The sequence below is a fragment of the Neolamprologus multifasciatus genome, chromosome 3 (assembly GCF_963576455.1).
Source record: "Neolamprologus multifasciatus chromosome 3, fNeoMul1.2, whole genome shotgun sequence".
Classification (NCBI taxonomy): domain Eukaryota; kingdom Metazoa; phylum Chordata; class Actinopteri; order Cichliformes; family Cichlidae; genus Neolamprologus; species Neolamprologus multifasciatus.
This window is the reverse complement of record NC_140441.1, coordinates 537058-608156: the sequence shown is the minus strand read 5'-3', so window position 1 is coordinate 608156 and position 71099 is coordinate 537058. Positions and strand designations below refer to the sequence as shown.

Genomic DNA, 71099 nt, shown 5'->3' with positions numbered 1-71099 from the left:
CACAACTATTTTCTGACAGGTTACAGACACTCAATCTTAAAAATGAAGAATAAAAAACATTAAAGGGTATTGATAGTGCAGTGAGGCTTTACCAGTTTTGGCAATGTGTAACATGGTTTTGGGAGTGTCTGGAATTGATATTGTCATTTTTACATGTCAAAAATATGTTTTTAATACTGTGATTTCGAGATAATAATAACAAATGAATGAAGTTTGCTTTCATTAGCTTTAATTGGTTGATTATGTAATTTGAAGAAAACTAAACATCCTTTCACCTTACCTCAGAGTTTCCACTGTACAATGAGGCCTCAACAGTGCAGAAGACAGAAGCTTAATTCCTGAATCATGCAGGTTGTTTTCACTCAGGTCCAGGTCTCTCAGACTTGAGGACTTGGAGCTGAGAACTGAGGACAAAGCTTCAAAGCTTCTCCGTGAGAGGAAACAATTACTTAGTCTGAAAAATAAATAAACAATAATGTATTACGATTAAAAAGGAATACTTTTAAAATCCAACCTGAAAGACAAACACAAATGTCAGTGAGCACTATAACTATTAGTTAACAAATAAAAATAATTAAAAATTGCACAGGATAAACAAAATTATTCTCAAGGGAAACTACTGACAAACTAGTACATTACTTCTAACATCAAAGGTCATTGTCACTAGATATAGTTGTCATTTATTTCACATAACCCCCAATGGAGCCCTTCAATTAATCCTTTGTCTGAAATAATCAATTTCTGCTCATTTCCCCTTACTTTGCCACAAAGCATTTTTCTCTTAATTAGCACGTTTCATATGCAGAAGGACATAATTCAATCTTTTAAACTCTACCTCTTCTAAAAACCAAATCTATATCAATTTTTTTAAATAAACAATGTCATGCTTCTCACTGGAAATACAATCTTTTCTGATCCATTCCTACATCTTGGGACCTGATAATGGAATACGACAGTGGACCGTGAACATCCACAGCAACAATGATCTACCAGAGAGGTAAATAATACACTCATTACCTGCTTAGTGTGGAAACCCAACCCTTGATCAGAACAATGCAATTTGGAAAACAATCGTATAAAAAATGTTTTCTGTCCACTTTAAAGGTTCCTTTTAAAGTTTTTTCTCCTATATCACCCAGCCCTACAAGTGAGAGAACAGACTTTATTTCTAATAGTCATTATACAGTGGCTTGCAAAAGTATTCGGCCCCATTGAACCTTTCCACATTTTGTCACATTACACCACAAACATGAATCAGTTTCATTGGAATTCCACGTGAAAGACCAATACAAAGTGGTGTGCACGTGAGAAGTGGAACAAAAATCATACATGATTCCAAACATTTTTTACAAATAAATAACTGTGAAGTGTAAGTGTAAAGTAGACCTGAGTGCAGCATTCGATACTGATGACCATAATATCCAATTAGACTGATTAGAGCATGCTGTAGGTATTACAGGCTGTGTGTTGCAGTAGTTTGTATCATATATATCTAATAGACTCCAATTTGTTCATGTAAATAGAGAGACATCTTCACACGCTGAGGTTAATTATGGAGTTCCACATGGTTCTGTGCTAGGACCAATTCTGTTTACATTATATATGCTTCCCTTAGGCATTATCATCAGAAGGCTTAGCATATATTTTCACTACTATGCAGATGAAGCCAAATAACACACACTGTCGTGGGGTCCTCTCCTAAACTTCTCCCAAACAAATGCAGGCGTAGTCAGGAAGCATTCAGTGTGGATAGTTTATTCTGCCGGCCTCCCAGGTGCACAAAAGATTATTTACAAAAAAAATAGAAAACTAACTTAATTCAACACAAAACAAACATCTATAGACAAAAATCAGTCTGCATGTTACCCCCTCTGTAACATCTCACAGAATGCCCAGGTAGGCCCTGACAGCCTTCTTTTATACCCCATTGCCCCGCCCACTAGGCATAATATCTCTTTATTATTTCTTTTCCCAAACACTCTTTTTCCCCTCAGCTTATTTCCAGCTGTATTCCTACAATACATATATATGTATATACAGACATTTATGGCCAATTACAGGCAGCCTAGAGTGTTTCACAATAACCAAAAAACCAAACAAAAATAATGCAGTTCATGTGACCTTTCAAGCGTGCGCGAACCCACTATTTGAACCCCGGAACACCATACCATCGGCTTGCATAACCACTCGTATAATCAGCGATCACAGTGAGTCTACGAGACTGGCTTTATTAAAGGTAAGCGGGAAAAATATGTTGGCCACCCTCTGCGCCGCTCAAAATATACCTCTCACCCCTTTTGTTTATCCGCCCGGTCAACGAAAAGACACGCAGCCACGGTAATTGTAGAAACTAATGGTGGTGGTGCGTGTATGCGCCCAGATCAGCTGTCTGTGGCCCGGGACGGTGTAACTCCGTCACACACACCAATTAGTTAAACTGCAGGAATGTCTTAAAGACATAAAGAACTGGATGGCCTCTAACTTTCTGCTTCTAAATTCAGATAAAAAGGTTATTGTACTCGGCCCTGAAAATCTTAGAAATATGGTATCTAACCAGATTCTTACTCTGGATGGCATTACCTTGGCCTCCAGTAACACTGTGGGGAACCTTGGAGTCATTTTTGACCAAGACATGTCCTTCAACGCACATATTAAACAAATATGTAAGACTGCTTTCTTCCATTTGTGCAACATCTCTAAAATTAGATATATCCTGTCTTTGCGTGATGCTAAAAAAAAAGCTTCATACATTTATTACTTCTAGGCTAGACTACCGTGACTCATTATCAGGATGTCCTAAAAACTCCCTTAAACGCCTTCAGTTAATCCAAAATGCTGCAGCAAGAGTACTGACAGGGACTAGAAAGAGAGAGCAGATTTCTTCTATATTGGCTTCCCTTCACTGGCTCCCTGTTAAATCCAGAATTGAATTCAAAATTCTTCTCTTCACATACAAGGTCTTAAATAATCAGACCCCATCTTATCTTAATAACATTATAGTTCCAACTTGGATTTGGGAGACAGACACTATCTCTACTTTCAAGATTAGCAGTAAACCTTTCCAGTATGCTAAAGCATATAATTGCGACTGGTGCCACCCCTCACCCTAACAGATGGTGGGAGATAACTTCCCCTGAGCCTTGTTCTGCATTTTCGTCAGTAAACTTTGTTTAATATTATAATTACTTTGACGATCTGAAACATTTAAATGTGACAAATTTTCCCAAAAAAAAAAAAAAAAGACAAATCAGGAAAAAGAAAATATATTGCACAGAACTTTGAGTTCACCTGATCATTAGATTCGATTGTTTATTTTTTTTTAACATATACCTAACTATTCATTACATTATATAGATTTTTAAGCCTGTTGTCTTGTCAAGTAGAATCAACATTTTAATGGATTAAAGGATAATGACTTACAGAGCTTTGTTGGAGGCTTTGACCACTGGCAGCAGCCTCAGAAGAGTCTCCTCTGAAGCAGAGTATTTTTTCAGGTCAAACACATCCAGATCTTCTTCTGATGACAGTAAGATGAAGACCAGAGCTGACCACTGAGCTGCAGACAGTTCATCTGTAGGGAGACATCCTGATTTCAGGAACTGTTGGATCTCCTCCACTAGAGAACGATCATTCAGTTCATTCAGACAGTGGAACAGATTGATGCTCTTCTCTGCAGACAGATTCTCACTGAGCTTCTCCTTGATGTACTGGACTGTCTCCTGATTGATCTGTGAGCTACTTCCTTTCTGTGTCAGCAGACATGGTAGGAGAGTCTGATTGGTCTGTAGTGAAAGACCCAGAAGGAAGCGGAGGAACAAGTCCAGGTGTCCATTTGGACTCTGTAAGGCTTTGTTCACAGCACTCTGGTGGAGAGATTGGAGTTTTGGTTTGTTAAATAATTTAGATTTCTTGGAGGTTGTTTGTTGTTCTTCCAGCAGATTTTTTCCAGAGTTGATGAAGGTCAGATGGACATGAAGAGCAGCCAGAAACTCCTGAACACTCAGATGGATGAAGCAGAACACCTTGTCCTGGTACAGTCCTCTCTCCTCTTTAAAGATCTGTGTGAACACTCCTGAGTACACTGAGGCTGCTCTGATATCGATGCCACACTCTGTCAGGTCTGATTCATAGAAGATCAGGTTTCCTTTCTGTAGCTGATCAAAAGCCAGTTTTCCCAGAGACTCCATCATCTTCCTGCTCTCTGGACTCCAGTGTGGATCTGTCTCAGCTCCCCCATCATACTTGACCTTCTTCACTTTGGCCTGAACCACCAGGAAGTGGATGTACATCTCAGTCAGGGTCTTGGGCAGCTGTCCTCCCTCTCTGGTTTCCAGCACATCCTCCAGAACTGTAGCAGTGATCCAGCAGAAGACTGGGATGTGGCACATGATGTGGAGGCTTTGTGACATCTTGATGTGGGAGATGATCCTGCTGGCCAGCTCCTCATCTCTGAATCTCTTCCTGAAGTACTCCTCCTTCTGTGGGTCAGTGAACCCTCTGACCTCTGTCACCATGCCAACACAGTTAGGAGGGACCTGATTGGCTGCTGCAGGTCGTGTGGTTATCCAGAGGTGAGCAGAGGGAAGCAGTTTCCCCCTGATGAGGTTTATCAGCAGCGCATCCACTGAGGTGGACTTTCTAGGGTCAGTCAAGATTGTAGTTTTGTGGAAGTCCAGAGGAAGTCGACACTCATCCAGACCATCAAAGATGAACACAACCTGGAAGTCTTCAAAGCTGCAGATTCCTGCTTCTTTGGTTTCAGTAAAGAAGTGATGAACAAGTTCCACCAAGCTGAACTTTTCCTCTTTCAGCACATTCAGCTCTCTGAAAGTGAATGGAAATATGAACTGGATGTCCTGGTTGGCTTTGTCTTCAGCCCAGTCCAGGGTGTATTTCTGTGTTAAGACTGTTTTCCCAATGCCAGCCACTCCCTTTGTCAGCACTGTTCTGATTGGTTCATCTCTTCCAGGTGAGGCTTTAAAGATGTCTTCTTGTCTGATTGTTGTTTCTGGTCTGTCTGTTTTACTGGATGATGTTTCAATCTGTCTGACCTCATGTTCATCATTGACCTCTGCAGTCCCTCCCTCTGTGATGTAGAGCTCTGTGTAAATCTGATTCAGAAGGGCTGGGTTTCCTGCTTTAGCGATCCCCTCAAACACACACTGGAACTTATTCTTCAGAGCAGATTTAAGTTTACGCTGAGCAACTGCAGAAAGAAGTTCTGAATAACAATAATACAAATACAACATCAAAAATCAGTTCATGTTTACTGAATCCTTGTGAAAATTTCTGTCACCCTAAGAAATGACTGAACACCTCTTGGTCTGTCTCTAGAGACATTAGTGTGTCATTCATCCAGAAACCCAACAATTTACTAAGTACACATGCCAAATAATTCAACAGATGCTAGTATTTTAAAATACTTCAATTTATTCATCCAATAGCTTAAATTTTAGAGAAATCCTCTTACTACTCTGCAAACAGTCAGCCAGCTCCTCCTGCTCCATTCTTCTCAGGAAGTCTATTGTGATCTTAACAAATGCCTCTCTGCTGCTCCTCCTTTGCTCATCATCCTCCCTCTTATTCTCTAAGTATTCTGGGTAATCTGGACTCAGAACCTTCTGGATCTTCTTCAGCTCATTCTTCACAAAAGTGATGATGTTGTCCTCCAGCAGCTGGAACAGAATACTTTATGAATGAGCCAATCAGACTGAAATCATGGAGCCAAACATCAGATCCATGTTGGACACACTGACAATCCACTGGTCTACAAAGAGCAGCATGGAGATGACTGTGAACAGAATATATGTAAAAGCAGTTGTTGTACATGTCCAGACCATAAATATGGAGTCCAGCTGTGTTTGATGCTGCTGGGCAGACTGACCACTGGGAACCACTGAGCTCTCCTGGGCCACTCTGTGGAAGATTCATGAAGAATTAGTTCATCAAATCCTTCTCCATAGATGTACATGAAATCCAGTTTATTCCATCAATATAATTTAATTATGACACTATGGTTACCTGTTCATTCACTCCTGAAACAAAGTGGTGAGTTTGCTGGCTTAGATTCCGAGAACAAAGGCAAAATGGTTGGAACTTTTATTATGTCCAGCTGATGTATGGGGAATAAGTACTTGTTCCATCAGTCACTGCTTACAAAAGCATCATTTATCATCCTCCTTGGGCGTCTGCACTTTTTTTCCTCGCTAAATTTGTGTTTATCTTTAAACACTGAATTGTGCATCATATTTATTCCATTACAGTATTTTAACTTTTGTTAACTGTCTTTTTTATGTTCTTGTTCTTATTTAGTTTTAGATTTCTGGTTGATCAGTGATTGGGCTTTACCAATGATTGTTTTCATGAAGCTAAATTTGTCATTTTATGTTCATTTCTTTCATGCTTAATTTGGCAGTGGTCCCCATCTAGACCTTTTGTGTTAAGCATTTTATGTTGCACATTTTTCAGTGTTTGTCTTTCTGGATCAGTGAGGGATTCTCTTGTTTATTTCCTGTTTTACTTTCATGTCTTGGATTACATTTATTTCTTCCTTTCCTGCATTCCCTGATGTTTTTTGTTCCCTGTCAGCCCTGAGTTTGCTTACACTTATACTACAATGCAGTCCTGTACTGTTATTTATCATGTTTTTACTGCAATTTCTGAAATCTGCAAGTTTCCTTAATAAGTTTTAGATCCTGGGACCTATTCTTGTGCCATTCATCCACATCCATCACCTCATGTTGCAACATGATAATGCATGGCCCCATATTGCAAGGAGCTGTACAAAGCTTAAAACATCCCAGGTCTGGCATGACCAGCATATTCACTGGACACATCACCCATTGAGAATGGTTAGGATTCTCTTGAACGGTGTATGCAACAGCGTGTTCCAGTTCCTGCCAATATTCAGCAACTTCGCACAGCTATTGAATAGGAGTGGACCAACATTACACTGCCCACGATCAACATCCTGATCAACTCTATGCGACAGAGATGCGTTGCACTGCGTGATGCAAATGGTGGCCACACGATATACTGACTTGGGTTCTGCCTCCAGTAAGACAAAACTGTGCACATTTCAGAGTGCACAAAGCAGGAACTCTAGCAACACTTGAGGGAAGATGAACAACTTTAATAATTGACCAACGCGTTTCGGCTTGTGGTCTTCATCAGGCCTTCATCAGCCTGAATGAAGGCCTGAAGTTGTGAAGTTGTGCCTTCAGCCTGTGAAGTTGTGCCAGAAATTTTTGCTGCAATTTATCACATTTCAGAGTGGCCTTTTATTGTGGGCAGTCTAAGGCTACGTTCACACTGCAGGTCTTAATGCTTAATTCTGAGTTTTTGATCAAATCTGATTTTTTTGTCTGCTTGTTCACACTACAAATAAAATGTGACAGCAAACACGCTCCTGTGTGAATGCTCAAAGCAGCCGCATGCGCAAAAGAAGACATCACACACAACGCGCTGTTTAGACCGAGAGCAAAGAATATTGTTTGACTGATGGCCCTTAACATAAAGTCTTCGGACTTTACGTTCCCCAATTTTTGCTTTAAGTTATTTTGTTATTTACATATCGCCTAATAATGATCCTTATTGCTGTTTTAGAGGAGCGGTGCTTCAAAGGATAGTTGCAGTTTTCTGTCAGAATCTGCAGATTATACATTACAAATAAAATGTTCACGTTGTCTTCCCAACAGTTTCACTAACATCTACACTTCTCGGGCGCTTCTCTGGCGCTGATAATTGGCGTCTGTCTTGTGTCAGTGACGTAAAAGACGGATTTAATGCGACATGACCATCAAACAGCAGTCGCTCTCTGAAACATTGGATATGTATCGGATTCAGTACCACATACGAAAGTGACCCAGATCGGATTTGAAAATATCGGATTTGTGCCGCTCACACTGTCACACCATGGTCGGATATGGGTCGCATAGGGTAAAAAAAAAATCGGATTTGATGCGCTTTCGCCTGCAGTGTGAACGTAGCCTAAGGCACACCTGTACAATATTCATGCTGTCTAAACAGCACTTTGATATGCCACACCTGTGAGGTGGGATAGATTACTCGGCAAAGGAGAAGTGCTCAGTAACTCAAATTTAGACAGATTTGTGAACAATATTTGGGAGTAATGGGTCCTTTGTGTATGTAGAAAATGTTTCAGACCTTTGAGTTCAGCTCATGAAAAATGGGAGCAAAAACAAAAGTGTTGCATTTATGTTTTTGTTCAGTGTATTTGTTCTCCTCCATCTAGCACTACCTGAAACACCTGACTGGAAGTTCCTACCTACACTGTCTTGAAGCAAAGCACAAAGGAGACACCTGCTGGAGCAGCTGGAGTCCTACAGACACTCAGCTTCTTCACTACACAAACACCTCCTACAACATCCACTCTTTCCACTCTGACTGCTGTGTTTGTGGAAACACTCCAACACACACACCGCTTCACATATGAACATGTGTGTGAAACAGAGCTGAGCTAACATTAAACATGATGAAGGATTTATTCACCAACACTCAGTCACAACAATATTTACACACACATTACCTCTGCAGGACGACACACTCCTGATTTGAAGTCAACGAGTTTCTTTGACTGGTGTTTCTGTACAAAGCAAAACTTTGTTTATATTCTGGATGTTCTGTTTTTGCAGGATTTGGTGCAGTATTAATATTTGTGATTTGAAGAGTTTTCTCACCAAACACAGTCCCTCAACAGCATCTAAGTTTGTATTCACCACTTTGGAGGACATCAATTAAGACTTCTTTCAGTGGGTTACTTTCTGCTTTAATTCATGTTAGAGTAACACTGTTGTTTTGTTATTAAATTGTGCTTTTGTATTTTCTTGTGTAAAAAGAAAACCAATAAAATATAATTTAAAAAAAAGAAAGAATAACCTCCCTGTTTGCTGAAATCGATTTTCAGTTGTTTAGAAACCAAAGGATTGTTTTTAAGAGAAAGTTTAAATGGGATTGGGGGAATGACGTGTTTGCACTGCAGTTTATGTCGAACAACATCAAGCAGCTAAATCAAAGACTTTATGTTACTAAAAGCTCACCTCTCTGCAGCAAACAGAGGCTGGGATTTAAAATTAATGCCACTGTCTTTAGACGCGTCACTCTGTAAGGACACAGAGCTGGGTGGAGGTCCAGGTGGGTTCCTGTGAATAATGATGCAGAAGTGATGTGAGTGCTGAGCTGTGACATGGAGAAGAGTCATGGACAGTTAGAGATGGTCATCTCACCTCTGAGCTTTGGTCTGGCTCTCATGTTCCCCACACAGAGTGGTTTGAGAGGGAGGGACTCCCTCCTCTCTGTCCTCACACTGATCCATGCTGCTCAATTCACATCAGCTCACACACACTTTCTACCTTCACCTGCAGAGGAAACACAAATCATTCATGTGCACATTAACTGAAATCCTCCTTTCCATCATGTGTGCTGTACAAATATCAGCTGCTTCTGTCCTGCTTCATCTCAGTGTCAGCTGAATGCAGTCAGACAGCAGTGTGAGGCAGAGGAAGCTGCCATCAGCTGCTCTACTATCAGTCCACTAGATGGAGCCTGAAGCACACACGATGCATTCACTGACACACACTGATTCACTCCAACTGGAAGCTTCAGTCCATTGACATTCAGTCAGTTCAACATGTGTCAACATTTTCAAATATTTCAGCTGATCCATGATTCAAAGAGAATCAGCAGAGTTAAAGTCTTCACACTAATTATTCCTGCTGAGTTTGAACAGGAAATATCAATAGGTCTTATCTTAATGACCTTATAGTACCATATCACCCTATTAGAGCACTTCGCTCTCGCTCTGCAGGCCTACTTGTTGTTCCTAGAGTATTTAAAAGTAGAATGGGAGGGAGAGCCTTCAGTTTTCAGGCCCCTCTTCTGTGGAACCAGCTTCCAGTTTGGATTCAGGAGACAGACACCATCTCTATTCTACATCTCTACAAATCATATAGGTAGGGCTTGATCAGGTGACCCTGAATGCTCCCTTAGTTATGCTGCAATAGGTGTAGGCTGCTGGGGGATTCCCATGATGCACTGGGTGTTTCTTCTTCACTCACCATGTGTTTATATACCTCTATGCATGTAGATAGAGGTAATTATTTATCTCTGGCTCTCTACCACAATGTGTGTTTGTCTTGTCTTCCTGCCTTTACACCCAACCACTCAGGCCAGATGGCTGCCACCCTTTGAGCCTGGAAGTGCCCGCCATCACTTTCAACATTTCTAAACTAAAAAAAAATGTTGTCTGATTATGTTTCAAATATCTTCAGGTACATAGTGTTTCTTGGTCTCACCAAATAAAAACAACTTGAAAATCACCTTTGTTTCAATTCTGTACAACTGTTAGTGTATTACAAAATTTTATCTACATCAGAGATATGGGGGAGATATCATCACCCTCACCCGAGATTGGGTACAAAGTAGGGGTGCAACGATACACAAAATTCACGGTTCAGTTCGATACTTTGCTGTCACGGTTCAATATATTTTTTTGATACAAAAAAATGTTCATCCTTTTTAATTTGTCATTTATTAAAATTATAAATATATATTTTAACTCAAAAGTACAGTTTTTAAATTTAATGTTGTTGAAACAACAAAATAAAAAAAAATCTATCTGATTGAGAAATCACTCATCTTTGGAAAAGAGAGTTTATTACAGAGAAATGGCTCTTTCCAAAGTAAAAGCTCTACTATACGCTTCTTCTGGGCTATATTCTCAGCAGCATATTAAACATATCAGGTCCCCATAAGGAGAATCATGTGCTAACGGCTGTCTAAATGACTCGGGTAAAGTTTGTAACATGCGTGCTTGTTGGTTTTGTCTGCTTCCACTTGTCTTTGCACTAGGATGATGTCGGAGTAAATGTGCAGTCATATTCGTTGTGTTCCCACTAGTGCTGTCAGCGTTAATCTGAAATGACGTTAATGCCACAACACGGCAAATCTCCATTAATGAGTTACCGTGACACCATGACACTAGCGTCTTGAAACGCACTGAGAGAAATGAAGGTGAAAGATCTTCATTTTAACTGACAGGTTTCACTGACACTCAGAGACCTGTAACTACATGAAAACATATCACTGTCATACTCAACTCAAAAATGTTCAAAACTGCAATCATATGAAGTATAAGTGAAGGATTGTGATGATATTGTGTTATGGAGTGTCTGCTGATTCCAACATCTAAGAATTACAAGCCTGGACTTTAATGAACAAAATTCAGACATCACAAAGTTTTTTACATTACAGAATCAGATGAACAGACATGAAGGAATATTTGTGTTTTTATGAACAGAGTCAGAATCAGAGTCAGAGGTGTTTCTGATGATGTTTGGTGATGGAAACAGTCTCATGGATGTTTCCATCACCAAACTAGAAAAACTAGTAACTGCATGCAGCAGAGTTTAGCACAGCTGATCTCTGTGATGCATCAACAGGAACATGTTGTTAAACAGGACTGTATAAAGACTCAGAGTCTGAGTCACACCTGAACAATGAGCCTGTGCATCATCGTCCTGTCACTCCTGCCCTGCAGCTAAACCACTCGTATCAGTTTGAGCCCAAACAGTAACACGGTCACATGATCGACGAGGCCAAAGCGCCCGACAAGCTCCTCTGGAACTATCTTGTCTTTGTCATCAGATATGTGAGCAGCGGCTGAAACTGCCACATGAATAAATATTCCTAAAACTGTTTGGTTCCAGCCAATCAATAATCTATAATCATAAGGATTTGTCTTCAAACACAAGAGCTGAACATGTAGTTACATTGTAAACTTGGTTCTCTGAGTGAGAAACTATCTCTCCACCCTGTTACATATGTAACAGAGTGGAGAGATAGTGTCGGTGTGATGGAGAACATCAGGTCCAAACATCACAGAAACAAACAGTCAAACTGTTAAAGGAGGAAACAAAGCAAACTTACAGTTTCTTCACACAGAGACACCAACAACAAGCTCCACTGTCCCACTCTGATCCTGTCTCCTCCTCTTTTATTCTTGCTCTGAGCTCTTTTTGGGTGTGTGTTTAAGTCTCCACCCATAGGAATGCATTGATACACTGTTGATAACGTACGACATGAGAGCAGACGTGTTACAGAAAACAGCACAGACAGAAATAAAAGAAAAGTACAGCATAGGTAGAAATAACACTACAGAGTGTGAAAAATAACCTAAATAATACACAGACTCTGTCAAGAATAGTTATTAATATGTTTAATTTATCTTTAAAAACTTTTCTGCTCCTCAAATCTCTTGTTCAAGTTGAATCTAAGAAGCTTGGAAAGAAAAGCGTCTTCTTTAAGTTTCTCAAAGAAGTCCATGATCTGTAGGCTCATGAAAATTCCTTTTGTTGTTTTTTGAGCAGAAACATCAGAGTGTAGAGCAGGAAAACTATCCCAGCAGGATGTTTCTGTTTGGGAAATATCCCCAGTTATTCCCCTGAGCCTGGTTTGTGAACTGAATCAGACCTTTCCATCGTACAGGTACTAACATACAAACATGATCAGCAGGTTCTCTCATATGGAGAACACATTTTGACATCCGCAACAAATCCTGTGTTTTATGTTGATGGTCATGTGACCAACATCTTGTGTTGAGTCTTTGAAGATGAGGAGCCAAACACAGACAGTAGATACAGAAGGACTGTTTATTCAGGGCTTTAATACGACTGAACTGATGCTTCACATCCTGTTTAGAGACAATCGACCAACACAGGCTCAGTCCTCACTCATCACACGGACTTCAGTCACACTGGGATCAACAGAGGAGACTGTTCACCATCACAGTTCAGCAACAATAATCAGAGCTTTTCTCTGCCTGTCTTGGTGAGGAGCACATGTTCTGGGAATATCTGTTTTGTGCACTTCACACAGTCCTGAGTCACAGAGGTTTAAATGTGTTTGAGTCTGAGAGGCTTTACTCCTGCATTAACATCAAGTGTATGTAGGATTTAAACCGCAGTGAAAACACCCTTAAATATTGATGGTGTGTGTGAGAGTCTGTATTTACTTCTGATTATCTTTGTTTGCAGTGACCCTGAACTGAGCTGGAGCAGCTTCATGTTGTTTTGACGTCACTCAGTAAAACCTGAATGTCGGCTTCTGAAGAACAAACTGGTTTTATCTGTTTCCAGTTAAAGGGACGATCATTGTTCCACCAGTGATGTTGGAGCCAAAGTTTCATTCAGATCATTTTAAACTGTTTATCAAAGACAAATGTTTGAGTGCAGAGTTACTGACTGTTAACCAGAGTGGATTCAGCCAATCATCAAATCATCTCATTTGTTTTATTTTATGTAAATACAAACGTCTCACTTCCTGATCTGCTCATAAAGTTCCTAAAGACAAACTGTTAAAGGAGGAAACAAAGCAAACTTACAGCTTCTTCACACACCAACAACAAGCTCCACAGCTGCACACTAAACACGGACACACAGGTGATTCCTGGAAGGAGGCGGGGCTTCACCTGAAGGAGCACAGGTGGAGACTTGATAAGAATTTTCCCCTTACAGGGAGGAGGCTGATCTTCAAATGAGTTCCTGTTTAACTTTGTTTTGTCAGATTTAAAGTGGACTCAGTCTTGTCTGATTTCACCCTGTTTTTCACTGAGCAGATTTAAGTTTTATTAAAATAATGAAAATCAGCAGAGCTTGGTACTGATGGAAGAATCTCTTCTAATTGCTGTCATTCAAAGTGATCCAACCTGTTTGTAAACTGTTGCCAACACTGCCTACTTGGAAGGTTTAATGTTTTCCTGAATGCAGCTCACAGACTCTCCACTCTAAATTTCCACACGACCTAAGAGACTGATGGTGTTTTTCCTTTCAAACAAACTTTACTGAGAACACTGCGTAACACTCATGGACGCTCCAACAGCCCTGCGTGAAGATGGTGATCAGGATGAAGAAAACTTTAGAGTTCCCAGAGCTGCTGAACTACTCACATTGGAAATTCAAAGTCAGGATTTTAACCTTTTTAAGCATTTGTATTAAAGCAGATGGGCAGATATAATATTAAACTACAACAGTGCTGTTATATACAGCCTCACCTCCAGGAATAAACATCCAGACACATGAACTTGTGTTAATGCAGCCACTCAATAGGAACATACAAAAGTATTTTATCAACACTTACACTTCAGATCAGGCAGAGTGGAGCTATGTATAAAGACCAGTCAAATATATGATAGGATCCTGAGAGGTGGAAACAAAATCCCCAAATGACTTGTTTGTATTTTAATGTCAGAATAACTGCTCGTGTGTTGCTCACCTAAAGTATAAAAAATGAAAAAAGTCAATTTAGTTTAATTTCATCAAATTAAAGTTGCAGTTCATTTTCACTGCAGTGAGATAAAAAGGTTTAGTATCTACGTGTCAGCTGATGTTTGTTTGCTCACAGCAGTTCATTTTTTTTTAATGTTTGTCAAGAAATGACTGAATAACATCTGTAACATCTGCACTTAGACTGGTATCTAAAAAGATTTTAGTTTGATTTTATAATAATGTAAAATAAGATTCTCAAAAAAAAAAAGAAAAAAGCCAAAGATTGAATGTCACAGCTCAAAGTCTGACTTTTCCTACTAAAATAAAAAGTGTGAGTGACACGTATCAGGCACGTGTCCATCTCAGCTGAGTACATTCAACTTCCCTTTGATGCATCAGTTTTTGTTAAGTGCTATAAATAAATAAATAAATCGATCAAATAAAGTAGCAACATAAAGTGTCCTGAGATCTCGGTGTTAAAAAAACTGAATTCTTTTAGAGGTGAATCGTTGTATCTACACCCTCCAAGGAAACCGGTGACTTCACTTAACTTGTAATTAAGCTAGACTTGTAGTCAAGACCACCTAAACCGAGACCAAGACAAGACCAAGACTAGAGGGTATCGAGAGCAAGACAAGACCAAGACCAAGACATAAAAGTCTTTAAACTGCAGCCAGATGCTGCTTCGTTTACGGGTGTCAGGCATATATGTGTTTTTGCGATGCACTCGCTCAGCTTTCCTCACCACTGTCTACTGTCTCACTCACTTACTGAGAGGACAGACACAGAGGACATACGGATGCTCCATTTGACTGACGCATCTCTCACCCTCACATAATTATATTGTTCTTTATCCTTGCATGTGATTGGCCAAAATATGGAGGGATTGAAGCATAGCTGAGCCATTCTGTGAGAGCTGAGCAGCGAAAGGAAATTAAATGAGGAGCCGGCTCTCGCTACAAAGCACTCTCTAATCACGGCTCTTAGAGCTGATGCTTTTGAAATGAATGATAGATTAATTAGGTTGTTTTCAGTTTTGTTCAAAAAAGAATGACTTCATATAGGATAAAAATATATATCAAATATGAAGGACACCTTAAACTAGTTTTTAATTAAGCAGCAAGGCAGAACAAAGTCGGGGCTGTATCAAGACACGACGACTAAACCGCAATTCAGCCAGACCCAGAACTGATCTGGAATTAAAACAGGACTTCAACAGTTCGAAATAGGACTGCTTAGGACTTAACCAAGACAGAACCAGAATCAAACTAGATGATAGTAGCACTGAAAATCACCATTACACTACACTTATTTTTTAATTCTACCAAAGTACACTATTTTGATTCAGGAGTTTAAATAATTATTTAGCCTTGTTGTGCAAACAAGCCTGCATAACTTAATAAATATAGAATTTTAAAAGTAACAAATGGTATCTAAAAAGAAACACTAGGTACTAGATACATGTTCTGATGAGTTTTGGCAAACAACCACTTGACTAACATGCGTGTCTCACCTGCTCTTGTTCCATCTCTGTTCTGTCCTCATTCTCCATCTCCCTCTCTGTTCCTCTCTCTCTCCCTCTCTGTTCCTCTCTCTCTCCCTCTCTGTTCCTCTCTCTCCCTCTTTGTGCTGACAATCAAGCCAAACATCAACATCATCAAATATACAGTTGAAACCAGATATTTACATACTCTTCAGATAAAAACACAAACACTTTTTTAATAGTAACATCAAATCAGACTAAATGTTTATTTTTTTAGATAAATATAAAAAACATATTTGTTAAATTTAACCTTCCTCTCATGTTAGGGTCGGCACCGACCCATTTTAAATTTCAAATGCATAAAACAAATCACAAACATTTGTTTATTGTATCAAGGCTTTTTGACTTTGTCAGGAACCTCTATTTCTACAAAATAAAACAAAAAAAAATATTTTCACTAAATTATAAAATGCCCTAGTTGAAATTATGACCTTTGTGTTGTTAGGGTCGGTTTCGACCCAGGTATAATATTATGAGTATAAAGCAATAATTAAAGCCAAAACTGAAATCATAAGTGCACTGTCAGCTAAAACATTGACAGCAAGCTCCTCTCCTAATCATATGAGCTTTAGGGGATTCTTATTTTGCGTGTTTTTTGCAGTATACCTGCACAAAAACAAAACAAAATAAAGACGGGACATGTCAAGAATTCACTCATTTGAGTGGCCATTTGACTTCCAGAGTGCACATTTACAATTTGCAGCATACAAAAATGAGAAGAAGATTCACAGTGAGCCAAGTTCTGCATCATATTTTTGGTGAAAATGAAGGAGAGGACGCAGAGCAGCATAGCGATTCAGATGGGCAGGTTTCTAGGAGGAAGACAATGTGGACTATCATCCAGAAGACACAGACACATCTGATCATTTTCTGGGTAACGATGTCACTTCACACATTTGATATCATTTTGATTCAGGAGTCCTCAGATTTGACAACAGAGAGACCAGACCGAGGTCTGACAAGCTTGCTCCCATCATGGATGTCTGGGAGAGATGGGTGCAGCTTCTTCTGCTGATGTTCATCCCAGGGCCAGAGGTGACAGTGGATGAACGTCTTGTCCACTTTTCGAGGGAAATGCCCCTACCGGCAATACATACCCAGTAAGCCAGGGAAATACGGCAGAAAAACCTGGGAAGCCTGTGATGCAAAAACCAACTATGGCTGGAATGTACAGATTTTCACAGTCAAAGCTGTGAGTGGCACCCCTGAGAAGAAACAATGAAAATGTGTGGTCCTCGATATGACCACTGGACTGCAGGATCACAATATCAGCTGTAATATTTTATTTTATTTTTTACCAGATATGACCTCGGACAAGAACTTCACAAAGGGAACTTCACAAAGATGTAGCTGTATCATTGGGAAGTGATAAAAAGCCCACAATTACCCACGACTATAACCAAAAGAAAGGAGGAGTGGACTTTTTTCAGTTTATATTAAAGGTCTACTGCTAAAAAACAAAATTTTTTTGTCTTTTCTTGATGTAAATATATATGGGTCGAAATTGACCCGTAACACCATAGATGTCATTTTAGTAATTAATCTTAAAATGAAAAAAATCAATAAAACAGATTTATTTAAGAGATGTGTCCTATACCCCTCAGTAATAGTCAGGTAACACAAAAACCTTTTATTTATTAATATGATTCTCTTGAGGTTAATTTTACAATTTTTTTCAATTGAAATCGAGGGGTATAATTGTTTTTATGTTTTTTCCCTAAAGTGTATGTGTATCTGGTTTCAACTGTGAATAATGCTGTGTTTTGAAATTCCTCTTGTTTTGCATAGAAATATACTGAACAACATACAAAGCATAATATATAAAATAACATTTACCTAGGTTTTTTCTTTGAAAGAAGCTCCTTATGTCCATTGTTTTGTTCATCAGTACATAACTGAAACTGATTTAGAGAGTTTGTTTAGCCGTGGAGGGTAACAATTGAAAATATGAAATAAACACGCATGTAGCTAAGACTCTCTAAAAAAACCCAGCATTGTTGTTCGGATTTTCATTACGCCATTTGTTGATTCACTCGAAGAGCAAGAAATGTAATATAGGTCAAGTGATCAGTTTGATATCAATCTTTCGTGATACATATTTACATTATTTGTACAGTACGAATGATTTGCTTTGGTACCTGGTCAAACTTCAGTTCTCCTCTGTCTGCCTCGCTGCGTTTCTCTAACAGCGCACTCACAGGCAGCAGCTGCCCCGCCCCCTCGCCCAGTCGCTTAGTGCCTGAGCTCGGATCATACCAATATTAGGGGGGATGTATTGTATTGTTTGAAACTTCTCTTCCCTGTAATGTCACTACTTGTGTCCTCCTACTGCTTCTCGCATGTTTAATCCATCAAGTGCCGCCCAGTTTTCTACCGCCTTTAATAAGGCCTTTAATGTTGATTCAGAGCCCTCAGCTTGTGCTGACACTGAGGAGCTGACTGCAAAATTTTTCTCTACTTGTGAAAACATTCTGGATGCTGTTGCTCCTCTGAAGGTCAGGCGGCCTAAATCGAAGTCTGAGCCGTGGCTGAACGACATCATTGTGCAGAAAAGCAGGACGCAAATGGAAAAAGACAAGCTACAAGTGTCTTATGATATCTTAAGAGATAGCTGGCATAAATATCAGAAAACTGTTAAGAACCAGATATCCGCCTTTTTTGCAGGTGTTATTAAGCACAGCCATAAGCCCCGTGTCTTATTTAGTATTTTAAACTCTGTTCTTAACCCTCCCCAATCCAACTGTACACAAGCTTCTGCTGAAACTTGTGAAGCTTTTCTAAATTTCTTTGTGGACAAGATTTTAACTATTAGAGCACATATTTGACCCCCATCTTATGACCCTTCTGTTACTTTTACGCCTTTAGCAGTTTTTAGCCATTTTGAACCCGTGTCTCTGTCGTATCTGGTAAAATTGTCACCCAAATCAAGTCTGGCTCTCCCACTGATGTCCTTCCCCCTCGCTTTTTTAAAGAAGTTTGGGGCACTATTAGACCTTATATTCAAAGGCTTATAAACAGCAGCCTGACTTTAGGCGATGTACCTGTAACTTTTAAACAGGCAGTGGTCCAGCCTCTGCTGAAACGCCCTGGCTTGGATGCCTCTTTGTTGTGTAATTTCAGACCTATTTCAAAGCTTCCTTTTGGTTCTAAAATTTTGTAGTGTGCACACAGCTGAGGGACGGTCCATCGGCGGTGGAGCTGGCCATCCTGGTGTCCCTGAAGAGGCCACGCCAGTCTCCAATGGAGCATTTCCTCCTCAGCCTTGTTCCTGCTCTGGAGTGCAGCTGGGTCCTTTTTATTGCTGTCTCTCTGTAAATACTTATATTTTATGTTTAATGTTTTTCTGTTTGAGAATTTTAATATTATTTCAAATAAATGTTTATAATGACTAATGTCTCAGTTCTACTACACAGCAAATGTTGGCACACGACTTGACACATGTAGAATTTATTTCATGTTATACTAATGACAAAATATACTAATACAGTGGGATGCAAAAGTTTGGGCAACCTTGATAATAGCCATTATTTTCCTGTATAAATCGTTGGTTGTTACAATAAAAAATGTCAGTTAAATATATCACACAGGAGACACACACAGTGATACTTGAGAAGTGAAAAAAAGTTTACTGGATTTACAGAAAGTGTGCAATAACTGTTTAAACTAAATCAAGCAGGTGCATAAATTTGGGCACCACAAAAAAAGAAATAAAATAAATATTTAGTGTATATCAATGTGTGTGTCTCCTATATGATATATGGGGTGCCTTTGTCTGGACGTGCTTCCCATCCAGAGCTCCACAGCAGAGAGGGAAGTTCCAACGCTCCTGGAATCCCTCTGTGATGGACCGCCAGCCTCCAGGTGAAGGCACAGCCATGAAGTCGTCCACTAGACAGTCCCAGATGGCCGTCGCTACCTGGGGGGTGATCTGGCACACCGTGGACACACTGACTCTGAAACTGAACGCGATGGTCCTGAAGGAGTCCCCGGTGGCAAGGAACCTGGACAAGATTGTTCAAAATTAGTATTATGTGTACTGCAGTTACAAAATACATTACTCAAATTCCAAAATACTTTTGTGACGTCAGATTTAAATCATAAAATCTTACATAAAACATTTTGTAATTATAAGGATAATTACATAATATATATTAGATATAATATAAAACAGTCAGTTGTGTTTTGTTTTAACTTTAACATATCATAATTTGATTGGTAGCAACTTTTACCACTACAGTGAGTCAATCACTCATAATTCCTAAACATGTCAATCAGGTAGGAATGAAGTAAGACAGTAATAGAAATAAAGAGTTGTATGTTGACATGTAGCCCTTTCCTTGCTTAAATCATTGTTAATATTTTTGAAAAATTAATCTGTGATAAGACAGCATATCAAGATAGAATATGCTGGATAGAACCATATAACTAAAGATGAACCAAACTGTTCAGTTTTATCTAGCTCTCAGTTTAAAGAAAGGCTGGTGACCCCTGTTATAGAGTCTGACAGCTGTGAGGATTATATACAAATATTCAACTATCCCAGAATTAAACCAGGTCTAAATAAAAAGGAGTGAGTATCACTACAAAGATTAACCCACAGTGGTCCTCATACCAGTTTGATATCAGCAAACACTGAGAGCATACGTATGACACCACAGCCATGCTATCATTCAAACACTGATAACAGCATAAATCGAATTAAATCAGGACTTGATGAGACCTTTCGAGTATCACCAGAAATATTATAAACAGTCGTCTCCATACCACAGTTTGCTTTCAGTAAACACCGACAGCATTCACTGTTTGCATAGCACATCCATGTTAGCAGTGTATAAACGATAGTTTAGCATATATTAGTTACTTTTTTCCAGTAACGAGTAAAGTAAGGGATTACTATTGCAAAAACAGTAATTAGATTACCGTTACTTTCCCGTAGGAACGCTGCGTTACTGTGTTACTAAAACCGTGATTTTTTTGCGAGAATGTCTCATGACAGTGACGTAAGCGAGTGCGACGTTCGTGACAACAGCTGTGTGCAGATCAACAATGGATCATATATCAGTGCAGAGAGAGTATGAGCGTGCAGCGTTTAAAGCGTGGAAGTACTGACCTTACTTTGAGTTTGATTCCATAAAAAGTGACAAAAACATTAGTGTCCGTTGTGCGTGGGAAGAAAACTTCTTTTTACAGAGAAAAAACCCTAAACTTCCAAACAAGCACCGAGTAGCTACGACGTAATGGGAAACTCACAGAGAAACTCGTGGATTCTTCCACTGACCGCTGCACACCTGCACCAGGGTAACCCTCCGCCTACCCCACTCCTGCTTTACAGGTGAAAATAGAGCAACAGGACCGCTAGTCTTTGACTTTATTTATTTTCTGCTGTGTTTTACTTGCATCTATTTGAAAGACTGAGTGTAAACACACAAAATATTTTATTTTATGTGCTGGAATGTGCAGAAAATTACAGAGCCCTTCTGATGACATCCTCCAAAAAATAAATAAATTGTGGCCACAAAATAGTATAACGTGCCCTCGAAATACTTATTTGTGGCCACGAAATACTATTTCGAGGGCACGAAATGCTAATTTTTGGGCACGAATTGGGTATAGCATGGCAACGAATTACGCATTTGTGGCAACGAAATAGATAATGTGCGCACATCATATTGATACATTGGACAGCTGTGTAGAGACATAAGCAAAAGAGTAGGCTAAACCTATACACCATGGCCAGAGACAGTATGATTGAGTTTTATTTTTGTCATGGTCTGCGTGGCAGACCGTGGGTGTGTGGGGAAAGAGGACCCAAAATGCGGAACTCTGTGCGATTAATGCAGTGTGTTTATTTACAGTGAAGTAAACAATAAACAATAATAGGTCTAGCTCCCTCAGACCCAGATCCCTGACAATTTTAGGCTTGGAATGAGCTACAAATGCATTTTGAAAAGCCTGGCACTGAAAGGAACCATTATTATGGAGAGACATTTAAACAGGATATTGAGAGCCCAGTTGCTTAGCAGACGTAAGTACGACCCGGACGCTGGGATAGAATTTATTGTCAACCAACTGCAAGGGCCTGGGAAGTATCACAGTTATTGGTCAAGTGTTTCGTGCCCACAAATTAGCATTTCGTGTGCACAAATTAGTATTTTGTGGCCACAATTTATTTATTTTTTGGACCATGTCATCAGAGGGGCTCCGTAGAAAATAGGTTTAAATTTTAAACAAATTTCTTCCAGTCAGTGAATGTTTCATATAATAATGTACCCCGCCTCTCGCCCTATGACAGCTGGGATAGGCTCCAGCGCCCCCCGCGACCCTGAAAAGGATAAGCGGAAGCGAATGGATGGATGGATGGATGGATTATGCAGAAAAAGTAGAATTGGGCTGAAAGATCTATCACTTTATCACCTATTCAGGTCTTAAATCGTGTTTTTAAAAAGTAACTAAGTAACTAATTACTTTTGAAAATAAGTAATCAGTAAAGTAACTGGATTACATTTTTGGGGAAGTAATCAGTAATTAGTTACTGATTACTTTTTTCAAGTAACTTGACCAACACTGGTGATCACTGAGAGGATCACAGAGTGACATCACAGAGTGACATTACACAGACTGACCGTTCTGTGGTCAAACATGAAGGCATCAACGTGACCTCTGACCTTTACCTACAGTGTTTCAGTCTGTTTAAACTTTTTACATTGAGCCTCATGATCACTGTGATAACATGTGATCATTCAGCAGAGTTCATGGCTATACTGGAGGAAATGCATCTTTATTAGAAGGACCAGATCTCAGACCTCACACTTCCTTTCATCTATTTGTCTCCAAACACCTTCTCACATTCACGTCTCTGTTCTAGTGTCCATGTCCCGCCCTCTCTCTCTTTGCTCGTTTGTCACTTCCTGTCATTGTAACCAGGGAGATCTGCCTGACCCAGGATCAGACACTGAACCTCAGCCTGAGGTGTAGATAGTTGATTATCATTCAGTTTAATTTGATTTATACAGCACCAAATCATCACAGCTGTGGACGCTCTTCTTCTATCAATAAAGTTATGTTGTATATTCACTCTCATGTCATTGACCTTTTACATTAGAGCAACTCATCTATTTAAAAACACTGAAAACTTACTGCAGCTGGAACAGCTGGAAGCATGACCATGTGCTTCTGTGCTTATGCACCATGGTAGGTCTCTCTCTCTCTGTCACACACACACACAGACTGAACACACACTGCTTGATAAAGTTCAGCTTTCTTCTCCTGCAGATGCTTTGACAAGTCGTTTGCTGTCCCCATGACTCAGGACCCAACAGCGTCAGTGCAGCACTGACCTGCAGCCGTCTGTCTGAAGGCCTGAAACTCCTCCCACGCTGACCACAGGTGAACATCAGTCAGGGTAAACAACTGATCGATCTAAACTCTTCAAACGTCAAAATTGATCATTAGATTTTTTATGACACAACAGTGGTGAGTGTTCCCACCTTCTGCTCTTTGTAACTTAACACGATCTTTCCGTTTTCCAGTTTTGGACATGATTTTGGAGTAAATCTTTGCAGTAGCGATTGACCGCAAAGTAAAGCTACCGGAAATGTACAACCCCACATCCGGTCTCAAACCAGGAAGTTAGCATTTTCTCGTGCACAGGGTCTATTACAGTCACTGGTCCTGTAGAGTTCTTTACCAGGTGGTGTTGAAGAGCTCTGATGGACCCGGGACATGAAGGTGATGTAAGTGGCCCCAGAGATCTGAACCCAGTTCTGCTGGGTCCACGGTCGGTCTGAGAGCACAGCTGAAGTTAAATATACAGGAGATAAAGTTTAAGACGTGTTTGTTTCAGCTCCTGTGGGAACATCTTGTTCCCTCGTTGGCCTCTGGGACGCCCTATCTTCTCACATGTTCTTCACATCCAGTTGTTGGCTCGGTGTCTCGGTGCAGGAGATATCTGATCGTGCTCTCGTCTTTGTCTCTGACGCCTTGGTTCTGCTCGCGCCCCTCTCGGGTTTCTGTCCTCAGCTTTTCTAGTTTCTGGATTCTGTGTGTGGAGTGTCGTCCTCTTCCTGTAGAGCGCAGCGTCACACTGATTGTACACATATACATGTTGATGGTCAGTGGGCCGGACGAGTGAAGCTCCTCTTTGTGTCAGTGCAAAGATGTTTAAGTCACTGTTGATTCCTGAGACATGTTAATATAAAGGAGCAGCTTCAGCAGCACGTCTCAGTGTTTCTACAGGACAAGGACGGCCTCTCCCAGTCACCACGGGGGGAGAGGTGGGCTTCCCCTGGACAGCTCTTCAGTCTGTCGCAGGGCGCTGTAAGACTAATTTAATATATTTAAAGTTACAGCCCAGAAACTGATGCCCTGCTTCATATTTTCCAAAGCTGTCCAATGGGCTGAAGTCTTTGGCCGATTCTGGTCCCCGGGCCTTATGTTTGACAGCCCTGCTCCAGAGGAGGCTGACACTTTAAAAACATTTAGTGTTGCAGAGTTTTCATTGGACCTATAGGATCGTGGCCACGCCCTGTAAGCCGAGTTAAGGCAGCAGCACAGTTACACTAACAGCAGTCTGAAACTACAGGCTCAACAAACACAGTCACACAGCAGGTTTACTCTCAGCATCTGCAGCTGAAGGCAGCGTATCAGGGCTGCAGCTGGACTGTGGTTGGCTCCAGAGAAGAAGAGCAAACACATCTTCTCTTCCTCCTGAATAAATCTCAGACGCAGCAGGAAGCAGCTGCTCGACCTTCTGCACAGTTACACGACTGCTCAGGGTCACAATGTCAGCAGAGAGCAGGAAGCAGGTGTGTGCTGGACTCCTCACATATCACACGTGAGGGTCCGTGATAATAAAATCACAGGGATCCAGGTGTGTTACAGTTTAAACAGATGAATCAGCTCCAGATGTTTGGATCTCATTCAGTCTCAGTTTCTTTCTCGCAGTTTTACGCTAGTTTGTCTCCTTCTGAGAGTTCAGCTCCGCTCACAGTGGTGACAGTGATGTTAAAGCTGATCACACATCACACAGGGATTTATTATGTTGGACATTTGAGACAAAGCTGGTGTGTGTGAAGTATTAATGATGTTTAGTGAGCGTAGCATCAATATGAAGACGAGGAGGATGTGAGGAAGAATCGTGTTTCATTAAATGAACGTTTAAATTTGAGTTTTCATGCTGTTTCACGCTCAGAGTAAACTTAAAAACAGAGTTCACAGGCACAAAGGTCATCAAAGGTCATCATCTGTCTGTCAGAGACAGGATCCTATATTACTGCTTACAGAGCACACTGTTAGCCTTTGCAGTAATTTCCATAGCTTAGCAAAATCAACAGTACAAAACTCTAAAGGATGTTAGCAGTGTAGTACTGTAATTTGCATGTAATTGTGGGAAAATTCCATGAAATTCCATTATTTTTACGGTAACTCACCGTACTCGTGGAAACAGCTGTAAAATACAGCAAATGTAACAATTGGTGATGTTACTGAGATTATACTATTACACCATCCGGATTTCTGTTGTTTTCTACTGTAGATCTGAGAGTAATTACTTAAATCCTCATTCAGAGTGTATTACTATAAAATGCAATTCACTGTGAAAGTAGTATAACATATAAACTACAATATACAGCATCATTTTCAACTTAAGGAGTAAGTTGCAGCCACACTAAAATTTAATTCCTTGAACTGAATGGAACCTCATAGATTAATAAATGTATTTGTTTATTCAACCAATGTGAAACATTATTAATACTATTAATTAATAGTATACTTGTAAGGTTAGTATTGTGATAGACTCGAGTATATTTTAATTATACTCTTGTAGACATTATGACATTATGCTAGTACAATTATGGTGAACAAAAAGTACATCTAAAAGTTAATTTCAAGAATACTGTTATGTACTAAAACGGGGGGCAATATAGTCCCAAGAAGCATTATTAGTATACGTACTAGGTAAGGTATACTTGGGAAATATAATTGAAGTATACTTGTTTGTTGAATGGCCAGCAACAAAAACTGATGGCTACATTTAGAGTGATGTTTAAAAATGACTTCATTTAGCAGAGTGTTCCTTTTTCCTCTTCTTATTCTTTCTTATACTGGACCTTCATTTGTTTTGTATAAGGTGGTACTTTTTAAGACACCTCTGCCTACAGTGAACTAACCTAATAATATGCTCTGGTCGTCATTTTACACAAGTTAAGGTGTCACATCCATGAAACCTACACCACTAACCAGCATCAGTCCTACAACTTCACTCTCAAAATTAATAAATTCTGGGACAAGCAGAAACTGTATTTTTAGCGGTGCATTATGTGGCAGGCCAGACTGCTATTAAATGCACTCTCCTAAAGAAATAATTCCTTTGTAGCACCACTTCGTCTTGGTTCAGAAGAGATGTCCTGGATATACGTGATAATGTAACGCGGGTGTTTATGTTTGTTCATGTTTAGCGCGTTGGGTTGTGTTTTTAAAGCGATTGTTACGTTTTTAAAGCTTTTTAATGCGACAGGTGCGATAGCCGACTCCACACCTTCACCTGACGTACAACGTGACGTATGACACACACGTCGGGTATTCACAAAACAACAATGGGGATAGAAAATATTGCTCGAGGTTGTTAATGCTCCTTTCGCTGGTTGCCAACCACCATTAAATAACAACAAGAAGAAAATATTGATCTGCTTCTCTTAGTTTTGCACGTTTAAGCCACAAGTCAGACTCAAACAAAGCTGCAAAGCAGGAGAACAACATGGCCATCAACTATTCTGTGCCACAGATCCAGTTCGCTGCAGCACAGAGTGATGATGAGACCGTTAACATGTGCAACTTAGAAGTAGTCAGAGGTAACTGGATGTTCAGTCGGGTTAAATGCAAGGTTGATTGGATTATATCTGAAGATCGTATGCTATTCGTGATAACTCTGCTAGACTCCAAATTGCTCATCCATGCGGGAGTATCTCAAAATTAAATGAAACCACTTAACACTTTTTCCCTAAAACGGACTGACATGGGACACATTAAAGTTGGATCAGAACCAGCTAATCAGTCTGAAGGTAAGTGTTTTTTTCACCTATTCGAGAGAAGTCCGAAATGCGTTCTTATTACTGTTTGTTTTGACAAAATGTCAATATCTATGGATGTGGAGACTCAAAAGTCTAGTTAGGTAATAGTTGCCGATGGATTTATGAGACTTGATAGAAACTTGGACGTTTGCAACAGGTGAATTGGTGAGCTACCGAGGTTGCGCCCAAATGCTTAATGCTGTTAGCTGGTCAATGTTTTCAGGTGTGCTTGTACTACCTGTACGGTGCGGAGTGCTGACTAAGTCATGTTAAACCCATTAAAGCGTCGAGCTCAAATATCTTTTCATTTTTGTGCACTGTTCTCTTGTCGGCACACATTTTCTGTTTATTGAAGCCTTTTGTGAATCATTTTGATCATGTAAAAACTGGGAATTGGTCCATATTGACAATACTCTTATTTTTTGCATTGCATGTGTCATTTAGGAAAGGTAATTGGTCACTGAACTTTTTGCAACTATGTGTATTTCTAAATTTTGTGGCTTCAGTGCACGCAAATTTATATTGTTCAGTTTGCATGTTAAAAGCCTGCCAAGCACCCCAAAGGTTAATTATGCTTGGTAAGAAGTCATTTATGAAATAGAGCTGATTAGACCATATTAAAATCTCTGTTTGGCACAGGAGCTTTTCGTGGACACAGGTATCCAGTCTCTGTTTTGTTAGCTCACATTTCCTTGATAAACCAAGGTTGTTGGACATGTGTCTCAGTGAATCCAGCAAAGTAACAATATCAAATTTCACATTACATATTACTGATCAACGTAGTAGTCTAGCTACACCAACAGCAGAAATACTGAAGTCAATACTGTAAAGTTTAACAGCAGCACAAACTATAAACTCCAAAATAACCATACAGTTGATTCATCTCCGGTAATTTAATTGGGCTGACTCTTTGTTAGGTGTGTTTAATGTGCAGAATAATTCCCAATTATGTACAATTATAATATGTTAAAACGGACTTATGTACATAAGGTCATTAATAATTAACTGTATGTAGCTATTTGCTTTATGACTATCTAGACAGTGTGAAGAAGTGAAGTATTGAGATTATTTTATGTTGCATAATTACAATGACAATGTTGCCCCTATACATTTAAGGACAAAGTTCACTGACCGCCACCTGCTGGATGGTGAGTGCAGAGGGGCGTGTAATTGTCGAGCTGGACAAAGAGAACATCTTTGCTGATGCGATGTCAGTCTTTGGTTCATTCTATGTATTGAACCTGGAATACCAGGAGTCAGCGTGTGCAACATTGGAACTAATTCAGAGGTATGTTTGAACAGTTAGCTAATAGTGATAGATGATGATGATGAGTAACTCATTATTTCAAATCACAACTCAATGTTACTGTATGTTACCGTAAAAAAGGCTACGGTGCGTTACCATAATTTGTCCAAGAGTATTATACCACACCAGCAAAAACCTGTATCGTCCTGCAGAACGGTAAGCTGCCGTAACACGGCGTCACGGTATGACGCTGGCAACAGTGACGCCAGTATGTTACCGTAAAGTGGCGATGAAAAGTCTAACAGTGTATGCTTTAGCAAAAAGGAAAGTTTGAAGCCTAATCTTGAAAGTAGAGATAGTGTCTGTCTCCTGAATCCAAACTGGAAGCTGGTTCCACAGAAGAGGGGCCTGAAAACTGAAGGCTCTGCCTCCCATTCTACTTTTAAATACTCTAGGAACAACAAGTAGACTAAAACATGTCCTGAAGCACTCACTTTTAGAAAAAAGAGACTCCAGAAGCAAACTTTAGGACCAAAGTTCACATATTTGCTGTTGTTTGGTGGTTTATAGTTCAAATTGCAAATTCTAAATGTTTTATTCATGTACATTCTGAGAGCCTTATTCTGTAAAATCTGTCAAATCTAAAATTTTCTTTTTGTAAAACAAAACAACTAACAGATGTTGAAAGGAGTAGTGATCCTGAAAAATGGACATGTAGCAGATTTGATGACACTTTTACACCTCAAACAACAAATTATTTCCAGGTGGCGTGTTTAGCATAAGATCGTTTAAAGGATTAAATTCAGCGTCTCTCTGCCGTTCTCTTTACCACTACACTCTCTGTCTTGGCAGTGTCTTATTCTAAGTGGGCGAGGAACGAGATATGTTCACTTATCTGTGTGTGAGAGAACTCCCTCAGTGTCCGTGTAGCACTGGTGTAACACAAGTAGTGGCCTTGTTACACCTGTTAGTGCTACTTCGTGCCTTCTCTGCATGTGGTATAGGCAGTGTAGTTACATTTAACCACAGTCTGAGGACAGATGGGAAATATACAAAAAATTCCACCACAAAAGAAGATTTCAAAGGATTTTAATAGATTAGTTTCAGATTTTGAGCAAACAACAGAAATAAGTGTGTGATAACAACATCTCACTCCTCAGAATTATGTAAGAAGGCTTCATTTTGTAATGATAATCGGTTTTTAGACAGTAAAGCAAATACAGACAGATGTGTAGAGAAAATAATCACATAAAAATAATAACTTTGCTAATAAGAAAAAGCCTCCTGATGTCCATAAATCTAGTGAAATAAAAGGTTCCTAAAGTTATAAAGTAACATGTCAGGTAAAGTTCTTCATGTTTGTACTTGAACTTGAGTAAATGTGTTGATCTAGTTTCCAACAGTTGCAGCAAACACATGGAGCAACACAACGAGAACACACAGTGAGGTGAAGTGAGTGAAGTGGATCAGGTTTTCACCACTGCAAAACACACCCACACATGTCGGGGAAGTGGGAGGAGCTGTGGGAGGAGCGGTGGGAGGAGCGGTGGGAGAAGCAGTGGGAGGAGCAGTGGGAGGAGCAGTGGGAGGAGTGGTGGGAGGAGCAGTGGGAGAAGCAGTGGGAGGAGTGGTGGTTTGTAATGAACTGTGTGGGGAGGGGAAGGTAACAAAGCCTGGTGGTGTCCCTGTAACTGTGTCGCTGATCCATTTCTGGTACTGGGACACAGGAGTGTAGACTGAAGGAGACGCAGAGCATCCAGCACCAATGAGAAGTCCACTCTGCAGCCAGACAGATCCACTCTGAGTCATCAGTGGTGCCCCAAAACTAAGCTGTGGAAAGACAGTGATGAAAGTTATCAGGACAGATGTGTAACTCTTAGAGGTCGACCTTTGTCACCCACTAAAGTTTGAACTTTGTTGGTAGTTTTGTTACAAACTGCTGAAATAAATTAAGTAATAAATAAATTGATCATCCCAGTATAACACAGTCAGTAACACTTCATGGATATCAGTCTGTCCACTGAGGAAACATGAACCACTGTGAATCCACTTCAGCTGCTTTGGTGCAAATGAAAGTGACGATTCCACAGACAGAAAGTTTCAGGCAGCTCGTTTAAAGGAATCAGTTTCATCAAATAAATTAGAGGCTTTAGAAAAAACAACCTTTGATAAACATGAATATTAATATTTATAGTCAATTACAGCAAAACAAGTAAACCAAAGTGTGACTAAAGGTGAGATTATCTCAGTGACTGTCAACAACAGATTATAAGAAATAAACTTGTGCTTACAAAACATGAACCTGTCGCTCCAGTACAGATGATGCTGTCTGGGATCCGTGGATAGCTGGCTTTGCACACATTGTTTCCCACTATTGGTACATTTGCCTCCTGCAGGTTATTTCTGTTTACTAGTTGGAGAGAATTTAAACATCAGGCTGTTCTAAAGACTCCAAAACAATACTGTAAAGTAAAATAAAATAAAATATTTTATGATTTACCAAACAAATCAAAGCTGATGGCCCAGCTGCTGGTCTCATTGTTGAAAGTGCTGTTTTGTGAGGCTAAGCAGATCGGCTGAATGTAGTCTGTGAAATTCACAGGAGCCGACAGCTTAAGAAGACAAATGTCGTTCTCACGAGTCGACGAGTTGAATCCAGGATGGCAGGTGATGTTTACCACTGTGCGATTCACTTCATTTGGGTTTGGACCTGAGACGCTGTTGCGGCCCAGATAGACCACCATGCTACTGAAATTCCTTCACACACAACAGATATTTTTATTGTGCCTCATGCTGATCATCAGCACAGGGAAAAGCAGTCGATGCCACGAGTTAACTTTTTCCTTTCAGTCCTTTGTTGTGTGTGTTTCTGTGTGTGTGCGTGCACAGGTGGTTGAAAGTCAATCAAAGTCAACTTCTGCTGATCCTGAAGGTCTCTTTTAAATGCCAGCATTACAGAGTGCAGGCTTTGGATATCAGCCACAGAGCTCATGTAACATCTGTTTACATGTTGTTGAACTGAGCAGTGACTGTGACGTGAGGTCAGCTGATCACAGCTGCACACAAACAAAACACATGACTGTGACTTTTCCTCACTGAGTCTTTTCTCTCCAATCTCAGTTTCCCAGCACGTGTTCATTTTAGAGGCTCACAGGGGTGTGTAGTTGTTTTTAATAGCAGCAGCTTCCCCATTTAAAGTCTTTATGCTAAGCTAACCATCTTCTGTCACCAGTGGACAGAAAAATCAATGCTTCTCAAATACAATGAAATCTATGAAATGACTTTATAGTTGAAATTAAACTAATGTGGCGTCTGGTTTGATTGTTGTGCAGACAACTTTGCAGTTCAGCACTTTGGGCAACAGCTGTTGTTTTTAAATGTTAGAAGAAGTGAGGAAATATTAAAAATATCTCTAGTGCACATGAATGCTACACTTCACCTTCATCATCATATTAATATTCAACAAAGTGTAAACTTGCAGCTCTGACTCACTGTGACACGCGGGATGCAGCTGTCAGCACCCACTGGTCGTTGATCAGAGACCCTCCAACATCAACATCAATGAGTGCAGGCCCTCCATCAACTCTTATATCAGCGTACCAGGGCCAACTTCCTGGTGCAGCGACACCAACTCCTGTGATGCTGCTGCTGCTGTTCACAGTCCTGCTGCCACATGCTGACAAAGCAGAGAGAGCACAGCTAAACATTAAAAGCACTGAGAGAGAAAACACTGATCAACGCTCTGCTGGGAGATCCTGAGCTCTGACATTCATGTGGAAGTTACTCAGACTGTGGTTTACATGTGATCCACAGATGTCCCTCCTCTGTGTCAGAAAAGATTTTACTGAACAAAAATCATTTCACAGGTTTATATGTGCTCATTGCTGTACAGCTGACAGAAGGAAGACAGGTTAAATGTCTTTGGATGCTTACCGGGCTGCTGTGAGTGACAACCTGAAAATGAGAAAACACAGACAAACCTGTGAAAGTAAGCAGTGATTGTTTTCTTCAACTTGAAGAACTGATCACACTAAACACAACACTTTAATGCTGACTGCAGTTACAACCTTGATGAACTGGTAGGTCAGAGTCACCTGTGTCGTTACTCTGGCATCAAACCTTTGCCTCTGTGTTCCTCATCAAATAAATGTTCTCAGTTTACTCAAACATCAGTAACTGTAATATAAAGTTACTCTCTGCTGAATATCAGCTCATCAACTGTTAGAAATCCAACACAACAAAGTAAACTAACGAACACGACAACACGTCTGTAAAAGAAACTGTTGATATCAAATAAAGAGGAGTGAAGACGTCCACTGACTGTGACTTCGTTACATTATCATATTAAATACGATGCTGAATGACATTAATGCTAAATGGACTCTTTCCTTGTATCCAGGAGCAACATTTCGTTTAGAAACATTTGTACCTGTAATTAATCTCGTTCTTCTTCCACCCCTGATAAAACCTCAGCAATGAGAGGAAGGAAATTCAAACAGTTTCTCACCTTTGCAGAAGAAAATGATCAGCACAGTGACACAGCACACAAACTGTTGCAGAGCCATGGTTAACTGCAGCTGTTTCAGCTCATCTTAGACTTTAAATATGTCAGATGTATGCTCAGCTCCACCTGTTTCTAGAAGTCATCAGGGCCCCACCAAAGAATCAGGTCAGACTGGTTGGTCTTTGTGCTGTTTTCAGTGCAGTTATGCAGAAGGCACTGAAAGTTGGAGCAGGTTCAATTTTCAATCACAACAACAGTCAGCTGATGGTGCTTTATGCTGTAAGGTAGACCCTACAGTAGCAGGTGAAAGTCCCCACACAGCAGACTGCAATCAGACCTGATCAGTTTGTTACTGGTATCATGTTTTTGGGATTTGTTACGCACACTTTGGAGCAAACATGACACTTTGTAGCTTACAAATAATCCTGTTAAATTAACACCACAGGAGAGAGAGGGGGGCAGTGTGAGTACATGGGTCTTTATGTCTTTGTGTGGGTCACTAGTGGGTGGGGTGGATCAGGGGCTGGCTGACCCTTGGCCCCAGTGGGATATGGTCACCTCTCCCCTCTGGACACTTCAGCCCCTCCCTGGGATGCGGGGGCTGGATTGTCCCCGGGGTCTCCCTCCATCTCCTGCTGGGATGGACACCTGGATGTCACAGAGATGTGTCGGGTCTCTGTTACTCTCAGGGGCTGTGGATGGTCCTGGTTCCATCTCAGTCTGCCTCCATCTCCTGCTGGGTGTCCATCCCTCATTATCACGTACATTTGTGACACTCTCACACACACAATAAGAAGATTGTTGGTTTATGTATGTTCTCATTTTTGTGTCCCAGGTGTCGTATCTTTGTTTTGGTTTTCGGTCTCTTACAGGTGCAGCAGTGGGCGATACATTTTATTTGTTTCTATCAGAAAGCCCTCAGACAGGTTTCCTTTTTGTTTTTCCTTTGCAATGTCTGCACTCTCTGTTCATATGAAATCATTTAAAGAACATATTTTAACATCGCACTCAACAACAAACAAAAAGTCTCTTGAACAGCTAAACTGCTTTATATTTCTTCACGTCAATATACGAGCCACCAGTAGGAGTGACGGGGGCTGCGAGTTTGAGACCTCTGCTCTAGAAAGTCCTACTCAAAGCTGAAAGGTGCTCAAAAAGCCATATTTAGTTTGCTGTAATGTCATCAAATGTCATTTTTGTCACATGTACCAAGACAGAGTAGAAAGCACTGACCACGGCACTCTTTCATGGAAGTTCAACACTGTGACCCAATCCCACTGCCAGCACCCAGCATCACACACCAAAGGACACACTGAGCAGGTCCACCAGAGCTCCCACCAGAGCTCCCACAGCTTTGCTCTCATGGGGTTTTTGCTGGTTTTGAAGCAAAACACAAACTGTGACGAGGAGACGTCCAGGTTACTCAACAACAGCCACTTCTAGAGGGAGGTAGGCAGAGTTTGTTGACACACACAGGTCTTTTTAAAGGAAAACAGCCATGATTAAGCTAGAGATTAATAATATTTTTCAAAGTGGACTGACAGGGTAGCATAACAGATGGATGAGCTTACAGATGACTGTGTTGCTTTGGTATTTAGTTTGTTACCAAGCTAATATGCAAATGAACGACTCTTCACATGTGCTGCCAAACACACCTGTGACAAATATCTGGAGTATCTGGTTCTGCACGTATAGTGAGATGTTCTGGCATCTTTTAATGAATTCTCTGAAGTCTTAAACAGATGACGCATGCTTCTCATCTTGGAGGTTCAGAGAGGCTTTGGAGCCCTGAGTTTTGTTCAGGTTTTGAGGAGAGGGTGGTGGGGGGAGGACAGTGGGGAGGAACACATCATCTCGGGAAAATCACCAACCACAGGCTTATGCTGTTCAGCATTAACTTTATTTACACGCACAGTTGTTGTTCTAACACACAGCTGCAGCTCTCCTGCTACCAGCTCCACATACCAACAACAACACGACAGGACCCAGTTCAGTCTTTGTGGATGACCTGCAGGTTTGCTTGTAACAACTTTGCTTGTAAGCCACGAAGGAGCAAGAAGATGCAGCGCTGCTGTCAGTTAATACAGCTACACATCACTGACAACAAACAGATGCTCAGACAAGACGTTTATTTGTTGATTTGACTCTAAAACAATGAGGACACACATTTTATTGCAGTGATTAATTATTCACTGGCTCAGAGACTTTCTTACTGATCGTCCACAGAAAGTTTGTATGAATGTTTTATCTGATGAAATCATTGTTAGTCCTGCAGCGTGTGTCAAGGGTGTGTCTGAGTAACAAGCTGAGCTTTATTAAAACTCGAGGGGAGTAACAAAGATCACAAGACGAAACAAGAAGTTATCTATAAGTTTTCAATTACATTTGCTACACAGATCAGCAAAAGCACCACTGTGTGTTGGAACAGGAAGTGATGCCACAGAGAGAGCCAACACCAACTGACAGCACCATCCACTTTGTCCATGTGCTCTGGTGAAATGCTGACCTAATGAGGTCCTTGCCAGTGTGGTCAGACTGGACTTCCATTCACCAGCTGACTCCACGCAGGATGCCCCTCAAACCAATCTTTGTGTCATTGTGGGATTTTTGTGTTTCCACATGTGACACGTCTAAAACATGTGTTGAGAATAGATTCCTTGATATAGATCAGAGTTAAAGAGAATATGGTTTGCTTGCAACATTATAATATTGTGGATAATGAGTGTAAGAATACAAAATAGAAAAAAAGGCCTGAGATGGGAACAAAGAACTGAGGTACAGGCAGGAGGACAATCAACCCCAGGACAGTAGCAGGAGTTACTGACAGTGAGGAGCAGACAAAGGGCAAACGGACACTACCTTAAAAGGAGGTGGGGGTCAGGGTGTCAGCACCCTTGGCCACTGTACTAGTGTATTTCCATTGTGGGGGTGTTTACTGTAGGGGGGAGGAGACCAGAGGTTATAACTGTAACTGTGGAGTTCTTTAGATCAGCCTTTAGCAAAGGACTGCAGTGTGCTGATCTCCAGATTCATCTGTAAGAATAATGTTAATAAAAGGATTGTGTAAAACATGGAAACATCTCAGCGTGATCTCTACCAGGACCAAAAGAATCGCAGAGACCAGCGTTGTCTCAACACATGCACACACTTTGAACACAAAACAGGGACTCATTTGTTACCACAGCCAGATGCTGAGAGCCATTTCCTTGTAGTGCTGTGTCTATATATATGTACCATTAGATGTTATTGGAATGATTGTCAGCTTTGATAGTTTCATGTATGTTTAGCTGGACGGCTGTTTGATCCTCGACATGTTTAAAGGTGTCCAGTCCTGAGACACTGGGGGTGGAAACAGCTGTGATGTCATTGGACTGTCACAAAGACAGAAGTGCATGAAGTGAGCAGCCAAGGATCCGCTGATGTTTTGGATTCAGCAGCATTTGAAAGGCTATGGAACGCCAGGACTGGACACGCCTTTGTTCTTGCTTCAGGCTCTCATGCGTTCACTCAGACTCATGCCCTGCTGTCCTATCATGCCAAAATATAGAAAACTGTCAGGTAATGAGTTGGAATAAAGTTGAATAAAACCTTGAAACACAGAGATGATGATATTTTATACTTCTTGCTTTATAAACAGTCAAAGCAAACGGGGTCATTTTTGAGCCCAGAGGACAACAGATGTGATTATTTGTTGCCAGTAAAAAACTTGTAGTTTAAAAACAGCTTCCTAAATGAACTTTGACATAAACCCGTCTGTGATCATCTGTTATAGCAACCGACTCTGGTTGTGAAACGATAATCACGATAACTGATGATTTAATTAATTTTTTTACCCAAAAACAAAGAAAAAATTCATTTTTATGAGGTTTTTATCAGACTTAAATTTGAAATGGAATAAAAAAATGTTTAAAAATGTTTGAATTAAGTTTTAATTAAAAGTGGGGGAAAAATCCACTTCATATTAATTAAGTATCAATCAAACAAGATGGGGACATTTTTGACCCCTGAGGACCACAGGTGTGATTATGTGCTGCCATATAAAATTTATAAATGCTTCAAAAAAAACTTTCTCACTAAAGTTCAACATACAGCACTCTGTAGTTATTCAGATAGTCAAAATAATTTGAACATTTAAATATTTTATTTTCTCAATTTGTTTTTGCTCAAAAACACAGTGTACTTTATGTAAACAAGGTGTGGTGGCCCTAAAATGTAAAATGTTGGGTAAATTTTGTGTTAATATGTTGGTCTTAAGTAAAACTAAGGTGTAACACTGAATTGATTGACAATTTATACTTCATACTTTAAAAAACACTCAAATGAAGTGGGGACATTTTTGACCCCTGAGGACCACAGGTGTTATTATGTGCTGCCATTTAAAATTTATAAACGCTTGAAAAAAAACTTTCTCACTAAAGTTCAACATACAGCATTCTTTAGTTAGACAAATAGTCAAAATTATCTAAACAATTAAATATTTCATTTTCTTGTTTTATTTCCACTCCAAAACACAGTGTACTTTATGTAAACAAGGTCTGGTGGCCCTAAAATGTTAAATGTTGGGTAAATTATGTGATAGTGTGTTGGTCTTAAGTAAAACTAAGGTGTAACACTGAATTGATTAACAATTTATACTTTATATTTTAAAAAACACTCAAATGAAGTGGGGACATTTTTGACCCCTGAGGACCACAGGTGTGATTATGTGCTGCCATTTAAAAAATTTAAATGGTTCAAAAAAAAAAAATCTCACTAAAGTTCAACATACAGCACTCTGTAGTTAGTCAGATAGTCAAAATTATCTAAACAATTAAATATTTAATTTTCTTGTTTTATTTTCGCTTAAAAAACAGGGTGTATTTTTTGTAAACAAGGTGTGGTGGCCCTAAAATGTTAAATGTTGGTTAAATTTTGTGTTAATGTGTTGGTCTTAAGTAAAACTAAGGTGTAACACTGAATTGATTGACAATTTATACTTTATACTTTAAAAAACACTCAAATGAAGCGGGGACATTTTTGACCCCTGATCACCCCAGGTGTATGGAAATCGGGAGGACATTATGAGGGTTAATTATTGACACATTTAATTAATTATTTAATGATATATTTATTTATTTCATTTTGGCAGTCCTGGCGCCTGGCTCTCACCATGAAATAATTTTATCTGTCAGCCTCACCCATCAAACTCAGGGGGCGGGGTTAACGCTGATCGACTCAAAACCATTGCTTTGGCCTGGTGGCCATTGTTTTTAGCACACAACAACCAGCATGTGGAAACTAACAGAACTGAACTTTGAGAAACCCTGTTTGTGTGTCACCACCGGGATAGACCCGCTCGCCTCGCAAGCAATCGAGCTGTTATTACCACCGACAAAGCGCAGGCCCCGCTACACAGCTGTAATAATCCCCGCTGACACGGACTTATTTTACTGAGGTTATATTTATCAGGGTTTTATTTCCTGATGTTCTTATGTGTCCTACGTGTTTCAGTCGCCAATTCTGAATTATAACTAACATTAAAAACATGTTTAAGGAGGAGAGAGAGCAAATTAATCAGATTAACAGCTGATCTTTGGGTTTTTGTTCAGTAATCAGTGTGACCTGATAAACGCATAAAAGAGATAACGTTGGTGTTTCCTCATGTAGTAACTGCTTTAACTGTACAAAGGTTGTTCGACACTATGACACACATACAGACTTCATGATGTTCGGCTAATATTTTTATTGTGACTATTAATCATGAGGGTAAACTGACCTGTACACCACAGAGCGAGGTCAGCATGTCCACGATATCTTCAGCTCTCTGAGGTAACACAGAGTTTCCCAGCTGACTAATCTGTCATCTACGAATAATTCACGGGTCATATCAATATGATTTTACAGAAAAGCATCCTTATTACTGCCAACTATTCCAGAGACATGAACATCTACAGCATAAAGAACACAAATATATAGCAGTCTAACAACACTGTAACAGAGATGAACCGTCAGTTTGTCACAGATCAAAGTGGAATGAAAGCGATTGGTTGAACAGGTTGATCTGTGTTTTCTGCATTTTCATCAGCGTAAGAGACTCAGCAGTTATAACAGTTATACATTTAACTAGAAAGAGAAAATTTCAGAAGAAATTTTAAGTGTGCCTATGCCGCTGCTAATCAGTGTAGTTTGCCATTCATACGGCTACAGAGAGTAAAACTCACCAGAGCAGCTATTCTCCTCCAACAAACACCGCTATATATATATATATATATATATATATATATATATATATATATATATATATATATATATATATATATATATATATGCCGGAAGAAATGCTTTTATTTTTTCACTTTTATGAAGCAGAAAACTATTTCTCCAGGCTAAATGATGATCTTTGTGAAACACCATTTCATCTCCAGCTTTCAAGTTATCTGCTTTAAGGTTTGAGAGCTGTACCAGGGACTCAAGTACTTCTGATATGAAGCTCTCTTTTTCACGGGAGCTACAGTACCCAGAGTCATAAGTTTCTGTACTAACAGAAACTTAGAAGAGAGAGACCTAATGTTTAATAATCCACATTTCACTGTTTTACTCTTTGGTGCTGTCGTGGATACTGTTACTGATACTGGATACTCTTTCTTTGTGATTTTTTATGTTTAAGTTGTTTTTTTGTTGTTTTTTAGTTTGTTTTTTGTCTGTTTGGGAGCTGACACAGTCTCTATGGAAATGGGGTTTTGGGGGTATAACAGGAGGAGAGAAGAGAGTCGTGTAAGACTGCATTTCTGAGAGAAGACCTTAGTTCATGTGATGAGTCACATGATCAAAAGTGGGTCGGCAGCCTTCTTAAGGGAGAAATTCCACCAGGGCTTTAATACTCTCAACCATTTGGTCTTAGAAATGAAGAAGTGTCTCTGATGAAACCTCTTTAAGAAACCTAAAGAGGTCCAGTCCCTTCTTTTCCCAAGCTCCTCAGATTACCATGACCTGGATGACTGAGAACCTACGTAGACACTCAAATCCCCAATTCTGAAGAAAACCCCCCTTCTTTCAAATCTAAAATAATTCTTGAACTACTTCTAAGGGACAAAATCTAAAGAAATATCTCTATTAATGTCATTAAAAAAATCTGTGGAAGGAATCAGATGTTCCTTTAAATTTAAATAATAATAATAACAGGCTTCTAGACCATCTTCATGGGAGATGTTAATTTATACACTCATATCCATTGTACACATAAGACCACTATTTTTTATTTAAGTGGCCCAAAGATCCGACGTGTCCAGTACAAATGAAGGCAGCTGGATCATCAATGGACGAACATGAAACAGACCATAACCTGACACTAGGAGGCCTCCTTGCACAGGATCCATGCAACTTGTAAAAATATCAGGCATGCAGAATGTAAGAAACCTTTATATTTATTCATTGTTATGAAAGACTATATCTTATCCATTTCTAATTTCTTCCTTAAAGCAGCCATCTTTTATATTTCAATTCTGAAAAATGTCCTGGTGGATCATATAAAGTGTCATCATTTACATATGTGGTGTAGTGGCTTTAGCCTGTAATGATGTGGTGGTTAATGAACTGTTAGATTCACATGTTATTTGTGTATTGATTATATGTATATGTATGTATATGTACTGTGTGGCTTGTATTTATCTGTAAGTATGTGTGAGTCATTGTCTTAGCCTTAATCGCAGTCATTGTTAAGAAGGATTCATGTGATTATCAGAACTATAGATAGATCTCTGTTATTCCATTAAATACCATTGTAGCTGTAGTTAGGGGGATGATAATTTCCCAGGCATGAAATATCATTAGACATTCATAAACTGAGGGTGTTTGCAGATGATATACTTGTGTTGATTTCTGATTAGGTGAGATCAATACTCTCATTGTTGAACACTATTAACACGTCTTTGGGGTTTTCAGGTTATAAAATTATTTGGAGTAAATCAGAAGCTCTTCCCTTAACATTACATTGCTGAGCTTCCAGGAGGGTACATTTAAATGGCCTAGGTAGGGTCAAAAATGTCTTGGAACTTCATTTCCCCTGAATGAGATGATATTCTTACAGTTACCTGTGTAAGTGTCATAGAAATGGCTTATGTATAAAGACGTTTAATAGATGGTTGCAGCAGTTAAAATGTTCTTGCTTGTACATTTCTGTGGACAATATTGTAACGGTGTGTTTATCTTGTATAGGAGACATGTTTATCTTGTCACAAAGAACAAGTTTTGTTACACCGCTATTATTGCGAAGTTTGGTCGTGATAATATAGCCTGTGAGCCCACGTTTAATAATCACGCTAAGGAGTTCAGCGAGCTATCTGCACAGGCCTGGTTAGTCTACCAGCTGTACAAGGTATTTGTCATTTGCTATAACTGTATTGTAATATTGTGAAAATTTGTAATGTATGGTGTTCTAATTATTTTATGTTTTAATTTAGAATGCGCAGGACTGTAAAGTTATTGTTCTAGGACCTCCGAAGTGGCAGGCGGCCACAAGGTAATTTTTTGTTGTTGTTAAAGCCCAAGTGTTACTTATGATAGACCGAAGCGCTTAAAGCCTTTGTGTTCTGTGTTTGTAGTTTTAAATGCAGCAAAGCGCCCGTCTTGAAGAAGCTGTGCCTGTGTTGTCATTTCGGAGTTACAACCTGAAAGCCAAACCTTTTAATTCAGACAGGAAATATTGATGGGAATTGTTGGTCAACACTAAATTTGTGTCTATGGTTGAAAGATTGAAAGACAATTTCTTGTTTTTGATTTATGTATGTTTTGTTTTGTTTTGCTTTACTTTTGTTTCATATGTTGTTTGTTTAATTTAAGACTAAAAAAAAAAATTAAATGAATGAGAGGTAAAACTTGAGGGGGTAGGGACAAATAAGTAAATACTTCTGCCTACTCCTTTTCAAACAAATAATGGAATAATATTTTGTAATGATTGTGAAGGCTCATGTTTGAAATGTTTGAAATAAAAATGAACTGAACTGAACTGAAGATGAATGTTATTAAAATAAATTTCATCTCCAGTATTATTTATTGACTTCATTCCATCTCTTTGAATATTGCAGATAGTTGCCACAAGAGGTCACATGACAGATTAGAGAAGCTAACCTGTGGGTCAAACTTTTCAGTTAAAAGTAAACTCCAATCAGCCAGAGACAAATTCACACAAAGCTTTACTGGCATGAGCAGACAAGACAGAAAACAGTCAGCTTGATGCTACATGTGGAAATATTTAGGCATAAATGTTACAGTGCAGCTCCTTCAGATTTGAGTTCAGAACTCATGCTCAGTGGTGACATCAGTGGTGACATCAGCAGTGACATCATCATACATGGATATGGCAGGTTCCTCTCCTGTAGGCAGAGTTAAGATGTTATAATGGAGGTGGATTAGAGTCTGTGTTGGTGCATATCTGAGTTTTCACCTGAGTTCCTGTTCCTGCTACAGCAGATCAACAGCATCAGGATGGTGGAGATGCAGTACAGACTTACAACCAGCAGATGGCAGAAGACTCTGAGCATAGACACAGACAGAGGAGGAGAAGGAGATGTGGGATCAGGACGAGGAGCTGAGGAAGAGCAGAACACATGGAAATAAGGACAAGTTTGTGTTTCAGTCACATTGAGGTGCTAAATACTGGAAGGTCAACACTCTACTTCAGCATGAGCAGTCACTCAATCAGAAACAGGTGTTGCTGTTAGCTTTAAATACCTGCAACAGTCAGCCTGCTATGACCTGATACCATCACCATATCAGTGTAGATTACACTGCAGCTGTAGACGCCTTCATCAGACCTTTGCACATTATAGATGGTGTGGACTGCAGAGAAGCTCTCCCTGTCAGACTCCCTGTCGATGGACATGACTCTGTAACTGTCATAACGAGGTCTGCAGCTCAAAGTGACATTACTTCCTGCCATCACTGGCAGAGCAGGCATTTCTAGGATCACGTCATCTAAACAAGTACAGACAGACAAAGAAACACAAACTCATGAAGCTAGTGGATGATTGTACAGCAACTCTGTAACAGACTTATAAACAACACAAGCAGCAAATAAAAGCACCTGCAGCAGGTCAAAGTCTCAAATCACCACAAAAACAACAGAAAAAGAAACCAAATCATCACAAAGATTCTGTACCTGATACATAGATGTTGAGCTCGTCACTCTTCTGTCCTGATCTGTCCTCACACCAGTAAGATGACATCGCTTCCAGATCTGAGATGATGCATGAGGAACCATCAAACTGGCCAAAGTCTTCACCACAGCTCTTTATTTCTATGTAATTTCTTCTCTTCAGGGTCCAACCATCAGGGCTGTGAAGCCCCTCACAGGTCAGAGTCACAGACTCTCCTGAGAAGAACTGAGGACGGTTTGGACTGACATTCAGAAACACTGGAGGACACACACACACACACACACACACACACACACACACACACACACACACACACACACACATTGCACTCAGTATCAGGGTTGCATGTAGATGAACCATTAATTGTTTCCACTGGTGTCTATTAGGGATCATGTCCTGACTTCAAAAACCTAATTATCAGTAGACTGCCTGTGGCGGGTCGTGGTCTGTGATGCTGCTGCAAGCGAGATGGACGCATCTGCGCAGCACATGCAATCATGCCTCGCCAGCATAAAAAGCTGTTCTTTCCTGTGTTTTTTGTTGGGTTTTTTTGTCGTTTTTGGTGATGTGTACAGCTGGCAGTGGGAGAGCTGCAGCCGTTGAGTGTTCTGTTCTTACAGAAGACGTTACAGGTCTGTGAGAGCCAGGGATTTTCCTTGTTTGAGGTGACCAAATACTTATTTTCCACCCTGATTTACGAATAAATTCTTTACAAATCCTACCATGTGAATTCATGGATTTTTTTTTCACATTCTGTCTCTCACAGTTGAAGTGTACCTCTGGTGCAAATTACTGACCTCTGTCATCATTTTAAGTGGGGGAACTTGCACAATCGGTGGCTGACTAAATACTTTTTTGCCCCACTGTATTTGCCTGGACAGTGTGTGATGAGGGGAATCCAGAGGAGGAGAAAGCCAACAGACTGGCACTGTCTAAGGCAATAAACCTGTTATTTGTATTGGTAAATGGTCTGGTTCTTATATAGCGCTTTTCTGCTCTATATGAGCACTTAAAGCGCTTTACACAAATTGTACATTTACCCAAGCACTTTTTCTAAGCTGTATCTAATTTCTCACTATCTAGCATTCACACATAGATGCATCATGAGCAACATGGTTTTAGTATCTTGCCCAAGGATATTTGGCATAGGTGACCTGCTCTACCACCTCAGTGCAGCCACACACTGAAACTTATTTTAAAGTCTTTCAGGAAATTCAGTATGGTCAGTTGTTATCGTCAGCTCCTTCCCAACCACTCCTCTTACAATTTGAGTCCCGTCAGTCCAATATGTAGACCAACACGCCAGATATCCAAGGAGTGATAAGACTTCAGACCTGTCTACAACTCATCCTTCTCATTTTGCTTACTGCCCACTGCTGGTGGACCACCTGCACTACCACAGATAATGGACTGAACCACCTCCTCAAGTTCCTTCTTCTTGGTCTGGAAGTCATCCAGGTCAGCATCTTGGTGGGACTCTAACCACTCAATCTTCTCCTCCACTGCCTTCTCGATGAATTCAATCTGGTTCTTCAGGGAGTATGCGTAGCCCTCGAGCTCATTGTGAGCATCGATCTTCTCCTTCAGCTTTTTGTCTTCCTCAGCAAAGTGCTCGGCGTCGTTCACCATGCGTTTGATGTCCTCAGGTGTTAGCCACTTCTGGTCAGTTGTGATCTTTTTCTTGTTTCCTGTGTCCTTGTCCTCAGCAGTGACACACAAAATGCCATTGACATCAATCTCAAAGGTGACTTCAATCTGCGGTACACCACTAGGAGCAGGGGGGATGCCAGTCAGGTCAAAAGTAGCCAGGAGATGGTTGTCTTTAGTCGAAGGATGCTCACCTGAGAAAAACAAACAAACAAACAACACAAACAAACAAAAAAAAACCCAGTCATAATTAGACTTCTGGAACATTTAATTCCACTGTCACATGTTTCTTGTCATTGGGATCTTTTTATAAAACACTGTATTGGAACTTGAAAGAACAATATCCTAACTCTTACCTTCATAGACTTTGATGGTGACAATAGGCTGGTTATCAGAGGCTGTAGTAAACATCTGGGCTTTTTTGGTGGACACCACGGTGTTCCTGTGGATCAGCTTGTTCATTACTCCTCCAACAGTCTCAATGCCAAGGGTTATGGGGCACACATCCAGAAGAAGCACATCACCTACAAGTGAAGGAAAAGTAAACAGCATCACATTTGAAATCTTAACCCTATTAAATAAAATATTTCTAAGATTCATGACTAACCAGTGTCCTCTCTAGAAAGCACACCAGCCTGCACAGCAGTTCCGTATGCCACAGCCTCATCAGGGTTGATCCCTCTACATGGCTCTTTGCCACTGAAGAACTCCTTCACCAGCTGCTGGATTTTGGGGATACGAGTGGAGCCTCCAACCAGGACAATCTCATCAATGTCAGACTTCATTAACTTAGCATCTTCCAACACTTTCTGTACAGGCTTCAGGGTGGACTGGAACAGGTCCTGGGTTTTAAAGAACACACAAGTTAAAAAGCTTGTTCAAATGCTTTTCCTATAGGGTTTGATACGCAATTAATTAACCAAATTAATATCTTACCATGTTCAGCTCCTCAAACTTGGCACGAGTCAGGGTCTCAGAGAAGTCTTGTCCCTTAAAGAAGTACTCGATCTCAATGTGGGTTTGGTGCCGGGCAGATAGCGCCCTCTTGGCCTTCTCGGCCTCGCGACGCAGCTTCTGCACAGCACGGTTGTCTTTGCTCACATCTTTGCCAGTCTTCTTCTTGTACAGCTCGATGAAGTGCTCCATGATACGCTGGTCAAAGTCCTCACCTCCCAGATGAGTGTCACCATTGGTGGCCACCACTTTGAACAAACCGTTGTCAATGGTCAGAATAGAAACATCAAAGCTGCCACCGCCCAGATCGAAGACAAGAATGTTCTTTACTCCATCCTTCTTGTCCAGGCCATAAGCAATACCAGCAGCAGTTCTGATGAATACAGTGAGAATTTATTGTTAGAAGGAAGGGCAGGGACATTATTTTGCAGTTTCAAATTGCAGATGACCAAATTCAATTTTTGACTGGATGTTTACGCCTCATTGATGATTCGCATAACATTCAGACCAGCAATGGCACCAGCATCCTTAGTGGCCTGGCGCTGGGCATCGTTGAAGTAGGTTGGGACAGTGACCACAGCATGTGTGACCTGAGGAAAAAGGATAAGGTTAGATTTGATGATACACCATTTAATTAAGATTAGCATTTTTGTACCTTCTTGCCCAGGTAAGCCTCAGCAGTCTCCTTCATCTTAGTCAGCACCATAGCAGAGACCTCCTCAGGAGCAAAAGTCTTCATATGGCCACCACCAATGTCAACCTGGATATGGGGCTTGCTCTTCTTTTCAGTAACCTTCATAGGAATATACATATCAATATTAATTTAACAAGAATTTCACTCAAACATGACCCAAAGAAACAACAAGTTTTACTTTCAGTTTACAAGCTCACCTTGAAGGGCAGGTACTTGATGTCTTGCTGCACAGACCAGTCATCCCATGTCCGACCAATCAGCCTCTTGGCATCAAAAATGGTGTTCTCAGGGTTAGAGGTCAGCTGATTCTTGGCAGCATCACCAATCAGACGCTCACCTTCACTGGTGAAGGCCACGTAGGAGGGGGTTATTCGGTTTCCCTGGTCATTGGGAATAATCTCCACATGCCCATTCTTGAACACTCCAACACTGCAAGAAAATAGTTTGAATTCAGTCTGAATCCCATTTTATTCCACAGAGGCATCATGCCATTATTTAGACTCTGAAGCAGTGTTGGTCAAGTTACTTGAAAAAAGTAATCAATAACTAATTACTGATTACTTCCCCCCAAAAGTAATCCCGTTACTTTACTGATTACTTATTTTCAAAAGTAATTAATTACTTAGTTACTTAGTTAGTTTTTAAAAACACGATTTACAGCCTGAATAGGTGATAAAGCGATATTCTTTCAGCCCAATTCTACGTTTTCTACATAATCCATCATATAAAATGTAATCAAATGGAAAAGTCTCTTTTTAAAACTTGTTTTATTAGTTTTAATCTTTTAACTTTATGCGTCAAGCAAAAATTTAATTATATGCACCATTCTCTGACTGGAAGAAATTTGTTTAACATTTAACCCAATTTTCTGCACATTCCAGCACATAAAATAAAATATTTTTTTTCTGTTTTCAGTCTTTCAAATAAATGCAAGTAAAACACAGCAGAAAATAAATAAAATCAAACACTCAGCGGTCCTGTTGCTCTATTTTCACCTGTAAAGCAGGAGTGGGGTAGGCGGAGGTTTGCCCTGGTGCAGGTGTGCCGCAGCAGTCAGTGGAAGAGTTTCTCTGTGAGTTTCCCATTACGTCGTAGCTACTCGGTGCTTGCTCGGAAGTTTAGGGGTTTTTGCTGTAAAAAGAAGTTTTCTTCCCACGCACAGCGGACGCTAATGTTTTTGTCACTTTTTATGGAATCAAACTCAAAGTAAGGTCAGTACTTCCACGCTTTAAACGCTGCACGCTCATACTCTCGCCACACTCGATATATGATCCATTGTTGATCTGCACACAGCTGTTGTCACGAACGTCGCACTCGCTTACGTCATTGTCATGAGACAAAGAAATCACAGTTTTAGTAACACAGTAATGTGGCGTGCTTATGGGAAAGTAGCAGTAATCTAATTACCTTTTTTGCAAAAGTAATCCCTTACTTTACTGGTTACTTGAAAAAAGTAATCGGATTACAGTAACGCGTTACCTGTAACGCTGAATCCCATTTTATTCCACAGAGGCATCATGCCATTATTTAAAGACTCTGAAGCAGTGTTGGTCAACTTACTTGACAGTAATACGTAACGCGTTACTGCCCATCTCTGCTCTGAACTTACCATGAGTATGTGGTCCCCAGATCAATCCCAATCACAGTCCCAATGTTCTTCTTCCTGTTATCATCGGCAGCATGAAACACTGTGCTGGCTAACATCATCATATCCCACAATAGCTTCATCTTTGTTTTTTTGCTCTCCAATCTACAAAAAGAAATACAATGTAAATCAACATGAATCTCTCAAGTTTAAGAAACTAGCAGCTAATGGTACAGATGTGATTTGCTGAGTCCCAGAACCATAGCAGACTTGAAGTTGGTGTTAGAGAATAAATACTATAAATATATTATGAATGCCTTATTGTACCTAGAGTATAATAAGTCTAGTCCTTTTTTGGCAACTTAAAATATTGACAAAACTGTGATGTAATATTTGTTGCAATTCTTCCCAACTTCTCAGCCAGGCACTCTTAAAAATAAAACATTTTATACACAATGGCAATTTAAAAACAAACCCAATAATGAATAAAACACATTTAAAAATCACTCAACATTTTCAAATATTATTCTTTCTTATTTCTTAAACACCGACTACTTCCTGATAAAAAGTGCTGTAGAAAATGGAAATAAGTATCATGCTGATGATAGGCATTTTAACCCTCATATATACCTCTGTGACACTGTTTCTGACTTTGCCAGTTTAGCTTACTATGTTAATACTCACCACCCTAAACCCCAATTAAAGACCACCGGCGCCAGTTCGAGTCTCTCCTGATTGACTTTGTTGTTGAGGTCTTGAAAGCGTTTCTTTTAGAAAATTCAATAGTATAAGCAGCGATAACCTCTAGAAGAAATCCTGACCTCTTTTTGCTCTTTCTCTTTGTGCTCTGTTTGTGTCAGCTCTCCGCAGAGAACCAGTGTCAGGTGACTTAGTAGGCAGGGCCGAGCAAAATGAAACTGCAAATCTATGTCGTCAAAATCACAGCGACTCGTGAGATAATTACCAACTAATAAATATATCTATATTTGTACAGTCAGTGGGAGACTAGTCCATGGTTCTTCTCACAGTTTCAGTCTGGTAAAGAATTAATTCTCTCTGTGAGCCTGCCTGCTGCACTGGAGGACCTGTGTCTATCAGTCCCGACACAACGCCCTGCCCAGCTTTCCACTCTGCAGTCAGCAGGTTCCTCATTTCACATACTGATGTAATCACAGCAATTTTAGTAAAGTTCTTTCACTTTCGTTACATAAAAGAAAGAGGAATTTGCTGATCTTGGCAGAAGTACATCATAAAAAACGTGGATATATCAATTAAGATACATTTTATGTTGTTGGTCGTAAAGATCTGAATTTAATTTTATTCTTTTTTAAATTCTATTTTTCAGGTTTTCTTTTTCAAGACTTTTGTGAGAGAGTTACTCCATAACACCATGTGTCACTTAGGAATGTGAGTTTGATTGAAGGCTTAGACCTCAGGTCTTTCCACCTGTCATGTGACCGTGATTTTTCCACTGACGGGAATGCGATGTCTGCCAGGCAGGTACGTCAGAGCAAGGTATACCTGAGAGGTTGTAGCAGGAAGTTCTGTTTGATACAGCAAATCAGTGTTGCATCCGAATCTCCAGTCAAAGCAGCAGTGTTGGTCAAGTTACTTGAAAAAAGTAATCAGTAACTAATTACTGATTACTTCCCCAAAAAGTAATCCTGTTACTTTACTGATTACTTATTTTCAAAAGTAATTAATTACTGTGAGATCAGTATTTTAAACTAGGTTATCTTATACCCATAGTCAAGGTAGATGAAGTATGTTAAACAGCTGTAGAACATAAATATATTCCTTAGTCTAGGTTGTGTGCAAAATATATAGCTCAGTTTTCCTTATATTTTTAGGTTAAAGAACATGACCATCTTCGCAGTATATTTTTGTAGTATGTTAGACAAATGTTCCAGTATATCTTTGGGGATTAAAAGAATGTGACCATCCTTTGGGTTCTGTTAGACAGGTGGGCGCCACCATTTATCTGCTGTGAATGTTTTACACTGTTTTCTTGTCATGTCCGAGCTGCAGCCTGTCAGCATCAACGGGGAGTGCGTGGAAAGGGTCTCCAGTTTCAAGTTTCTGGGTGTGCACATAGACACAGACCTCCGATGGAGCTCTAACACCTCAGCGGTCTTAAAGAAGGCCCAACAGCGTCTCCACTTTCTGAGAATCCTCAGAAAAATGGACCTGAAGAAAGAGCTGCTGACCGTCTTCTACCGCTGCTCCATTGAAAGTGTGCTGACGTATTGCATTGGTGTGTGGTTCTCCAGCTGCACCACAGCACACAGAAAGGGACTCCAGAGGGTCATCAATATGGCCCAAAAAATCATTGGACATCCTCTTCCCTCCCTGAAGGACCTGTACAGCACTCGCTGTCTCAAGAGGGCACGCAGCATCCTACGGGACAGTACACACCCAGGACACCGGGTGTTTAAGCTGCTGCCGTCCGGCAGGAGGTTCAGGCTGCTGAGGTCCCGGACAAATAGACTCAAGGACAGCTGTTACAACAGGGCAATAGCCCTGATCAATGCAAATAGCTGATCTGATTGGCTACCTCCCTGGACTTTTTTAGGGGGGAGGTAACAATGTTTAAAACAACAATAACAATAATAATATTTATATTTATAACAAGGTGCAATAATAATTAATGTGCAATAATAACAGTGTGCAATAAAAATACACTTATTCTTCTTTTTTTATTACTAAGTTATTATACTGTGTTGCGTTGTGATGTGTCATATCGTGTCGTGTTGTGTTATATGTAGTGCCGACGTAGGACAGTTTTCCAATTTCATTATACTACTGTACTATGTATGACTGTGCAATGACAATAAAGAGTTATCTTATCTTATCTTAAATCATTTTCTGAGAATGTTGCGTGCGAAGGACCTTGTGCCGATAACAAGAAGAAACATTCTGTGCCCCCACTCTTGTAGGAGGTAGAAAGACAGGGAGCCCGAGGTCATAACTTAGGCGTCATGACAGATAAGAGACTGTGAATGTTTAGGTTTACGACCAGGTGGGGGCTGGTAGAAAGTATAAGAAGCTGTGTAACACATCACCATTTTGAGACTTGCTGTGACCCTCTCTGCATCTCTCCCCATCCGGATGGTTTTTATGCTCATTGTGTGAAAATTGTATGGGAATAAAGGATTGTTGATTGAGCATTTATACACCGAGTATTGTCCTTCCTTCAGCCCAAAGATTCAAAGAATTGAGAGATTTCAACAACTTGGTGCCGGTGACCCGGATCTTTGGTGTGCTGAGGAAGGGGCAGATTTGGCCTGTGGTGAGATCGTGGGGCGAGGCGAACAGAGGACGGTCCAAACATAAAAAGGTAAGCACAGCCTGTTGTATTATAAATACCAAATGTGCATATTGGGCTTTCCAAATTAATCTGTTCGCTGAGTTACACGTATTTTCACATTAAATTGTCGGTGTCTGGTTTTCGGCGCAAGATACTAACAACACAAGTTGAGGCTGAATTCAAGTGTTAAAGGAATTTTCTAGCAAGATACTAAAAATATTCTACGTTGAGACTAGAAATCAAGTGTGTTATAGGAACTGGCTCTAGCAAGATACTAATCACATTCTACGTTGAGACTAGGGTGCAGCCCACTTTTACCCTCCATAATTAATTTTGTCTATGACTGGCTTCTGTGCAAGAAATGTGGAAAAACTTTCAAAAGGCGGCCAAAGTGTAGTATCTGAAATAGAGGTGAAATAGAATCTGGCTTATGGTGCGCTTGCATTTTCAAAGGTGAGCTCAGAGGTTTCTGTGTGTGTTTCTGCTGGTGAGACGCGCTTGTTGTGTTTCTGTGTGTGAAATATAAACATGGTGACAGTGACGGTTGATGTGTGAATGGGAGGACATTAGAGCAAAGACACATTTTAGGATCAAAGGTTGATGCCTAGTGGACCTGTGGAAATTGGTTTTGTTCATGGTGTGGCAACCCCCCTGTCTGTGGACGCACAGTCAGGTCCAGCGGCGTCTGGTTAGCTGAGGTGGTGACTTGGGAACTGAGGACTCCCGCATAGCTACAGAATAATACTGAAAACGTTTGTGTAATCACGGGTTTACATTTATTCTGGAACATAGAACAAGACACATTTTGCGAACAAAGGTTGAGTTCTAAGAGTAGTAAGAGAAAAAGGTGAAATAAGGTTAAATAAGGTTAAAAAGGTTGAAAAAGGTTGTATTCCTCGTTTCAGTGGTTGAAATTGTTGTTTGCCTGTCCCCTGACGAGTGTTAAATTAAATAAAGAGGGTATTTGGAGCCACATAGAGATAGACGGGCTGAATTGGGTGTATTACTCTGTGGTGTAATAAAAAAAAAAAAAAAAAAAAAGGAGAGAGAAAGATAGTTAGGACGGTGTAGTGTGTGTGAAAGCGCCGTTAGAGTCGGCGTCTCGTCTGAAGTACGGGAGTCAATTAAAGTAACAGAATAATTTGTGTCTAAAAGTGTTTGTGTTTGTGGTGTGTAGAAATTGCGGCAAAAGGCCGTGTCGCGAATTGTTGCAAACTGTGAAGTCAATTGGGGGTTTAATTTGGTTTTATTTTTATGGGGAAGAGAAACTGCGGTATCCAGTCCGTGGCGCAGTTTGAATAAATCGTGAGGCAAATGTGGCGCGATCTGAAGATCGTGAGCCTAATTGTCCTAGTTAGGTTGAGGTGTATAAGAGCGGACGGCACCCGCTCTTTGTTCTGATTAGGGCGTTGTCCTGAATCAGCAGAAGTGTCTCGCAGAAAGTTTGAATGAAGTGTGTGTGAGCCAGCCTCGAGGGGCGGGTTCACAGGCGGAACGAACGAAGAGTAAAATGTGCGGGTGTGTGAGAGAGAAAGAAAAGGTGGGGGCGAGTGACCAGCCTGTGAGTGTGTGTGTGAATTCCTTGATGACAAATAGGGAGACAAAGTAGATTAGTTGATTTTCTGTGAAATAATAATAGTCAAGAAATTATAGTGATCAAATAGGAGAAAATGAACTAAAGTAAATGAAGCAAATTAAAAGTGGATTAGCGTTAAAGTAATAATGAAAACAAAGAAAATAAAAGTGTGGAAGTGTGAGTGGGAAATTGTCTCCAACTGGGGGAAGCAGTGACACTACAGGTCACCTTCTTCCCCGGCTGGACACAAAAGAAAAACGTAATTTGGAGTGTTGTGGATGAAAAGAATTAATAACAACATCAAGAAGATTTTTTGTGTTTGCGGTTAAGATCAAATAAAAATTTCATTTTTGGGGTTTAAAGTCAGTAGAGTTCAAACAAAATAAGTAGAGATGTGTTGCTTTAGGAGTGATTAAAACATCTGGAGTCACACTGAATAATGAAAGTCTCTCAGTCTGTCGATTACAGGTGGGGAACGGACCTGGATCAATTCTCCACGGGCAGCAGTCGGAAGAAAATTATAGGTTAAAATCATTAGAAAAATAAAATAAAATAGAAACACCCAGCCAGAATTTTTGGCTGAATTGTTTTGCAGCTTCCAGTCCTCATCCTGAACAAGCAAGCTCCAAGGAAGCTAATCTCTCCCTGAAGACATCGAGTGCAGTTCCAGAAAGCACGAGCATGAACATCAACAGTGGACAGCAGTCCAAGAGACAATACCAGAGTTCTGAGCAGAGAGGTCCAGCAGCGCTGTGGGCAAACGACATCAGAAAGAGAAGATCCACCATCTAGATTGGATGGATGGAGATGCGTTTCCAGCAGGCTGCAACCTCACTGTGGGTGAAGGACTTTTGAGAGGACTGTCTGAGTTTGACGTTTGCCATGTTTGGAGCGAGATGGCAATGAAAGAGACAGTGGGACAAAGAGATACACGGGACAAAGCTGAAAAGAACTGACTGTCATTGGACAGAAAAGTGGGAGAGAAGAACGGAGAGAAAGGAGCAGAAGAGGACTGACGCTGCTGTTTTAGTTTGGGGAATCAAATTGGGTTAAGGAATCCAGGGAGACAAACGACTGCCTGGAAGTGGAGGATTGACAGTGTCCAGACCACCACAAAAGGGGGAGGAAGACAAGCACTGAGGTATGCAAGAGTACTGTTAGAAAAATGGAAAGTGACACCACACATGCACATGATATGCACTAGAGATAACACAAAATCATACACAAAGTGGCACACATCCAAAGAGGGTATTTGCAGAAGGGGTTAACAACACACAGCGTGGTTGCCGATGGTAACCTGCAAGCATTTGGGGTTTAGCTGTGCCTGACTATGACAGAGTTTTTCATTTAGATGTTTCTGAAACAAAATTTGGAGTGAACAGAGTTTTGTTTCAGAAAAAAGGGGGAAGGTACATAAAAGGATACATAGAAATAGAAAATCTATTAACCCGACTAACACACACACACACACACACACACACACACACACACAAGTAATGAAGCTCATTAGGATCAAAAACAATTTTAAGTAGGTAATACTGTTACTATCATCCTGTCTGGTTTATTGAGTGGGTTGAGAAGTGATACATAGACGACTGAATCAGTATTATTTTGGGGAACATGATAGCAGGGGTGACCAGAATCCTGCAGCCAGAGTTTAAAAGAGTGAAACTAGCAGATTTTTTGTTTTTGTTTTTGTTTTGTTTTTGTTTCTGAAGTATGAGGTACCAAGTTTTAGATTTGGTGTTTTCTCACCTATAAGAGAAAGAAAGAATATTCTGTGACCTAAGACCGGGCTTCTGTATTTTTATTTACTTTTGTTTTTCAGTTTTATCTTTTATTTTTCATTTAATTTTTATTTTTTGAACAGTGCACTGATTTTTGTTTGTGAATTTCTTTTCTTTAAGCAGATCTGCACGTCGGGAATTAAAAGTGCTACACGTCGTCGAGAAAATTGTTGCAAGTAAGTTTCTCCACATTAAAATGGGCTCTGGAGAAAGCCACTTATTTGGGACAATTAGAAAATGAGAGTCCCGGCCTAAAAAGGATTCAGTGAGGTAATCCGACCTAAAGTTCTTTTTTTCTTTTTGAAATGACGTCATTTTGCTGAGGGTGGAAATCAAATGGGGCGATGGTTTCCACTATCAGCAAAGAAAGAAAGAATGGATGAATGAATGAAGGAATGAATGGAAATAAAACAAACTGACTGACTGGTAAAAGCTGACAAGACTTGACCACGACTCAAAGTTAACCTCCACCTAGACAGGCCAAAAGGGTGGATGAATTTATGTGTTTCTTTTTACAGGAGCAGAAAGATGACAGCAACATTCGAGGTTGCGTGATGATTTAACTTTTTAAATGCCACTTTCTGTGTTTGTGAATCTACCAGGGGTGTGTTATTCATGGGCTGGTGTTGCTCACAGAAGTTACTGTGAGAAAGTGTGTATACATCTGGCAGCGCTAACATTTACATTTTCTTTTCTACAGCATTACAGTTCTTCATGTGCTTTGATGATGTGATTTATAACAGCACAATTGGTTGATGTTTGTTTCTCTACTACAGGATTGATGATGCTGTTACACTGTGTTGTTGGGAAAATGTTGAAGGTTACTTTGACGATGTGAATAACGTGAGAAATTTCCTGTGTTGAAACCAGTGTCATTCCTTTTACAGCAGGCTTCATTTTATGGCCTTTTACGGCACCTCTGGAACCTATCGACCTGCGCCTGACCACCAGGATTGTCTATGTGAGCTCCTAATGTTTGTTTTTCCTTTAAGAGTCGATGTAGAGGATTCAGCAGAAAACAGACAAGTGACATGAGGAAACAAATAAGATGCAGTGTTTATGGAATAGTTAAATATGAGCTCACTAGCTGCCACTACTGAGCTCATAGTGATAAAATGGGTGGAGTGACATTGCTTAAGGGAAGTCACAGATTAAATTGTGGAATAAATTGGGATGATTCATGATTTGGGACAAATGATGGTAATAATAGTGATTTAATGATTGGAGAAAACCTGCACATGATACTTGTCTTTTATGCTGAATACTTTATCACTCTTATGATCTACAGTTGGTTGCAAATGTGAAGTTTGATTTAACAGATTTGTCTTCCAGGATACAGGCTCCAGGTGGAGCTGGGAGTTAAATAAGCTGAACATGTAACTGCTGATTAATGTTTTTACACAGGGTTACAGGTTGGAGTATGGCTGCTCCAAGTGGGAAACCCTGGAGATTGTTTTAAAGAGAATGTGCAACATTCTTGTACATGTCTCATTGGGGAGTTGACACATGGTGGAAGCCATGTGGGGAGAGGAGTGTTATTTTTTAATCTGTAGATGTCGTGAGCTGCCATGACGAGAAGGAGTGGCTGAGAGGATCGTCCACAAGATGGGAGCTGAGGCCAGGAGAGAGGCTTCAGGAGGATCAGAGATCATCTTCAGCACAGCAGACATCACACAGAGAGCTGTGCTACTGAGCTTCCAGGAGATCAAGAGGAGACTTCCCACAGCAGGATTTTAAATAAAATGAGAGATTCATCGTTGACATTGAGGAAGACAACTAAGGTGTACGACGTGCTCTGCCTTAAATCTGCAGCAGCGTTGGACGTGAAAACTCGAGGGATGGAGAGAGCGTGCCAAGCTCCAAAAGTGACAGCGCAGAGGAAATCCAGCGATGGAATTGTGTCTCTGTGTGAAGCACAAATACTAGGAGACTGGGAAAGAGTTGACATCACTTTTCCCAAGGATGAAGATCACCTAAGGTGTGTCACTTTTCCATGCAGATTTGATGCTCTGCAGAGAAGCCTTCTGTGAGGGAGAGATGTAAACAGACGAGCCTTTCATCTACATTTAATTCATGTTAACCCTAGAATGTATCCTTTGGGTTCTGTTAGACAGGTGGGCGCCACCATTTATCTACTGTGAATGTTTTACACTGTTTTCTTGTCATGTCAGACTGCTTAAATCATTTTCTGAGAATGTTGTGTGCAAAAGACCTTGTGCCGATAACAAGAAGAAACAGACCACATTCTGTGCCCCCACCCTTGTAGGAGGTAGAAAGACAGGGAGCCCGAGGTCATAACTTAGGCGCCATGACAGATAAGGGACTGTGAATGTTTAGGTTTACGACCAGGTGGGGGCCAGTAGAAAGTATAAAAAGCTGTGTAACACATCACCATTTTGAGACTTGCTGTGACCCTCTCATGCATCTCTCCCCATCCGGATGGTTTTTATGCTCATTGTGTGAAAATTGTATGGGAATAAAGGATTGTTGATTGAGCATTTATACACCGAGTATTGTCCTTCCTTCAGCCCAAAGATTCAAAGAATTGGGAGATTTCAACATTACTTAGTTACTTAGTTACTTTTTAAAAACACGATTTACAACCTAAATAGGTGATAAAGTGATAGATCTTTCAGCCCAATTCTACTTTTTCTGCATAATCCATCATATAAAATGTAATCAAATGGAAAAGTCTCTTTTCAAAACTTTAAACTAAATCTTTTAACTTTATGCATCAAGCAAAAACTTAATTATATGCAACATTCTCTGACTGGAAGAAATTAGTTTAACATTTAAACCTATTTTCTGCACATTCCAGCACATAAAATAAAATATTTTTTTGTGTTTACACTCAGTCTTTCAAATAGATGCAAGTAAAACACAGCAGAAAATAAATAAAGTCAAAGACTAGCGGTGCTGTTGCTCTATTTTCACCTGTAAAGCAGGAGTGGGGTAGGCGGAGGTTTACCCTGGTGCAGGTGTGCCACAGCGGTCAGTGGAAGAATCCGTGAGTTTCTCTGTGAGTTTCCCATTACGTCGTAGCTACTCGGTGCTTGTTTGGAAGTTTAGGGGTTTTTTCCGCTGTAAAAAGAAGTTTTCTTCCTACACACAACGGACACTAATGTTTTTGTGTTACGCGTTACTGCCCATCTCTGCAAAGCAGTCAAAGCACAAATGTTTGTATAGAGACAGATTGATCACAGTAGTTATTTTACCTGGATTCTGCTTTGAATTCTGTTTTAAAAAAAACAGAATTGTTAAAAAACCAAAGACTGGTCTCACACACAGTCGCTTTGGCTGAGTTAAATGAATCAGAGCAGTAATCTTGTGCTCAGCCAGGGGGATGTATCCCCACTTTCACAACGTTAAGGTGTTAAATCCATGAACCCCAACAGATGATTTGTTACACATGGGCACCCTGATGGTGTTTCACCCTCCTACCTCAAAACCTGTGCTGAACAGATGGCTCCCATCTTTACTCGCATCCTGGAGCTGTGCGAAGTTCCCTCCTGCTTCAAACGCTCCACCATCATCCCGGTCCCCAAGAAACCCACCATTACAGGACTGAATGATTACAGACCTGTCGCCTTGATGTCTGTGGGCATGAAATCCTTCGAACGACTGGTGTTAGCCCATCTGAAGGACATTACAGGCCACCAGTTGGACCCACTGCAGTTTGCCTACCGGGCAAACAGGTCGGTGGATGATGCAGTGAACATGGGGCTGCATTACATCCTGCAACACCTCGACCGCCTGGGAAGTTATGCCAGGGTCCTGTTTATGGACTTTAGTTCGGCTTTTTTACACCATCGTGCCTGAACTTCTCTCCTCCAAACTCTCCCAGCTCAGCATGTCACCAGCTACCTGTCAGTGGATCACCAGCTTCCAGACAGACAGGAAGCAGCAAGTGAGGCTGGGGGAGATCACCTCTGAAACTCGGTCCCTCAGTATTGGTGCCCCTCAAGGATGTGTCCTCTCACCACTATAGGGCTTTGGAGCGTGATGTCACGGGAGGGGGCGTGGCCGCCGAGGTGCCATTTTAGCAGGCCAAACAAAGGGCTAAAGGGAGCTTATGTATCAGATGTTACCAGAAGAAGGCATCTAGCCTCGATAACAGCTGTGAGACGAGCTGATATCCAGTTCTCTACCATCCACAGATGTCGGTTGGTGTGTTCCAGACATTTTCATTCAGGTAAGTTCTAAATAAGTTCAAATCACTCTTTTTACCCTGTTAGTTTTATTTTCAGTGCGCTCTGAGGTCATAGCAAATTAGAACAAACATCCTAATGAGTGACTTTGTAGATTTACCTTCTATTCATAGAGTTGCTAATTGTTTTTCATTATTGCAGCAAACCAGCCTATGAAATGGATGAAACAAATCCTGGCTGGGTTCCAACACTACACATGGGGCACTACGAAATCCTTGCTTCAAACTACATGCTACATACCACCATGCCAATCAGATTACCTCTAACATGTGAAGGTGAAGAGGTGACCCTTCTGGATAAGATGGTGAAGGTTTGCTGCGTTTTGATGAACATGTGCCCCAGTGTGGTAGTAAAACCAGGGAAAATGCTCTTGTTAAATACTCTTAAAAGTGCTCTACATGTAGTGGTAAGTATTCAAAAGAGACCGTAAATTACAGAATGCTAGTAGTGGGTGATATTATTTAAATGCTGTCATGATTTCATGTGAACATTTTGTCATTTGTAAACTATACATGACATGGATTTTTTCTTCTTCTTTTTTTTTTACCTGTCCTGTTTGGTTCATCAGAATTATTGTCTAAAGGCCAAGAAAGATGCCCAATGGATTTACTTTACCAAGTGGACCATCCCGGCCTTGCCGTAGTGGTCCATTTGATTGACCATTTGATTGTTTTTATTGTTTATTTTATTTTATTTTCACTTGCTACACAAGGGACAGACATTTCTGGGGGAAAGAAAAGGGAGAAAGAGAGAGGTAGGGAAAGAAAAACAGTGGGGAAGAGGAACGGTGATAAAGGGCAAAAAACAAAAACAAACAAAACAAACAGACAAAAAATACATATACCACCTGTGGATCACCTGTTGAGAAAGAAAAAAGAGAAAACAAGCAAAAAAAAGAGAGCAATATAATAAACAAGATCATCGCGATAGTCTATGTGAATATAACACATTATTGTGCAGCACGTAGGATCGACTGCTTTGAGGTAACAGCCAAGAAGGGTGTAGTTTGTGTGTGTGAGCACGCAAGAGCCCAAGGAAGACCAACAGAGGGGCAACCGTGCCACTGTCCCGGAAAGAGCTGAGGAGAGCCCCAGAAGAGGGGTCACTCAGCAGCTGTGGAGCAGAAGCCAGGGGGCGTGGTAGTGATGTGCCCGTGAGCACCGCCGGCAGCCAGCTGTGTCAGAGTAGACCGAGCCGCAGGCCCAGGGGCTGAGGGCACCCCACCCCCGAAGGGGGCAGAGCGAGCCCCAGGCTCCAGTCCTCGACAAGCAGCCACCAGGAGTGAGGCGGTGCATACCTGAGCGCCCAACCCGGACACCAAGAACCACCAATGCACCAATGTCTGAGGGCGTCTGCCACTGGCAGGGGGACTGGTGCGGGGAGATAGGCCTCCATACCTGAGATGTCCCTAGAGAGGTGGCATCTAATACCCGACCTGACATATAGACACAGACAGGCACACACAGATACGAGCATCCATTCGCACCCACAAGCTCTCATATGCAAATACTCAACACTCATCCAACGTGGAGACAGACATAAATAGACACTGTGCACACAATCACACTCCCCAAGCGTACTCTATACACCAGGTCTAGGTACCCTTGCCCCTAGAAGGGGAAACTGCACCCAGACCCAGGTAGTGTTACCCTTTAATGACATGGATTCTACATTGTTACTGATGTGATGTTTTACAAAGTGGTTTTAATTAAAAAAAGGCAAACATTTATTTGTTTCTTAATTTAACTTTTGAACAGTGGTACTTGTAATGCAAATTATTTACATGGCAAATAATTCAAGCACAAATGTATTTACAACATTATGGGTTACTCAGAGCAGAACTATGCAGTGAACTATGTCTTTGAGAGTGCAGTACCTGAAACTGTCATGGTCCTGGGCCATGTTGGCCCAGTATTCTTAGTTTTCGTGTGTTTTGTATTTTGTTCTTTATTTATGCCTTGGTTCCTAGGTTGTTTAGTTAAGATGTTCCTTATTTGGTTGCCCCCTGTGTGCCCCTCTGTGTATCTGTGAACCCTTGTTTCCCCTCCTTGTGTTTTATTCCATGTTTTCCCCAGCCCGTTATGTCCGTGCTCTCTCTCCTCCTGTCTGAACCTCTGTGTACTTCCTGTTTTACTTTGACAGTCTCCCGTCAGTGTTGCATTTACTCCTGCCATGTCTTGTTATAATTATGAGTGTCACCTGTGTTCCCCGTGTGCTCCCACTTCCCTCATTAACCCTCTGTGTATTTATGTCTGGGTCTCCCTCAGTTCTGTGTCGCGTTCTCCCTCATGCTGTGTGTGATTCTCCCTGCGTTTCCTGGTGAGCTTTATATTTAGTTTTTCCCAGTTTAGTTTTGTATTACTCGTGATCTGTCTTTCCAGCAATAAAGCTGTGCTTTCTGAGTTTATTCCCCGTGTCCCCGTGAGTTTGTTTTTGGGTCCTCTCCTGCCTGCCACACAGCCTAATCATGACAGAAACACACACAAACAAATTTCATTTAAAGACAAGAACTTTAATGAGCCAGGACCGACACAAATGTATTTTATTTACTTTCAAATTCATTTATCATAAATGTAACAAATAAAGTGTTTAGAAAGTTAGCACATACATGTAATTTTTTATCTTTTCTGTATCCATCTATAGAACGCTGCATGTTATATTCTAAGTCTGCCTGTTTTTTGTGTGTGTGTGTGTGTTTTTTTTTTAATCTGCCAGCAAAATATGAACCTAAAGTATGTCATGCAAGGATGCAATCACTTTCAACAAGGAGAAAGCATAAAGTTCAACTTTTATGAATCACTTAATATGATAAGGAGATTCTGCAGGTCATGAAATGAATTGGAATGATATTGATATGGTAACAGTAAAGACAGTTATTGATGGTATTGTAAAACCATTAAAATATATATTCAACTTGTCGTTTCAAAAAGGGGTTTTTCCACAAAAAATGAAAGTTGCTAAAGTTATTCCCATTTACAAAACCGGTGAAAGGCATCATTTTACAAACTATAGACCAGTGTCAATACTCTCCCAGTTCTCTAAGATACTGGAAAAACTTTTCATGAAAAGATTTGACAGTTTTGTGGAAAAATATGAATTAATGACAGAGAGTCAGTATGGGTTCAGAAGCAACAGATCATCAGCTTTGGCATTAATAGATTTAATGGAAAAGATAACGGAATGTATGGATAATAAGAGGTATGCGCTCGGCGTTTTCTTAGACCTAAAGAAGGCATTTGATACTGTTAATCATGAAATTCTATTAAAAACAAGGTAAAGGTACAGGTTTAGGGGAGTGGTTTTGGACTGGTTAAAAAGCTATGTTGGGAATAGGCAACAATATGTACAAATAAATGAATATAAATCTAATTTGATGGATATAGCTTGTGGAGTACCTCAAGGTTCAGTACTGGGTCCAAAAATGTTTATTATGTACTTAAATGATATCTGCAGAGTATCGGAGATTTTAAAGTTTGTATTTGCAGGTGACACAAACACACTGTGTTCAGGTGTGGAATTGCTGCAGGTTTTGGAGATGATCACACAGGAATTAACTATAATAAAGAAGTGGTTTGATATAAATAAATTATCATTGAATCTAGATAAAACCAAATTTATGTTGTTTGGAAACCAAAAGACAAACATCAAAGTAGAAATATGTGTTGACAATGTATATTTAGAAAGAGTAAATGAAATAAAATTTCTTGGGGTGATCATTGACCACAAGCTCTGTTGGAAGCCACACATTACTTATGTTCGGGGGAAACTGGCACGGGGCATTGCCGTCCTGGGGAAAGCAAAGCATATGTTGGATCAGAAAGCACTGCACATTTTATACTGTGCTTTACTACTGCCATATATGAGCTACTGTGTAGAGGTCTGGGGAAATACATACAAAAGTAACACACAAACAATAACTATAATACAGAAAAGGGCCATTAGATTAATAAATAATGTGGGGCCATTACACCATACAAATGCATGGTAAATTGTTCATAGAAAGAAAAGGTGGGTATAACTTAAGAGGGAAATGGAATTTAAAAATACAAAGTGCTAGAACAACTTTAAGAACGATGTCTATCTCAATTGCAGGAGTTAAATTATGGAACAGACTAACAGAAGAAATAAAAGAAAGTAAAAACATAAACCAGTTTAAATTAAAATATAAAAACCTAATATTGAATAAGTATAAGAATGAAGAAAACGGGGTTAACCCAGGATGGTAATGTTGCTGGAAATGGTGTTGTAGTTCTTTTTTGTTTTTTTTTTGTTTGTTTGTTTTTCCATAACTTGTGAATCTGCAAATTTACTCATTCTGTATTTTTCATATGAAAGAAACTATACTGTGGTGGGGCTTGCTTATTTCTTGTTTTTGAATTATGTATGTTTGTTTTGTTTTGCTTTACTTTTGTTTCATATGTTGTTTGTTTAATTTAAGACTAAAAGAAAATTAAATGAAGGAGAGGTAAAACTTGAGGGGGTAGGGACAAATAAGTAAATACTTCTTCCTACTCCTTTTCAAACAAATAATGGAATAATATATTGTAATGATTGTGAAGGCACATGTTTGAAATGTTTGAAATAAAATGAACTGTACTGAACATACCAGACAAATGGCAAAAATTACATATATTTTATTTCTTTTGTTTTATGTGATCCATACAAATTTCCTTTCAGAATGGAAATGTGAACAAGATGCAACCAGAGCAGCCTGGCTCTATAAGTCCGAGTTACTTTCAAAGTATGAGACCAGAAAGGCAGTAGTCCTGCAAATGGACTTGCGGGAAAGTATTGTGGATCAACAGAGATCACTTATCTCCCTCTACAAAGCCCCAAAGGTAGAGTGGGCGGGCCCTGTCAGCTGCAAACTGGAAGGTATTGTTTCTGTATTGTGAAAACATTAGAAATCCAGTGACTGACTAATCCAAAACTTCACAAGTTTTTTTTTCTTCTTCCTTTTAGGGGATGTTGCTGTTGGAGAAGGGGTGAAGAGATTTTTCTTCTCAAAGGCAGTTTCTCTACTACAGTCTGGTTTGCATTTGAATTTTGGTATGTATGTATGAAACTAGACTGGGCACATGTATAGTGGATTAAATAAGAGAATATTTCATCGTGTAAAGAAAATGTGTTTGTTATGTAAATGAGTTAATTGTGTTAAATTTACTGCCTGGATTTCTGATACTCACCATAACCTAGCTGTACTCTTTTCAGGGAACACAGATCTTACAAGACTGTTTGACGGTGAGCCAGAACACTTGACTCCATCCACTTCTCAGACCTTGCTTGAGAGTGACATGTTTTTGGTGGCAGGTAAGAAAGTTATGTACAGAAATAAGAGGAAGAGTAATTTAAAATAATACATGTGCAGCACTAAAGGTAACAGCATTACTTGTGTTACATTATCCTAACTGTAACCATAAAGATGAAAAAAGGATTGAATACAGTTACAAAACTGTTTGTTTTTACCCCCATGCAATGTTAGACTAAGTGAATTTATTATGTTTGATCTTATGAAGAATAATGGGACATTCATTCATTCATGGTGGACCGTGTGTGTCTGGTATAAGTCCTGCAATCATCCATGTCCTTTTTGTTGGCTCACCTGAAACAGTTACAGTTCAGATTGAGGATTGCCCTGATATTGATATCCACAGCACTATTCAGCTGGTTTGCATTTTTGTAGCATTAAATAAATATTGAATTTAGAGACATGATTGAATAGCCATCAGTACCTACTACTCACTACTAATTGTTTTTTTCTCTGTCCTAGCTTGATGGCAGGTCATTCCCCTCATCCCCAGACTCTGCTTCCTCCTCGGATGACGTGTCAGTGGGATTAAGGAGGTCCTCGAAGTATTCCTTCCACCGCCTGACAATTTTCTCAGTTGACGTCAGCAGCGCTCCGCCAGCACTATACACAGTGCAGGTAGAGCACCGCTTTGCCCTCCTGAGACGCCTGACGGTTTGCCAGAATCCCTTCGAGGCAGTCTGAAAGTCTTTTTCCATGGCTTCTCCGAACTCCTCCCACACCCGAGTTTTTGCTTCAGCCACTGCCCGAGCCGCATTCTGCTTGGCCTGTCGATACCTGTCAGCTGCCTCCGGAGTCCCACAGGCTAACCAAGCCCGATAGGACTCCTTCTTCAGCCTGGTGGCTCCCTTCACCTCTGGTGTCCACCATTTGGTTCGGGGATTACCACCACGGCAGGCACCAACCACTTTGCGGCCGCAGCAGCAGCTTCGGCAATGGAGACGCTGAACATGGTCCATTCGGACTTAATGTCCCCAGTCTCCCTCGGAATGCTGTTGAAGCTCTGCCGGAGGTGTGCGTTGAATATCTCGCGGACTGGGGCCTCTGCTAGACGTTCCCAGCACACCCTCACTACGCATTTAGGTGCACCGGGTCTGTCCAGCGTCCTCCCCCGCCACCTGATCCAACTCACCACCAGGTGGTGATCAGTTGACAGCTCAGCCCCTCTCTTTACCCGAGTGTCCAGAACATATGGGGATAATATCCCCCCAAGCCGAGGGGATATTAGAATACCCACCCCAGCCCGGCGCCTCTCACCAGGGGCAACTCCAGACTGAGACAGATTCCAGCCCCTCTCCAGTAGACTGGTTCCAGAGCCCAAGCCATGCGTAGAGGTGAGCCCGACTATATCTAGCCGGTACCTCTCAACCTCATGCACTAACTCAGGCTCCTTCCCCACCAGAGAGGTGACATTCCATGTCCCTATTGCCAGTCTTGGCAGCCGGGGGCCAGTCCGCCAGGGCCTCCGCTCCTGGCCGCCACCCGGCACACAAACATATCGGCAATTACCCCGATGGTTATCCCGGACAGCACTAAAGTCCTGAGTGCTGCAGCCGGGATTTTGAAGACGTGGATGACCAACATTTGAAGACAGTTCTTCCTCGGCGTATTCCACCATCCTCCATGACTTTTGACCTAGCATGTTTTTGCTAACTTTGGCAGCCATCCGCATAGTAGGTAGATTTCAAAATATGATTCTCACATTACATATCTGTCTTATTTACCCACGTAGTTATTTATTTCATCATGTCCTATTTATTTATTTAATTTTGAACACTTTGGAGTTCCATAGAAAAGGTCCTCTAAGAGGTGGACACAGAAGATCCTAAAACTGGAGACCCTCTCCAGCCTGACCGTTGATAAATATTTGATTAGGGTCTGCTATCTTGGACCTACTGCTAACCCGTTTTATTGTTGTTGAGCACATATTTCTAATTTTCCTAGCAAAATATAAAGAAATGAGGAATGGGTTGTTGCACAGAACAGTATATATTAAGCATCAGGCTGCATTCACCAGCACTACTGAGTGAAGAACACGAAACATGAGGGGAGAAAATTTTATCAGCAGAGTAGCTGATAACAATCAAATTCTTTTATTTGTTTTTAAGTCTCTTAATGGCACCACCCCTTCTTATTTGTCTGAGCTGCTTCACCCTTAAATGTTGTTGCATGCTCTTATATCAGCTAAGGAGTTCCTTTTGACTGTCTCGAAGACATTTTATAAATCCTGAGGAGACAGAGCCTTTGCAATGTTGGCTCCTAAAATGTGGAATGAGTTGCCTCTGGAGGTCAGGCAGGCTCCATCTCTTGCTGATTTAAAAACACACCTTTTCTTATTGGCTTTTAACGCAGTGAGAGTTGTCATCTGTGTTAACTTCTTCCCCTTGTATGTACTTATACTGATTTATTCTTTTATTTATAGATTAAATTTAGACGTGGTTTTTAAAAGTTAAATATATATTAAATAACTTAAAATGATCAGATTAATCTGTTTTTGTGTTGATTATTTGAAATGAAATGTCTTTCAGTGTGTTCTTCAGAAATCAGAATGAGGCTATTAAAATATTTAAATGCAGTTATCATAAAAGTGTCAATAAAAACAAAATTAAATAAAAACAAATCATATAAGACCAACTTTAAAGCTGTGAATGTTTTATTTAGGAATTTTCAAATAAAGTTTAACTCCTGAATGAACATTCGGATAAACAGGAAGCAGTACATGCTGTTCAACTCAGGATTCAGCTTTATTGATGACATCCACCAGGTGTCAGTGTTACACAAAGCAGGAGAGCTTCAGCTTCACAAACATCAGCATGTTAACAGCATGTGGTGACTCTATGTGCAGTGTTCTGAGTCAGAGTGGAAAATGTGGTCAGACCCTACTCACAGATTTCCTGAGTGGCACATTACACTTGTTTTGTTTATAAAATGGCAATTATATAGCCAGACAGCCCACTTCAAAAAGACTGTAAGATATCATCTACTTTAAAACACACACAATTGTTTTTAAGATAAAGAAATCAGGCTATCATCACACTTAATTCCTCATCAGCTAACTGTGCCTGATGCTCATTAACAGTAAGGTTTACATGTGTTATGTTTTAGGTTTGCCATGTTAGTAGCTTTGAATGGGATCATGTAAGGAGAAGAAAACCAAATGCTTTAAGTAACTAAAGTAAAGTAAAGTAACTAAAGAGAAACTAAAACAGAAACACATTCTTTACCCTCCTTTTAGGAGAATAACTAACCTCCACAAATATTTGGTATGTATGTAGCATATGAATCATGAAGCATTACAATAATTAGATCCCCTGGTCCCCACAGCAACATTTATCATAATGAGATTATACCCTACTTTCTATCACAGCATTTAATAGTGTATTAATGTTATGCATCATGCAGCTGTGATGAACACAAAAAAAAGTTCATGAGCAGGCAATAAATGCATCAGTGAGCCAAAACTGATGTTCCAATAACAGCCTCAGGGCAATGAATCCATATTTTACTTCAATCATATCGCCAGCTGGGTATAGAGCTTACTTTCCTGATGGCCTAGTGATGGTACCAGAATTCACTGTGAGAAAAGGACAGTTAGCTGGCTTAAAGAAGACGCTTTTGGCAGGATCACACACACACCATGTTAGGCATTCAGGTTTTGGCTTACTGGTGTAAAAAATAATGTCCCAATAAAATTCACCATAACACCTCAAATATTTAAAAGTGTATTTGCTCAGTACAATATAAAGCTATAAGAGGTTTATGAAAACATAATGCAAAATCTTTCATTTTGTTTTTTGTCCCAGTTTGTTCTGCTGTGACTGATTCTGCTGATGTTATTAAACTGGAGACAGTTTAACATAGTTGGATATGTTTTGTATCCAGAAGCCTGGGTAAACAGGCTCTGTGAATGTGGTGTGAAAGGTGTGGAGGTGTGTCAGTGTGTTAGAGGAGACTGTATAGAAAGACACCGTGCCAGTGGGGTAATCAAGAAACACTCCAACTCTACTCCAGCTGCTTGGAAGACTGCCGCTTCTTAATTTGCCATTATGCCACACAGTGAAGTCTGTTCCAGAGCATGTACCAACATACCAGGATTTGGAATTAGCACCAAATTCTGTCTCACCACCTTTTCCCTTTCTCTGGATGCTTTGGTACATAACAGCTATGCCAGCCTTAGTGGTAGAATCGGTACTCAACTGTACTTCCCAGTAATGGCGCCCAGTCAGCCCCTCGCTGCACAAAACCTGAGGCACTAAATCAAACCTCTCAGAGTTATTTTCATATTCCTGCAATTCTCCACATGTCGCCATCTTTTCATCCTTAGACAGAATCAGGTAGTTGTTTGCTGTTTTTGAATCCAGGGTGAGATTACAAGCATCTGAAAAGAGAAGTTTATTAGAATTCATTACTATCCATTCCACTTTACAACAGAAGACTCACATGCAAGCATCAGTAATGATGCCAATAATGGTCAATAAATATAACCAGCAAGTTAGCTAGAAATAGGTATTATATATTTTAAATATCTCACCACATTTCATCTTTTACATGAAGTCATAGCTTTTACATATTTGTTTCAAAGATGGCGGCACACACAGACGCAGCAGATTCAGGCTCTCCACTTAGATGCTTTTCTTTTTCATTTCTTGTTTTTTTCTTTAACTTTTGTTTTTCTTGTTGCAAAGCCAAACTTACCTACAGTCATCTGGAATTATGCAACATCAGATATAACAGGCAGATCCCCATTACCAGTGATTATCAGAGGATCGACAACATCCCCCTGGAGATAGGGAGAACATCAGGCGCTCCGTGGATTGTTATCAGCTCTCCCAAGCAACGAAGGCGGTGGAAGGAACGCAAACAAAAGCGTGGCTGCTGGTCAGGCCTGCTAGCCAGGTTAAAGAAGCAGCCTTTTAAGCCACCGTTCCCCAGCATCTTCCTGACCAACACACGATCGGTCGTCAACAAAATAGACAAACTGAACCTACTTCTCGCCGCACAGCCATTCGCCCGCGACTGTTGTGTCTTGGTTGTGACAGAGACATGACTACGAAAGGAAATTCCCGATACGCCGCTGCAGCTAGCAGGCCGCACAATGCACCACAGCGACAGAAAAGCTACAGTGGGGAAAAGCAGAGGAGGAGGTTTGTGCATTTACACACATAACAACTGAGGCACAAACATTAAGATCATCACCACAGTCTGCTCCCTGGACAAAGAGACAATGTCTGTTGTGTGCAGACCTTTCTACTTGCCCAGAGAACTGCCTGCGGTGCTAAAAACAGCAGTTTACATACCACCAGACGCTAATGTTAGCTCAGCCCTTGCCTACCTGCACAACTCAATATCTGACCAGCAACAAACATACCCAGAGGGAGTACACGTCATCGCAGGGGATTTCAACAAAGCATGCTGTGCTCCCTAAATTTGTTCAACATGTGAAATGCCCTATGAGAGGGAATAACACCTTGGACCACGTTTACTCAAATATTAAGCAAGCCTACAGCCTACTGCCCCCCTCACCCCACCTAAGTATGTCTGACCACCACTCTCTGCTCGTTGTCCCGGCATACACACCACTCGGGAAAAGGACAAGGCTGAAGATCATTATGTCAGGCTGATTGGGTTAGACTGGCAGAGCTGACATGGTAAAAGGAGGGTGATGCTTGAAATCATTGTTCTTCCATTGTTAACCATGGTGACCTGCAAAGAAACACGTGCAGCCATCATTGCGTTGCATAAAAATGGCTTCACTGGCAAGGATATTGTGGCTAAGATTGCACCTAAATCAACAATTTAAAGGATCATCAAGAACGTCAAGGAAAGAGGTTAAATTCTTGTTAAGAAGGCTTCAGGGTGTCCAAGAAAGTCCAGGATCGTCTCCTAAAGAGGAGTCAGCTGTGGGATCGGAGTGCCGCCAGAGCAGAGCTTGCTCACGAATGGCAGCAGGCAGGTGTGAGCGCATCTGCATGCACAGTGTGGCGAAGACTTTTGGAAGATGGCCTGGTGTCAAGAAGGGCAGCAAAGAAGCCATCAGGGACAGATTGATATTCTGCAGAAAGTATGGTGAATGGACCGCTGAGGACTGGTGCAAAGTCAGATTCTCCGATGAAGCCTCTTTCCGATTGTTTGGGGCATCTGGAAAAAGGCTTGTCCGGAGAAGAAAAGGTGAGCGCTACCATCAGTCCTGTGTCATGCCAACAGTAAAGCATCCTGAGACCATTCATGTGTGGGGTTGCTTCTCATCCAAGGGAGTGGGCTCACTCACAATTTTGCCCAAAAACAGCCATGAATAAAGAATGGTACCAAAACACCCTCCAACAGCAACTTCTTCCAACAATCCAACAACAGTTTGGTGAGGAACAATACATTTTCCGGCACGATGGAGCACCGTGCCATAAGGCAAAGGTGATAACTAAGTGGCTCGGGGAACAAAACATTGAAATTTTGGGTCCATGACCTGGAAACTCCCCACATCTTAATCCCACTGAGAACTTGTCGTCAATCCTCAAGAGGCGGGTGGACAAACAAAAACCCACTAATTCTGACAAATTCCAAGAAGTGAAAATAACAGATTGGGTTGCTATCAGTCAGGATTTGACCCAGAAGTTGATTGAGAGCATGCCCAGTCGAATTGCAGAGGTCCTGAGAAAGAAGGGCCAACAGTGCAAATACTGACTCTTTGCGTAAATGTCATGTAATTGAAACGTATAATATGTAGCTGATGTTAATGCTGTCTGTAGTGTTGTTGTTTCGAATTGCTGTTGCTTGCTAAATTCAACCCTTTAGCAAGTGTTAAATGCCGAGCTGAAGTCAAATAGCATCCTAACATATGTATTGGGATGCTCCAGATGAGTAAGGCTGGTGTGAAGTGTGATTGAGACTGCATCCTCTGTTGATCTGTTCCTGCAGTAAGCAAACTGTAGGCTGTCCAGGTCAGCAGGGATGTTGATGTGTGAAAGAACGAGTCTCCCAAAACACTTCATGATCATTGGTGTCAGAGCGACCCGGCGACAGTCATTCACACATTTTACTGACTGTCTTTTGGGCACAGGAATGATGGTAGTTGATGTGAGGCATGTTGGGACTGCAGCCTGCTGCAGAGACAGATTGAAGATGATGGTGAACACCCCCGCCAGTTGGTCGTCACATGACTTCAGCATGTGTCCTGAACCCTGTCTGATCCTTTCATGATCTGTTCTTGTTTAAACAGCTGACTCTTGTTGAGATTAAATTATTTGAAATGCTTCAATTCTCTG

General features: G+C 40.5%; 5 protein-coding genes across 7 annotated transcripts; all 5 read right to left on the bottom strand.

Moving 5' to 3' along the window:
- Positions 1–3416: 3416 nt before the first annotated feature.
- LOC146520929 (protein NLRC3-like) lies at positions 3417–13523 on the bottom strand. Of its 2 annotated transcripts, XM_085154347.1 has the most exons (8): positions 13400–13523; positions 11947–12080; positions 9246–9377; positions 9060–9161; positions 8549–8605; positions 5838–5916; positions 5471–5675; positions 3417–5221 (listed from the first exon to the last, which is right to left on the bottom strand). In XM_085154347.1, the coding sequence occupies exons 3-8, from the start codon at positions 9332–9334 to the stop codon at positions 3417–3419; spliced, it is 2337 nt and encodes a 778-aa protein (XP_085010473.1). In that variant the 5' UTR covers positions 9335–9377; positions 11947–12080; positions 13400–13523. The 2 variants fall into 2 exon arrangements, with proteins under 2 accessions (XP_085010473.1, XP_085010474.1); XM_085154348.1 differs by lacking the exon at positions 8549–8605.
- Positions 13524–29210: 15687 nt separating this feature from the next.
- On the bottom strand, positions 29211–34301 carry LOC146520928 (chymotrypsinogen B-like). The gene is made up of 6 exons (XM_085154495.1): positions 32645–34301; positions 32071–32091; positions 31630–31813; positions 30638–30894; positions 30429–30547; positions 29211–29967 (listed from the first exon to the last, which is right to left on the bottom strand). The coding sequence occupies exons 1-6, from the start codon at positions 32700–32702 to the stop codon at positions 29527–29529; spliced, it is 1080 nt and encodes a 359-aa protein (XP_085010621.1). The 5' UTR covers positions 32703–34301; the 3' UTR covers positions 29211–29526.
- A 7493-nt stretch (positions 34302–41794) lies between these two features.
- On the bottom strand, positions 41795–43643 carry LOC146520927 (uncharacterized). 2 transcript variants are annotated; one of them, XM_085154521.1, is made up of 4 exons: positions 42777–43643; positions 42350–42592; positions 42063–42206; positions 41795–41991 (listed from the first exon to the last, which is right to left on the bottom strand). In XM_085154521.1, the coding sequence occupies exons 1-4, from the start codon at positions 43165–43167 to the stop codon at positions 41912–41914; spliced, it is 858 nt and encodes a 285-aa protein (XP_085010647.1). In that variant the 5' UTR covers positions 43168–43643; the 3' UTR covers positions 41795–41911. The 2 variants fall into 2 exon arrangements, with proteins under 2 accessions (XP_085010647.1, XP_085010648.1); XM_085154522.1 differs by lacking the exon at positions 42777–43643 and having other exon boundaries at positions 42350–42681.
- Positions 43644–43646: 3 nt separating this feature from the next.
- LOC146520926 (endoplasmic reticulum chaperone BiP-like) lies at positions 43647–48749 on the bottom strand. The gene is made up of 9 exons (XM_085154384.1): positions 48339–48749; positions 47679–47819; positions 46267–46498; positions 46031–46168; positions 45853–45965; positions 45358–45748; positions 45029–45263; positions 44778–44945; positions 43647–44615 (listed from the first exon to the last, which is right to left on the bottom strand). Exons 2-9 carry the CDS (start codon positions 47795–47797, stop codon positions 44113–44115), a joined length of 1899 nt encoding a protein of 632 aa, XP_085010510.1. The 5' UTR covers positions 47798–47819; positions 48339–48749; the 3' UTR covers positions 43647–44112.
- Positions 48750–66364: 17615 nt separating this feature from the next.
- LOC146520925 (neoverrucotoxin subunit beta-like) lies at positions 66365–70546 on the bottom strand. Its single transcript, XM_085154561.1, has one exon. It carries the CDS (start codon positions 68244–68246, stop codon positions 67677–67679), a length of 570 nt encoding a protein of 189 aa, XP_085010687.1. The 5' UTR covers positions 68247–70546; the 3' UTR covers positions 66365–67676.
- Positions 70547–71099: the final 553 nt, after the last annotated feature.

Coding starts and splice junctions, on each gene's coding strand:
- LOC146520926 (XM_085154384.1), bottom strand. CDS start 47,797: ATGAAGCTATTGTGGGATATGATGATGTTAGCCAGCACAGTGTTTCAT. Junction 45,749..45,852: donor ATGCGAATCATCAATGAGGC/GTAAACATCCAG, acceptor TGTATTCATCAG/AACTGCTGCTGGTATTGCTT. Junction 44,946..45,028: donor GCTTTCTAGAGAGGACACTG/GTTAGTCATGAA, acceptor CTTCACTTGTAG/GTGATGTGCTTCTTCTGGAT.
- LOC146520927 (XM_085154521.1), bottom strand. CDS start 43,167: ATGATCCCTAATAGACACCAGTGGAAACAATTAATGGTTCATCTACAT. Junction 42,593..42,776: donor GCTCAACATCTATGTATCAG/GTACAGAATCTT, acceptor GTACTTGTTTAG/ATGACGTGATCCTAGAAATG. Junction 42,207..42,349: donor TAGCAGGCTGACTGTTGCAG/GTATTTAAAGCT, acceptor GCTCTTCCTCAG/CTCCTCGTCCTGATCCCACA.
- LOC146520929 (XM_085154347.1), bottom strand. CDS start 9,334: ATGGATCAGTGTGAGGACAGAGAGGAGGGAGTCCCTCCCTCTCAAACC. Junction 8,606..9,059: donor CCTCTGTTTGCTGCAGAGAG/GTGAGCTTTTAG, acceptor TGCTTTGTACAG/AAACACCAGTCAAAGAAACT. Junction 5,917..8,548: donor GAGTGTGTCGTCCTGCAGAG/GTAATGTGTGTG, acceptor AATCTTCCACAG/AGTGGCCCAGGAGAGCTCAG.
- LOC146520925 (XM_085154561.1), bottom strand. CDS start 68,246: ATGAATTCTAATAAACTTCTCTTTTCAGATGCTTGTAATCTCACCCTG.
- LOC146520928 (XM_085154495.1), bottom strand. CDS start 32,702: ATGGCTCTGCAACAGTTTGTGTGCTGTGTCACTGTGCTGATCATTTTC. Junction 32,092..32,644: donor GATCATTTTCTTCTGCAAAG/GTGAGAAACTGT, acceptor TCTCATTTTCAG/GTTGTCACTCACAGCAGCCC. Junction 31,814..32,070: donor TTGTCACTCACAGCAGCCCG/GTAAGCATCCAA, acceptor CTGCTTTGTCAG/CATGTGGCAGCAGGACTGTG.